Raw genomic sequence first — 71,785 nt, 5'->3', positions numbered from 1 at the left:
TCTGCAGTCAGTGTCATGAATCTGCAGTGAGAGTGTGTGTGATGTATTTGTGTCTGCAGTCAGTGTGATGAATCTGCAGTGAGAGTGTGTGTGATGTGTTTCTGTCTGCAGTCAGTGTCATGAATCTGCAGTGAGAGTGTGTGTGATGTATTTGTGTCTGCAGTCAGTGTCATGAATCTGCAGTGAGAGTGTGTGTGATGTATTTGTGTCTGCAGTCAGTGTCATGAATCTGCAGTGAGAGTGTGTGTGATGTGTTTCTGTCTGCAGTCAGTGTGATGAATCTGCAGTGAGAGTGTGTGTGATGTGTTTCTGTCTGCAGTCAGTGTGATGAATCTGCAGTGAGAGTGTGTGTGATGTAGTTTGTGTCTGCAGTCAGTGTGATGAATCTGCAGTGAGAGTGTGTGTGATGTGTTTGTGTCTGCAGTCAGTGTGATGAATCTGCAGTGAGAGTGTGTGTGATGTATTTGTGTCTGCAGTCAGTGTCATGAATCTGCAGTGAGAGTGTGTGTGATGTATTTGTGTCTGCAGTCAGTGTGATGAATCTGCAGTGAGAGTGTGTGTGATGTATTTGTGTCTGCAGTCAGTGTGATGAATCTGCAGTGAGAGTGTGTGTGATGTATTTGTGTCTGCAGTCAGTGTCATGAATCTGCAGTGAGAGTGTGTGTGATGTGTTTCTGTCTGCAGTCAGTGTGATGAATCTGCAGTGAGAGTGTGTGTGATGTGTTTCTGTCTGCAGTCAGTGTGATGAATCTGCAGTGAGAGTGTGTGTGATGTGTTTGTGTCTGCAGTCAGTGTGATGAATCTGCAGTGAGAGTGTGTGTGATGTATTTGTGTCTGCAGTCAGTGTCATGAATCTGCAGTGAGAGTGTGTGTGATGTATTTGTGTCTGCAGTCAGTGTGATGAATCTGCAGTGAGAGTGTGTGTGATGTGTTTCTGTCTGCAGTCAGTGTGATGAATCTGCAGTGAGAGTGTGTGTGATGTGTTTGTGTCTGCAGTCAGTGTGATGAATCTGCAGTGAGAGTGTGTGTGATGTATTTGCTGTCTGCAGTCAGTGTAATGAATCTGCAGTGAGAGTGTGTGTGATGTGTTTCTGTCTGCAGTCAGTGTCATGAATCTGCAGTGAGAGTGTGTGTGATGTGTTTCTGTCTGCAGTCAGTGTCATGAATCTGCAGTGAGAGTGTGTGTGATGTGTTTGTGTCTGCAGTCAGTGTGATGAATCTGCAGTGAGAGTGTGTGTGATGTGTTTCTGTCTGCAGTCAGTGTCATGAATCTGCAGTGAGAGTGTGTGTGATGTGTTTGTGTCTGCAGTCAGTGTGATGAATCTGCAGTGAGAGTGTGTGTGATGTGTTTGTGTCTGCAGTCAGTGTGATGAATCTGCAGTGAGAGTGTGTGTGATGTATTTGTGTCTGCAGTCAGTGTCATGAATCTGCAGTGAGAATGTGTGTGATGTATTTGTGTCTGCAGTCAGTATGATGATTCTGCAGTGAGAGTGTGTGTGATGTGTTTCTGTCTGCAGTCAGTGTGTGTGATGTGTTTCTGTCTGCAGTCAGTGTGATGAATCTGCAGTGAGAGTGTGTGTGTGATGTTTGTGTCTGTAGTCAGTGTGATGAATCTGCAGTGCGAGTGTATGTGATGTGTTTCTGTCTGCAGTCAGTGTGTGTGATGTGTTTCTGTCTGCAGTCAGTGTGATGAATCTGCAGTGAGAGTGTGTGTGATGTTTTTGTGTCTGTAGTCAGTGTGATGAATCTGCAGTGCGAGTGTATGTGATGTGTTTCTGTCTGCAGTCAGTGTGTGTGATGTGTTTCTTTCTGCAGTCAGTGTCATGAATCTGCAGTGAGAGTGTGTGTGTGATGTTTGTGTCTGCAGTCAGTGTGATGAATCTGCAGTGAGAGTGTGTGTGATGTGTTTCTGTCTGCAGTCAGTGTCATGAATCTGCAGTGAGAGTGTGTGTGATGTGTTTCTGTCTGCAGTCAGTGTGATGAATCTGCAGTGAGAGTGTGTGTGATGTATTTGTGTCTGCAGTCAGTGTCATGAATCTGCAGTGAGAGTGTGTGTGATGTATTTGTGTCTGCAGTCAGTGTGATGAATCTGCAGTGAGAGTGTGTGTGATGTGTTTCTGTCTGCAGTCAGTGTCATGAATCTGCAGTGAGAGTGTGTGTGATGTCTTTGTGTCTGCAGTCAGTGTGATGAATCTGCAGTGAGAGTGTGTGTGATGTATTTGTGTCTGCAGTCAGTGTGATGAATCTGCAGTGAGAGTGTGTGTGATGTATTTGTGTCTGCAGTCAGTGTGATGAATCTGCAGTGAGAGTGTGTGTGATGTATTTGTGTCTGCAGTCAGTGTGATGAATCTGCAGTGAGAGTGTGTGTGATGTATTTGTGTCTGCAGTCAGTGTGATGAATCTGCAGTGAGAGTGTGTGTGATGTATTTTTGTCTGCAGTCAGTGTCATGAATCTGCAGTGAGAGTGTGTGATGTGTTTCTGTCTGCAGTCAGTGTGATGAATCTGCAGTGAGAGTTTGTGTGATGTGTTTCTGTCTGCAGTCAGTGTCATGAATCTGCAGTGAGAGTGTGTGTGATGTATTTCTGTCTGCAGTCAGTGTGATGAATCTGCAGTGAGAGTGTGTGTGATGTATTTGTGTCTGCAGTCAGTGTGATGAATCTGCAGTGAGAGTGTGTGTGATGTGTTTCTTTCTGCAGTCAGTCTGATGAATCTGCAGTGAGAGTGTGTGTGATGTATTTGTGTCTGCAGTCAGTGTGATGAATCTGCAGTGAGAGTGTGTGTGTGACGTGTTTGTGTCTGCAGTCAGTGTGATGAATCTGCAGTGAGAGTGTGTGTGATGTGTTTCCTGCTTTAGTTTCTGCTTAATGATTTCTGTGTTGCAGGAAATCCTCACAGCGTATTCGCGGTTTGTCGGGTTCGAGGTGGTGGACACCAGACCTCCTCCAGCTCTGCTTCATCCTCCCTCTCCTCCGATTCCTTCTCCTCCTCCTCTTTCTCCTCCCCCTCATCTTCCTATTCCTCCTCCTACTCCTCATCTTTCTCCTCCTATTCATTCTCCTGCTGTTTCTCCTTTATCTTGCCCTTCTCCTCTTTCTAGTGTTTCTTCGTTTATCTGTTCTCTTCCTCTTTCTCCTTTTCCTGCTCCCCCTTCTTCTCCTCCTCTTTCTCCACCTCCTCCTTCTCCCCCTCCTCTTTCTACTCCTCCTCTTCCTATTCATTCTCCTCCTCTTGCTCCTTTTCCTCCTTTATCTTACCCTACTCCCTCTTCTACCATTTCCTCTTTTGTCTCTCCCCCCCCCTCCTCCTCCTCCTCCTTTATTTCACCCTTCTCCTCCTTCTACTGTTTCCTCTATTATCTCTCCTCTTCTTTCTCCTGCTCCACCACCTCCTCCTCCCCCTTTTCTTACTATCCCCCCCCCCTCCCCCTTTCTCCTCCTCAGGTAGGTGCTGACAGTGAGAAACAGGTGAGAGTGGAGGGAACGGACAGATGTTCATTCTACTTTATCCATAAAGATGCTGATCAATGATGAAGATTTCACAACAACTGGAGGTAAATTCATTAAAATAAATCAATAAGCACATCGCTTCACCAGCGCTGAGGAGGCGGAAAACTTCATTAACAGACACGGTCAAAACGGGTGAACGACTTACGGGATAATATTTGTCCACAGGACCGATAACTATGGGACGGGTGGACAGTATGGAGAACTCTTTGCGGGTGAGTGCTGAGCTGGCTCGGTCTGTTGCCTGGCAACGAGCAGCCGAGGGAGCACGTCTTTGGCTGGGTCGGGGCGCACCCCGCGGACCATAACCTGTTCTATGTCTTTTTCATTTTACCTGTTTATTTTTGTTGTTCTTTGGGACAAGAAGTGGCCAAAAGGCCCTCTTGAAGTTTCAGGGGGACACTTTAAGTTTAGTTTTTGTTCTTATTTTTGCATATATGTTTGTGCTAAAGGAAACGTAGACATGACAAAGAAATCTGTGATAGAGAGTGGCTTTTACTTTGTTATTTTCGACTGGGGCTATTGCAGTATGGTTATTACTTTCTTTTTATGGTTACAAAATGTATTAGAATTATAAGTTGGAATATAAAGGGGTGTGGAAGTCCTGCTAAGAGAGGGAAGATAATGGCGTATCTTAAGCATCACAAAGCAGATATTGCATTCATTCAAGAGTCTCATTTCGGAGCAGAAGAAGCTATGAAATTGAAATTTGGATGGGTGGGGCATGTTTTTCATAGCTCCTTCTCCAGCAGACGTAATGGGGTCACTATATTGATACACAAGAATCTCAACTTTACTTTAATTAAACAAATGAAAGATAGTGAGGGTAGAATGATTTGTCTTCAGGCCAACATAAATGGTAGCAATATTATACTGTGTAATATTTATGCGCCAACTATTGGGAACCCCAATTTCTTTCATGAGGTAAATAAAATACTGGGGGACATGGAGGGGGATATTATCCTTGCAGGAGACTTTAATCAGGTCTGGGACGCCTTTATTGATCGAAGCGTGTTTACCAGCCCATTAGTGCCTAAAGACAGGGCTGCAATCCATATGTTAAGTGAGGATAACGGTCTTGTAGATATCTGGCGGCTAACAAATCCACGCGAAAGAGAGTATACTTTTTTCTCACACTGTCATAAATCCTACTCGAGAATTGACATGTTCTTGATATCAAACAACATTACTAAACAAGTTGCGTATTGCAAAATTAATGCAATAGCTCTGTCTGACCATGCCGCCATAGAGCTGGGGATCGATATAAATAACAACACAGAGAAGAGAGGGAGATGGAGACTAAACACGTCATTGTTGCATGATGAGACATTTACAGCATCTAGAAAAGAAGATCTTTTGCCCTTTTTAGACATAAATACGGGCAGTGTCGACAGAAGGTTGACTGAATGGGAAGGGTCCTTCTAATTCTGTAGGTGTGTCCCAATTCAGGGTCTGCACACTTCGAAGTGCGGATTCGTCGGCCACATACGTCATCGCGGTGCGCGAAGTACTGTCCCAATTCACAGAATTTGAAGGACCCTCCGAATCCACCCTTCGAATCCGCACTTCGTTTGGCCTCAAACGAAGGATTGCTTGTGATGCATCCTTCGCGGCCTCTTTTCTCCCACAATTCGTTGCGCACAGGACGGTGGCGAATCAGCAACCTCACAAGAGTCTTATTAAGTTTAAATAAAGTTTTATTTTAAAAAAAAGTTCGTTTTTTTAACTACACTTTAGTATAAACGTTACAAAACCAAGTACATTTAAAGCATGTTTGTTAAATGGTGACATTAAAATTCGGTAATATTTGATATTCAGTTACTTTTAAGGGGTTAATTAAGTGTGTACCGGCTGGAAAACAACAGAGCCTCAAACCGTTTTTTTTTTTTTTTAACTGTCGGTGTTGCCGCTTCGTGTTCAGCGTCTACTGACGTTTCCTACGAGTAATTTCTGAGGTTTAAGTGATTAAACGTCCTGTGTTGTTGCTATGGGAAATTCTTCTAGACTAGGTAGGCTGTCCCATTTCACGAACGTTAAGCAGACTTCGAAGTGTGTAGACTACGGAGGACACTCTGTAGCCTACGTAGTCTGCGCACTTCGAAGTGTGCAGACCCTGAATTGGGACCATGGATGTATTATAGAACTGGATAACGGACTGAAAATGGCGGCCCATTCATTTCTATGGAAGTTGCTCACCCAGCGCATACGCCGAAAAAAGTTCTCAGGCTTCCGGGTTACTTCCGCATATTGGGCCCATAGAGCATGCGCAGTAGTGTCACCTCCCATCATGCTTCACGTCACTGTGAACGAGCAATGCGCAGCCCAGTGACCTGATCCAGCGACGCGCGGTCACGACATTAATCTGCAGTATGAGAGCTGTACAAACTCAGATGATGATTTTCTACGGCACACGATCGGACCTCGATGTAAAGTAATGATATAATATACGTGGAAAAAGTTGTGTAGTAATTGTTAAAATGATGGTTTGTTTTAATCTGATGAATTTCTATATGGGATTCGTAATAGCCCAATATAAGTCAGTCTATATTGTATATTTGTATAATCCCGTGTCAAATTTTCATGATGACTTACAATTCCTACCTTTATTCATGAATAATTTCAGGCACGTCTTTTGTAATAAATGTTAGAAGTCCTTGTTAATGCATTATTTCATTGTGCTACCCATGCATATTCTCTTTATTTTTCTGCTATTCCCTGGATGACACCAAGATTATCAATTGCGTCTCTTAAAATGTTCCTTTCTTGTGTTTTGCCGGATTCCACTTTGTTAAATGCTGCAGTTTTTTAATTGACAAAGAAAAAAAAACTTTGTTTAAACTGAGGACTATGTTAAGGAAAACTAGGCCACTTGGGTTATCACCATTCTATATTTATTATGTAGTTATGTATTTTATGTATCGTGATTTCCGTTAGGGATTGAAAATGGTTTTGTAGGCTATTTTACCTAACTTGGCGACATTGTGTCGCTGTCATGAAATGGCTCAACACTCCCAAAATATTTAACTGTATATGTATAACAAAATATCACTGACAGCGATGCGTCAAGACTGTTATTCATATTTTATTTGAACTAACGAAAATAGAATAGCAGCTCATAAGACAAAATATTTTAATTAAAAAAAATTCTATTGCCCTCTGGGTGAACAGTGTGATTAAACTACTTAACAAAAAGTGAACTAATGTGAACCAAAATATAAGAAATTAACAAATAAAAAAAAAAGCCACCCTCACTTTCCCCGATCTATTCATGGGCTGAATCTCTCTTTACATAAAATAAACCAGTAAAACGCACTATCAGGTGGTTTAAACAGGTGGTCGTAACTACAACCTAGAGCTAATTAGGATTTAGGTCACAATACGTTTAAAAACAGGAACTATCATGCATGTAATATCAAACATTAAGAATACAAATGTATTAAGTTACTCGATATCAGAAAAAAGAAACTTAACTTTAACTTAACTTTTACGAACAGCTTTCCCATCATATTGAAGTCAACAGCCGTCCTCCTCGCTCCCGACACAGCATGACCGCGCTTCGGCAGTGCATGTGCACAGCCGTGACGTCACCGGAGAAATAGAGACTTTTCTGTGGCTTTTATGGCCTTTTGAAAAATAATTGACGGATTAAATGTCCATGAATTAAAAATATTGAATAGAAAGATTAGTAATTAGCTGTGTTTAAAGCTGAAGACGTCCTGTCAACAGTTTTACAGCCGTGTCTTTTACCATTGTGGCCTATGGGAAAAATGCTTTTTGGGCCCCATGGGATTTTTTTGTTGCAGTACCACGAGTGGCCACTGGGAAAAATCGGCGTGCCGCCATTGTTCAGTCCGTTATCCAGTTCTTATAATACATCCATGATTGGGACACAAGGTGTGTCCCAATTCAGGGTCTGCACACTTCGAAGTGCGGATTCGTCGGCCACATACGTCATCGCGGTGCGCGAAGTACTGTCCCAATTCACAGAATTTGAAGGACCCTCCGAATCCACCCTTCGAATCCGCACTTCGTTTGGCCTCAAACGAAGGATGCTGGTGATGCATCCTTCACGGCCTCTTTTTTCCCACAATTCGTTGCGCACAGGACGGTGGCGAATCAGCAACCTCAGAAGAGTCGTATTAAGTTTAAATAAAGTTTTATTTAAAAAAAAAGTTCGTTTTTTTAACTACACTTTAGTATAAACATTACAAAACCAAGTACATTTAAAGCATGTTTGTTAAATGGTGACATTAAAATTCGGTAATATTTGATATTCAGATACTTTTAAGGGGTTAATGAAGTGTGTACCGGCTGGAAAACAACAGAGCCTCAAACCGTTTTTTTTTTTTTTTTTTTTTTTTTTTTAACTGTCGGTGTTGCCGCTTCGTGTTCAGCGTCTACTGACGTTTCCTACGAGTAATTTCTGAGGTTTAAGTGATTAAACGTCCTGTGTTGTTGCTATGGGAAATTCTTGTGGACTAGGTAGGCTGTCCCATTTCACGAACGTTAAGCAGACTTCGAAGTGTGTAGACTACGGAGGACACTCTGTAGCCTACGTAGTCTGCGCACTTCGAAGTGTGCAGACCCTGAATTGGGACACAGCTACAGCTTGTGAATTGGGACAGTACTTCGCGCACCGCGATGACGTACGTGGCCGACGAATGACCGGAAATTGTCTTGCAGGAAAAAAAATGATGTCCGTGAGGGCGGGATCGGGGCTGAAAGTGACCAATCATAAGAAGGACAAGGCTCAACCCCCCCCACGTCTCCTGATCCGCCCCCAAGTGTCAAAAGTGTTTTCTCCGCGCGAGCAGAGCTTCACCTCGCGAGCATAAACGGCGAGAGAGAGAGCGCGCGCAGGTGGAGTCCTGCTTGCGCAGAGCTGACACCCTCGCTCGCAGCCTGTAGTGTAGCGTCTGAAGAGTTAGATTGTGCGCAGACTTCATATCTACGTGTGTGAGACAGTTAGATTGTGCGCGCAAAGTTAATATCTACGCGTGTGAGAGAGTGTCATTTTATCGTGGGTGTGTTACTGCGCCCCCTAGACTTATGGCTTAAATCTGACACCATATAAGTGCGTGTGCACGGCGTACTGAAGCAGACCTCGCGATCGCTCACAGATTCACCGATGGGGAAATGGATAAAAGTCGCGCGTCCTACGTCACGGCCGCTGAACAACATCTCCTGACGGAGTTCTCTGACGAAGTTAAGGATATTATAAGGAAAAAAGGCAATACCAATGCCATAAGTAAAGAACGCGAGAGAGCCTGGCAGACAATAGCCGACCGGCGCAATGCGTAAGTAGTCAAAAACTGTACAATTAATAAACAGTGCTCCACTGGAACTGTCATAACTAGGCTACAATTAAAGGAGTTACTTCTCAAATCCACTAACTGTTGTATACTTTAAGAGTGACAAGCAGGTGCATGTTACTCAGGAAATGTAGAGTATGATTAGGTTCAAACAATTATCCACAATGTGTCATTTAATCTATTTTCCTCATGTAACGTTTTTATCTATTTTATCTTTCTGTCCTTCATAAAGGACAAACCTGTCTGGCCATAAAAGGACCTGGCAGCAAGAAAAAATTAAATATAAGAACATTTTGCAGGCTGGTAAGTGACTCCAAAGTAGATAACCGTGAACAAATGAGGTGAATAGATGAGGTGTCTGCTGACATGTTCAATGTCTGTATGATTGTAGCAGTAAAAAAAAAAAAGGCCTATAGAACTGGCACAGGGGGCGGCCCACCAAGCCAGGATGTGACTCCAGCAGAGGAACTGGCCTCCATTTAAATAAAGGGAGGCCAGTGATGGAGGGGATCCAGGGAGGGACAATAACTGACTCTGTCCCAGCCACAGAAACTGTCCGCTTCATACAAGGTACACAAAGTACTGCAATTCTACTGCACATGGAACACAATCATATATAATACAGTGTCTGACTTTGGATAACCTTGCAGTGTCTGGGAACACAATTACACTTTTGGAGCCACCAGAAGATGATCGGTTAGTACAGTGTCTCCAAATCACAGGCTTGGTATGTTCTGTGAAATCTTAATCCAAGTCCTCTCGCTGCATGTATACGGCAGGGGGAAGGCACATCTGCAGCTGCAGAATGGACGTCTGCAGATGAGGAGACTGTGTCAGTGGAGTCCAGAAGGTTTGAGGCATGTCAGTTTTATGGGATTGGCCTGCTTATTTATTCCATGAGGGATATGAAGTCAGTGATGTGGTACTAATAGAAAATGTGTAGCAGGACCCGGATGCTGCACAGTCTCCTAAGCGGCCTGGTAACATTGTGAGTATTGGCTAAAGTAAATCTACGTTATGAACAAATCCTGCTGTGCTAACTGACATTTCCTTTACAGACTTCACAAACTGTCAGAACGCTTTATTCAGGGCACCTGGAGAGAGAGATGGAGCTGGCAGATGTTAAAAGCTGACTCAAAAAGAGAAAGCTCCAAGAAATAGAGCTGGATCTAGAGATTAAACGCCGGACACTCAGAAAACTGGACCTGGAAATCCAGAAACTAGAAAGAGAAGTGAGTGTTTCAATGCACACAGTAACCATATCTGCAATACAGTGTTTTAATCCTTGTTAGTTTTGCTGTCGTAGGATCCAAGCAACCAAGACAAATGACTGCTTAATAAAAAAAAAAAGAACTAGAACATTGGTGTCCGTCCTCTTTTCATGAATGTAAAAGAATTTTAAAGAACCACCAGTGCTAAACAAAATGCTCACACAGGAAAAGCTCTTTTATTAAATAAAGGGGCTAAATCCAAAAATTAAGTGAAGAAACTTGCTATATATTGCTCCCTGACAAGTCTGCCATTAATGTTGTCCGGGAAGATGGGAGCATTTTCCCAGTCAACATCAACAGCCACTCGGGGGGGGGGGGGGGGGGGGGGGGGGTCTCTCCTTTCTTAGGCCTGCAATGTTATGCAGTACTACGCATGCAGCAATAACATCACAGGCTCTGTCCGGGGAAATCCTCAGGTGGTGCAGGCACTGAAATCGAGATTTCAGAAGGCCGAAGGTCATCTCGATTCGAGCCCTTGTCTTGGTGTGTGCATGGTTGTAGGCCTGCTGTGGTGGGGTTTGGGGATCTGCAAGTCAAGAGGAATGACTCACAGGCGTATCCTTTATCTCCCAGCAGCACACCTGAGAATTCACCTGATAATACAAAATATAATTTAGAAAACAGAGTTACACACACAATGTCCAAGGTGCTTACAGTACAAATGTGTGGGCTACCTTGTGAAAGTCTCTCATAAATTGGACTAGCCCGAAAGACTCTAGAGTCATGCACTGAGCCAGGCCACTTTGCCTCTAAATTGCTCACAAGGCAGTCAGCATCACAGATCATCTGAAATATTTAGTTGTAGCCTATTAAGGTCATTAAATGCACAGAACAGATTCATGTAGGTCATAACCACAAATCCCTCTTACCTGAACATTGATGCTGTGGAAGGATTTCCTGTTAATGTAATCTCCCTCATGTTCACCTGAGGGGCGTCTGATTCTTATGTGTGTGCAATCTACTGCCCCAATGATGTTAGGGAAAGCTGTAACAAAAAATAGTGAGTATCCAACTGTGACAGATATACTTAGAAACTAATGGGTGCACATTAAAATTGAGGTTACCTGCAATCTTGTAAAACTCCTCCTTGATGTAGAGGGGTCTTCTGTGGCCAGGGAAGGTGATGAATATATTGCTGAATGATTTCAGCGCCAGACAAACGCATCTGATTGTCCGGCAAATGGTTCCTTTATTGAGGTTCTCTGCATCCCGAACAGAATAAAGGAAGCTCCCACTCGCAAGCCATCTCAATGTGACACAGATCATCTGTGGTACAGTGAGGGCATGGCTTCGCGCTGTCTGGTGCTGTATTTTTGGACTCAGCAGCCTACATAAATATCTTAGTCCATCACCCGAAAATCTGTATCTTTCAATGACATAGTCATCTCCAAAGGCCAGGGGATGTGAGCTGTCCCTGAAGACTCGTTCACGTCTGAATGCTCTTCTGAGGATGCGGGCTTCCTCGTCCAGCACATCCTCCGAAAAAGGGCAAGCCATTATAAAGCGGGAACAGGTGAAGGGGAGTTGGACCTGAATATTCTACATTGCCCTCGTCACGGACTTCTTTGAATACACCTTTGTAACCTCATCCACTGTGTTTTGTAATCTCAATTACTGCAATAAAACACATATTTATAAAACCTCTGACAGCAATTTGACGAGCAGTCTTCATTAGCATAGCAATATAACACTTGGCCTGATGAAATCATGCACTTATGACCAAGTTGATATTGTGTGATGAAATCGTGATCCTGTATTTAAATAAAATGACTAAAAAAAAAAAAAAAAATTTTTATATATATATATATATATATATATATATATATAGCACTACACGACAGCACCTGGGTCTAACTGGACTCAAAAGCGGTCTGACTAACACTTAATTATGACGTCCCATCTTGTTTGAATTCATGCTTGTGTTGTTCTTACTCTCAAATGTAAGTCGCTTTGGATAAAAGCGTCTGCTAAATGACTGTAGAATAGAATAGAATAATAATACTACAACTGGAATCCATATAAAAAGGCTGTTGCGATTACGAACAGATTTGGATTAAATGTACAGTGACTGTATATGTAATATTTTAATACTGGATGATTAAAATGACGCGCCATACTTAGGAAGACCATGGACATGCTGTAAAACACAATAATTCCTCATAGAATTGACGTTGGACATGCAGGTGACTCGCTAGGATTAATCTTAGCCTGAGCAGTTAGCCTGGTCTGGAGCAGGCTAGCTGCAGCGGATAAATCACCACAGTAACTTGGCCGGGTTTAGTTTGAGCTGCTTTCATGCAACCGACTTAGGGCTAAATTCAGCCAGGATAACCAACATATCCCGGCTTAATCGCTTATCTTGGTTTCGTGCAATACCCCTCTGTTCGCAGCAGTGTTGATGTATTTATATTGTAGTTGTGTATATATATATATTTGTATACACAACTTGTTTATCTATTCATATTTGTTTTACTTGTTTACTGTGAAATTGTACAGCTGTCTACAGCACTATGAATTACCCCACTGAGGCATAAATAAATGTCTATCTAAAAAAAATTTACACAGCGTGTGGGGAAAAAAATGACTGAATATCTGACTAATGTAGTTTGGTTAACATTTATCCTGCTTATGGTAATTTTCAAAATAATAAATAAAACAAAATGGAATGTCCCTCAGGTGAAGTTAGGTCTCCATCTGTTTCCAGGTTTGCATCTTATGACCACCTGATGCGGTTTTGGCAGGTCATTCAACCATCACTGAAATACATGGTCCGAGCGACCAGCTTAACTGCTGATGATGCTGGACGACTGAGTGCTCCCACGGTAGGCCTTATTTGTAATTATGTGATTTTCCAACTACAGCACAATAAAGTAGTACAGCCAACCATTTATTTCTTGTGTATTTCATAGGGACGGGCTCTACACCCAATAGATGAGATGTTCCTGTTCCTGAACTACCCGGCCCTTGTACTGAAGCAGAGGGACCTGGCTGACCGCTATCAAATCCACCAATCTACTGTGAGCAGAATAATTCTCACATGGAGCATTTTTTTTGCTTTCTGTCCTGGGTGCACAGAGAATCTGGATGACACAAGAGAGGATCCGGGAGTACCTACCTGTAGAGTTCAGAGACTATGCTGACACCACTGTGGTTCTGGACTGCACTGAGCTGAGGTGCCAAACCCCTTCTTCTCCCTTGCTACAGAGTGAGGTCTACTCAAACTACAAGTCCCACTGCACCCTGAAAGGAATGATTGGTATAGCACCACATGGTCCAGTGACCTTTGTTTCTCCCCTCTATGCTGGTTCGATCAGCGACAAGCAGCTGTTTGTGGAATCAGGTCTTTGCAAGCTTCTCCGTCCAGACTCAGCGATCATGGTGGACAGAGGCTTCCTGATGGACAACTGTGTGCCCTGTAAGATGTACAGACCTGCATTTCTTTCAGGAAGACATCAAATGCCTGAGAGTGAGGTCAGGGAAACGCAGGCAATCGCACACCTCAGAGTGCATGTGGAGCGTGTGATTCGAAGATTGAAAGAACACAAGTTATTGGATTCAGTCATTCCTTTGAATATGTTTGGTAACATTAATCAGCTGTACGTTGTTGCATGTCTCCTGCTGAACTACGAAAATGGCCCCTTGGTTAAGGCTTGGGCAAAGTAGAACAATCAAATCTGACATTGCAAGTGATTTTTGTAGAATAGTTAGTCATTGAATGTGATATTGTTATTGCTGTTTTAAACATTTTGATGCAATAAAAAAAGGCGATCTCACAGCCTTCCTTTGGGACACAAACGGTGGAATTTTAATTGTTTTGTGTTTGTTTGTTATTTACAAGCAGAGGTGGGTAGAGAAGCCAAAAATTCTGAAATAATAGTACTGTTACATGAGAAAAATATGACTCAAGTAAAAGTCAAAGCTAGTCATCCAAATAATTACTCTAGTTAGACTAAAAAGTACTTATTGAAAAAAACTACTAAAATACTGACATCATCAGATATATTCTTTTTAACTAAAAATCAATAACTGAAACAGTGATGAAAAAAAATGAACATGAATAAAACATCCATCACATTAAAACAGTCTTCATAAAACTGACGTAGCCACCAGCACAGTATGTTTGTTTTCTGAGATGGTCATGTGGAAGTCGTGTAACAAAACTGATTCATATTAATAAATGGCCAAAAAATAGAAGCAACAAGTGGAATGCATGCAATTGTAATGGAGTAAAAGTAGTGTTAATTTATAAGTATATGTGAGTGAAAGTAAAAAGCATACAGTTTTAAAACTACTATAAAAAGTACATTTTTTGTAAAAACTTACCCAAGTTAATGTAATGGAGTAAATGTACCACGTTACTACCCACCTCTGTTTACAAGCAGTGCAAGCATCATAATCAGTTTTCTCTTTTATAGCTTGTAGAACTTCATCATCCCTGTAAATCCTCTGAATGAACAGGTCATCCTCAGTGTAGACTACAAAGTCGCACCATTCAAATCCACTTAATAAAAGTTGCCCCTGCACCTGCCAGTAGTAGGCATGTGATTTTTTTAACTGAAGTATGTCATCAGAGACCCTGAGGTAAGTGCAGTCCACATAGCTTCTGACATGAGGACACTTCACCTCTACCAGTCCAAATGCAGGTTCAGCTTTTGGGTCGTAGATCAGACCATCTGGTGAAGCCCCAAGCCACGGCGCATCAGGATGAATGATGAAGCCACATGGGTAGTGGTTGACGTCCCTCGCCAGACAATACTCCTCTATTGCCTTAGGCTCCAGCTCGAGGCCTCTCTTCATGTCGGCAGTTTTGTAGCCTGACCGGGAGATTCGGGGCCAAGCTTTCTGCCGATGACTGTCCTCTCACATGGCAAACTTCTCTGAAGCACATCACATGGATAAACAGTATATAATTAAACATCATAATATATATATATATATATATTATGATGTTTAATTATATACTGTTGTATATATATATATATATATATATAAACACTATACTATTATTAAAACCAAAATGCATAAGGTCTGCTAGGCTGCAGTTTCTAAAAAAGATGTTTATATGAAGGCAAAGTTTTAAAAACAAAATCATATTTAACACAATTTCTTATTCCGACAGGATCATCATGTTTGTTTACAACTATATATCCTGTTGGGTGAAAAGTGCACATACCTAAATCTAGAGGATGTCGCACGCAGCCTCCTTAAGAGGTGCCATTCCTGCAGAGAGCTTTGCTGCCTTGTGCTCTCCTCAGTTCGGTGGGCCATGTCATGTGATGTTTCCAGAGACATCATGTGGAGTTGCTGATGATGGCTCAGTACAAAGCAGCACTTGGTGGGGCCCAAGAAGTAATTGGAGGGAGGTACAGATGGTCGTGGTGTTGCAGTGGAATGCAAACACGTTTTAGGTGGGCTCCATGCTGGGAGGAGATAGGAGAGGACACTTCCTTCTTGAACTTTGCCAAAGGCACTGTCCACCAGTGGTATAGCCCCTGAAATCCCCACGGTGGTTATAAGTGGAGCAGTGTCCCTTGGCATCTGTTCATAGGCCTCGTTCAGGTGAAGCACAGTCATGTCTGGGAGCTCGCAGGTCAGGTTTGAGGCTGCTTTGTATAAATTACTCCTGCAATTACAACACAGCATAATTGTTTTACATGTTCAGTCAAATATTTTATGAGATCAATTCAGTTTAACCTTCTGACCTGCCAAACTTTGGAGTAGACTTTATTCTTAAGAAGTTGTTCACGCTGCTTGTTGGTTTGGTATCATCTACCATGTACTATGTACTCACTGCATCTATGCCTTCTCTTGTGCCTCACTGTTAACAAGCTGTGTGCTTTAAGAAGAAGAGTGTGCCTGTGTGCATGCTTATAAAGGGAAATTCAATGAAACAGACAAAGGAAAATAAATGAACTATTCTATGTGTAATGTATTACCGGATTCCTTCAGCCAGTCTTCTTTCTTTGGGTCTTGCTGATACTATCACCATCTGATTGGTCGGACCAGGTTTGAAGCCCTGTAAAGAAATGTAAAAGTTAAAGATGATGTTTTTCTATGTGTGTAACTAACAACATTATGTTAAAAAATTTGGATTTTTCACCTGAGTACGAGGTTTGTGCCACTGCTGTTCAGAATGTGTGCAGCTTTGTGTTGGGGGTACAGCTGTAAGTCCCTTCTGGCTGTAATCAGCAGACTGATACAGCAAGGCTGCAACATGACTGCACAGGGCAAGCCCAGCAACACATGAACACTGGTACGTCAGCAGCTCAACAGGTTTAGTGTCTTTGAGAACCACCTGTAAAAGAAGTTGATAGAAACAGTACCATGTGAAGTGTTTTTATATCCATGCAGTGAATGATAGCCCTAAAACTGGTATGACTTATAAAAACACAGCAACTAAAGTTGTTAAACTTGTTATATGTTTTAGCCAAATATTCTTATATGTTAAAATACTGAATAGACATAAAATACTGAATTATTTTTGTCTAGTGTGCATTTCTGTAGTACCATTAACCTGCCAGGGGGTCTACAGATGGAAATTAGCCTTGAGCTATATTTACATTTGACTGAATGTTCATTAATATGCATCGTTTCCCCTTATTTCGTCTAAATGAAAAAAAAAACTCCTGACAATAAATGTAGAGCTACATAGTTCCCATCACATTAATAAACCAGAGTAGAAAATGCCTCTGAACGACAGACATTAACAGCAAAAATTACAGCAGCATCAAAACCTGCAACTAACTGCCGTTTGAGGTCATATTTAATAAGTAAATTCTTCCCGCTGCTCCCATTTCCCTACACTCAATGAATGCGGCTTCTGGCTCTTTTTCATGGATCTGAAGCACTTTGTCCTCACTGTCACTTCTGTCTCATTCTTGTCGGAAACTGAGGAAGAGAAGCAGTAGTGACTTATTAGCAAATGGTGCTAACCAAAGAACACACAATATAAGTAGCAAAGCATTACTATATGTCAAAAACAGACCAAATATATTTCTGTGTAAAATGTGAGCTTAATATTTACTGTTCTTACTACACGGTGTCCTAATCACATTAACACGTTGACTAGCTGCCTGTCTTCTTATGATGCTACCTTCGAGCTACCACTGTTAGCGAAACACTTACCTTCATAATCGTGTATAAAGTTGGTGATAAACAACTTAAAGCCTTTAATCCGCTTGCTTGCGGACGTCGCCGTATACTTCTGGAAAATCCTGTGGACATCGTCCACGTTGATGCGAGACAAGTCTTGAAGACAACGGGTAAAAAACCCCATATTCACCGCTTTGGCAGCTGTCAACCGGAAGTAGTTGAGCTGGCTTATCGTGACCCGGAAGAGACTGCGCATAAAGCCCATAGAAAGATGAAGGTCGAATCCCAAATGGAACACTTGAGCACTCCTGCACTCACGGGCGCGCTCCCGCGAGGGGCTCGAGGGTTCAGTGGTATTCCAATTGGAATTGTGTGAGTGATCAAGGGATGATGGCGGACATTTTTGAGCCCTTTCTGCCCCCTTTCCATAAGTCAGCATCGATGCCAACTTTCGCTAAGGAATTACCCATAAATCACTGCGATGTCACGTGAAACACGGAGTTTACCGAGAGAAGCCGACGTGTGAAACATGTTCTTCAGTATTGTGGCGCTGGGTCGTTACCCAGCAACCCATGTGCATAAACATTAAACAGGTTAACCCTATATTTCTTCTTTAAGTTTTCCCATTTTTTTGCAGCCTGGCTGGGGGTCACAACCTTCTGCAGACCCATTTCTGCAATGATAACACTATACACATACGCACACAGACACAAATGCTGCTCATCAACACTGGTTTTCTTTTGTTTTCAGCCCATTTACTTTTATATGGATTACAAGAACTCAACACTTACTCAAATCCTTGTAAGGACGCGTTGCGGAAGCCCGTAAATAGCGCTTCATGTTTTATCCTGAGACAAATTAATTTTTTGGTTTGGTCTTCAGACCCTGTTGATGGAGATATTACGTTGTTATTAGCCACATTCTTTCAGACATTCATGACAATAAATCATGGCTGCAGTGTTTTATACTTACAGACAAATCGTCGCTGCAGCAACTTCTCTTCTGTCATTTTTTTTTTTTTTTTTAAAGAATTGTAATCCTCTCGTTTTGGCGTCTCTCTCCTTGCAGTGCAGGTCTCAAAGTGCTGTCCCAATCCTATTTAAAGCATTTCGAGCCCTTGTGGCCTGTCACCCTCGACTCCTCATGCAGGTGATGTCATTTAGTCATCAGGGGCTCAGGGCGAGTGCTCAAGTTTTCGGTTTGGGATTGGGGGGAAGACATGTTAACAGGCGGCCCGGAAGTTAGAATATTTCTTTCAAATTAAAAGCCTAGATTAACACGTAGCATCGTGCAAGCACATACTGTGTTGACTCATACAAAACAATATGAATATATTCGTTCGGGCAGACAGCGACCCCAAGATGATGACAATAGTACTAATAAGATAATGATAGATAGATAGATAGATAGATAGATAGATAGATAGATAGATAGATAGATAGATAGATAGATAGATAGATAGTGATGTATCTTGATCAGATGTGGAAAAATTGTCTTTCAGGCAAAAACGTCTCTGGACGCTGACTTGAATAATAAAAAGAAGTTTATTACAAAAGTTCAGACATCAAAACAGATTTCTGCAGCAAAATCTGGAGGTCCCAAAGCCAGAACGAAGACCTAAAGACCTGATGTGTCATTCTGTCTTATATAGGGTTTAAACAAAGAAAATTCCTCAGTCCTGTGTCCTCCAATCATAGAGTTTGCCTATAGGATGCTCATTTGCATGGAATGCATGTTCTTGTGTCAATCCAGTCTGTGGGACAGAGAACCCCATATGGTAAAGACTTAAGTGTGTACCATACAAATGCTATGCTTAGATACCTCATAATTCCCCCCTTCGGGACTGGAATTAACAGTCCCGAAAAAAAAAACGAACTATATAAAACTCAAATTAAATAAACACATATGAGAGCCCAGAAAGAAATCATAAAACGCCCAAAAGAGGCTAGTCGACCCATCGGACCCCTCCGGGCCTAAATCCTGCCTAGCAATTCTCACCTCCCGAAACAAAAAAATAAGCACTCGAGGTCACCCATATGTATCCACATAATAAGAGTCACAGAATATTATCTATTCGCCTAATGGTAAACCCCGTCTATGTCTACCTAAAAAGGAAATACATAGCAATAGCACACATGACATCACAACAAATTCAGATTAATACTCAGATTAATACAGTATATGAGTAAACATTGAAACAAAATAAGGCAAACAAAAATATATGGCTCCGAAACCTCCAGATGGGTAAATCGATATGGTGATGATGTTTCAGTCCGCAGATGTCATCGCGTTGACATTCAGGGTTCACTGTCCATGTTTAGTGTCCTTATATGTACTTCTGAGTCCATTCTGAATGTTGGGGCCTCTGAATAACTAACCACCCACCGGGTGGTCGTCCCCATGTGTACTGAGAAGAGAGAAAAAGAACAATGACCAGTATCTTTGTCATAATAACAGGTTGAATCAAAAATATTTCAAGCATAAAAATGAGGAATAACATAAGTTTAGTTGAATATAGATGATAATTAAGTAAGTATAAGATATCTAATTCCCTACTTGATTATACACACTAAAACCACAGTTTTATCCACAAAGTCCTTGCCATTGTCTGAGGACATCCTGTCTGGATGTCCCCACCTGCTTATGACCTTATGACACAAAAACTTGGCCACAGATTGTGCATCTTTGTGTTTGGTCGGATATGCTTCAGTTAATCCTACAAGTTCAGCAGGCTGTGCAGTTGCGAATAAAATGGTCAGGTGAACCACAATTATAGCACACTTCATACAGCTGTTAGAAGCATGGAGCAAAATTTCTTCCACTCCCGAAATTTTCTCTCCAGGTCTGTGGCGGGCCATAAACTGGTGGTGGGAAACAGTTGACTGGAGGCAATGGTGCAGACTGAGGTGGTTGGAACTGTACTTTATCCGGCTGCTTCTGTGGTGATGGTTGATTTGAAGATGGCAGGCTCTGGATAACCACTGCTTGTGTTTTCTCCTTCTTTTTCGAATCCACCAGCTGTATTTGATTCAGTTTCCTGAGAGTCTCTTGGTCTTGCTCTTTCTGATCATGCTCTTTCTTCCTGAACAGTTCCACTTGGTGAGCAATGTGGTCTGTATAAACTGCTTTGGTCATGCTATTAAGACCGACCACTTCTGCAAGCTTGCTTCTCACTGGTTGTGGCAGCCCCGTCTGAATCTTGGCCCGCAGAATCGATTGTTCCATTTGGTTCAGATCTGGATCATTTCCTGTTACATCTCTCCATGTTTGATGAGTTCTAGAGACATAGGATCTTGGATTCTCCTCCTGGCCCAATGGCCCAATAAAAATGTTGTCAGGGTGGACATTTGTTGGAAATGTCTCTTTTAGAGCTCTCCATGCTCTGCCTCGATTTGCTGCAAACAGTTCTGGGTCGTATACAGATGTCCCCACATAACGACCAAGTCCCGCTTTCTGCAGAATGTCCTCCATAGCAGGAACTCCTAAGATGTTAGCCAAAAGTTGTTTTACATCTCCTGTAGCCAGCTGTGTTCCCACGCAGATCTGCTCCAATTTAGAAATCCACGGATGTGCTCCATCATGAAGAGACGGTAATTTCTCCAAAATGTCAGACAAATCAGTGTTTTACCAGGGTTTATACTCCAAGTTCTGTCCTCGGACGACCACTGGACACATTTTGCCGACCGACTTTCTTCTTTGTTGTCTTCTTTTTACTCTTGAGGCTTGGATACATGTGAATGGTCGTTGTTGCTTGTCCCGTTTCTATTATTTGGTTGGCATCATCAGTGACATGATAACTGCCTTCATGGGAAATCACTGGGAGCTGAGGATAAACATCCTGAAATTTTACTTCTTTCTCACACGGTGGGGGGGCTCTTTACTGCAACGGTGTGAGAGAAGGGCGTGTTGATTTCTGCCATTAATTTCTCTGTGGCCTTTTTGATCTGCGAGATGTCTTCTCTCTGTTTTTCTTCCTTCTCTTTTGTTGCTTTCAGAACTCTGTCGCTCCTTATCGAACAGCTGAAGAACTTCCAGCTCTGTTTGTCGCTTGTCATGACGTTTCTGTCCTCTCCTTCCTTTATTCTGGTCTGCTTTGTAAGTAGTCACCAGCACTTGAACTGTTTTGATTACCTCTGGATTAAGTGTCCCCTCGATCGGCCATGGACGGTCGATGCTTGGCCAGCGCCGGTTCCATTTTTTTGAAATCTTGGCTATACCTTTAATAAGAGGGTTGCTCTGCTGGACTAAATCAACTGGAGTAATTACAGTTGAAGTTTTGTCATGCTTCTCTGACATGATGCCAACTTTCTATAATTTTCTAATTTATGAATTAAAAGGAAACTTCTAAAAAAGTAGTATATCCAATACTATGTTATTACACTCAATTTCTTTTTGTTTGTGTTGTTTCTATTTATTTATTTATTTATTTCGCTTTCACAAACCTGCAAAACAAATTTACCAACTTCAGAGGAAACCAAAAAGCCTTTAATTATTAACAAAAAAATCACATTAAAAACCGCATTGTAATATCAGTAAACCATTCTTTCAATAATCCATTTAAACCTTCAATGATTTATCACTTTAATACGAATAAATGAAGAATAAAATATTTTAATAGTCAATCAGTAGCCAAGATCTTCTGTCGGAGTAAACATACCATGTACTCTCTGATATGTGTCTTCTAGTATGTATATGCACCATTAAAGTGTGTTATTTTCACTTGAGTTTTAACAAAAAATAAGAAAAACGATACCATGTTTGTATGTATTGAAACAACTATGCATTAATATATATATATAAAGCAGGTGACAAGATGTTTGTGGATAAAATGCACACTAGCCTTAAGCAGTTCAGGGGAGATGTGTCATCCGGCTCACAGATGGGTGACTGCCAACCCTTGAGGTCTCGGAGAGCCTGGTCTGTTCAGTTCTGATTCGACTCTCGATCCAAATAAGTCATATTAAAAAACAAACAAAAATTCAGTAAGCCATACTTCAAAACAATTCAAAACAAATGTAACAACACAAAGATTATTAAAGGCTAAAGGAGGAGTTGACTTAATCTCCCTCCCTTTTCTCTCTCTCTTTCCTTTTTTTTTTTAATAAACCAATTTTAGGCTTTGTTGGCCTCTTCAAAGAAAAAGGAAAAAATTACAAGAAATATAAGGCTTTATTTTCCCATAGTTTAAATCTAAAAACAGGAAAAGGTAAAAAAATAAAAATAGTAATGGGTCTTCCACACCTCAGCTGCTCATGGCAGAGAGAGAGATAAACCTCTTTAAAAAAAAGAGAAAAGAGGCCTATCTTCTGCCTAGAGGAAAAAGGGTCAGAGGTGACAGACCTTCCCGTCGTATCACTGAAAATTCTATAGACATCCCGGAGCCGGTTGAACTTAGATAAACAATCTGCTCCCACTCTATCACTTAAAGAGAGCAGCTGTGACAGCTGTAAAAGTAGTAAATGTGACTACCCTAAGGAAAAATAGTCTAACAGTCATTTCTTATAATCTCCTGTACCCCTTAAGTATACTTCTAAATCCTCTTATAATGAATGAATGAAAAATACTTTATTAATCCCAAAGGGAAATTCAATATTGTATTAGTAGTATTTTTTTTTTTTTTTTTTTTTTTTTTTTAAACAATCACATTAATTAATTAAGGGCTTTGTTCTTCAGCCTGATAGCTGCTGGAAGGAAGGATCTTCTGTATCTCTCTGTCTTGCATCGGACTTGAACAAGCCTCCCACTGAACACACTCTGTTGTTTCGTCACGGCGTTGTGTAGAGGGTGTGAAGGATCTTCCATTATCTTCGTCAGCTTGTACAGAATTCTTTTTTTGATGATCAACTCCAGCGGCTCCAGAGTTACTCCAAGCACAGAACCGGCTTTCTTGATCAGTTTGTTAATTCTTTTCAAGTCTCTGGTTCTGATGCCGCTGCCCCAGCAGATTGCTGCAAAGCTGATTGCACTTTCAACAACAGACCTGTAGAACATTTGCAACATTTTGGTGCAGAGGAGGTTTCAGGAAGTCCTGATGTGGAGGGAGATGAGGTTGTGTCCAGGTCCTTGACTGAGCTGCAGGGTGACAGAGTGGAGGTTTGACAGGAAAGCTGTGGGCTCATGGAGGGTGTGTGGCTAGTTGGGGTTGAAGCAGGAGGTGAGCTAAACCTATTGAAGAACATGTTCAGTTCATTCGCTCTGTCCAGACCTCCATCAGTCTGATCCTCCTTTATCCCGAAGCCAGTGATCTTCTTCATTCCTGACCACACATCCCTCACATTGTTTTTCTGAAGCTTACTTTCCAACTTCTTCCTGTAGTCCTCCTTGCACTTCTTCATTTGTGTTTTAAGTTGTTTTTGTGTGGACTTCAATAACTCCCTGTCTCCATCCCTAAAAGCTTTCTTTTTGATGTTCAGCAGCTTTTTCAGGTCAGGATTATAGGACTAATGCACTATCTTACCAATACTTCCACAAATAAGATCATACCAATAATGCACACCTTTACATAAAATAGTAAAGACTAAACATTGTCTATGCAAACATGTAAAGCAGAAAATCAGCTACAGGCATTAAATCACATCAGCAGAACGCTCACACACCCACACGTGCTGACTCCAAAAGCTGTCTTCACTGCACAGCACACACACAGACACAAACTTCATCCCTATATTTTATATCAGTACAGATGAAGCAAGTGATATGTGCATGTTTTCTTGTCACACAGTGAAATAAACTTTGTCCCTGTTTTCCATCCAAATTAGACACAGAAACTCATTTTCTCGTGATGTTAAAGAAACACCCTTATAATTTTCTGTAGTGGTTCATAGGGGAAAGAACACAAAAGATATGTGTCCAGATATGCGCAAGGCAATTAATAATATTTTAGCCACTAACAGAACATTCACACATATATAAAAGTCCTTTTCGAGGAATATCTATTAAATTATTGCCAAAATAATAGTCTGTCTGCCAAAGTGCAGACGCTCATTATTACAATTAAAATTTTTAGAAAAAGTTCCTCATAAAAGGCTTATTTTTCCGAAGGTTTATTGAGTTACCTCTAAAAAGTCTGCCCATCGAAATACAGAAGCATTTCAATAGCAGTTCATTAGATTATTACTTATTAGAAAACCCTTCGAAAAGAATTTATCATTAAAAAGTTATAGAAACACAAACATGCATTGAAAACTTTAATTTTGCTCAGATCACACCCCAGCCGGACACACACACACACACGTCAGACACTCTAGCAGAGTTATGCACACACCTCTGCTCCTATCATACACACGCACACACACAGCTGTTCTCACTCAACCTCACACCAACACCCTCTCAGTCAGCGCTAACTCAACTCTTTTTACCTTTTTATATGCCTCACCAAATCTTCTTCTCAGCTTAATCTTAATTCCTTAAAAATCCTACAATTTATCTATCAAATTCTTATCCCAGGCCTGAGATTCTTACACTCTTGCTTTTAAATTTACACCACTAATCACTCTAAACTGGAGTCCAAATGACACCGAACAATTTATTTATTCTTATGTCTTACTATTCAAAGGGTTTCGGGCCCAGACCCTGAATTTGCATAAATTTATAAACTTTCAAATGTACATTTTAGAAACTCCAAAAACTCACAACACTTCACTATTTCTGAGGCTTTAACCATCTCTTTTTCCCGTGTTACAAGTGCAGGATCTCTGTCCTCACTATAAATTTCCTTGCAGCCATTATGCTGTCTATCTGCTTCTTTTCTCTTGTCTATCTTTTTTCTTCATCAATTACCCCCCTTTCGCCACTTCGCCTGCGATGTGGAGAGAAAAAACAACCTAAAATAAATTTAGCAGAGACACCTGTACAGACAACAATTCCACAAACATACCCACACAGAGAACTTTGCGGAGTGACCCCCTTTCCTCTCCCCAGAAAAGCAGACAAAAAACACACCTGTCTTTCAGATTGCCCTCTGGAAGTCAACTTGGAGGAAAAAAGGCACTGCACGTCCAGATTTTCGTGACGTCAAATTTGATGTATCTTGATCAGATGTGGAAAAATTGTCTTTCAGGCAAAAACGTCTCTGGACGCTGACTTGAATAATAAAAATAAGTTTATTACAAAAGTTCAGACATCAAAACAGATTTCTGCAGCAAAATCTGGAGGTCCCAAAGCCAGAACGAAGACCTAAAGACCTGATGTGTCATTCTGTCTTATATAGGGTTTAAACAAAGAAAATTCCTCAGTCCTGTGTCCTCCAATCATAGAGTTTGCCTATAGGATGCTCATTTGCATGGAATGCATGTTCTTGTGTCAATCCAGTCTGTGGGACAGAGAACCCCATATGGTAAAGACTTAAGTGTGTACCATACAAATGCTATGCTTAGATACCTCAATAGATAGATAGATAGATAGATAGATAGATAGATAGATAGATAGATAGATAGATAGATAGATAGATAGATAGATAGATAGATAGATAGATATTAAAGCCTAGTGGGTAACCAGGTAACCAAGTAACCAGGATTATAATGATTGTTCACAGTGATCACAGTGCTGTGAACTGTTCATAGCTATTATTCCTTGCTGGCTAAGTTACGTTGAACGTGTGGAATTTATATCCTGGTAATGTTATGACCCAGCCTTGCCACAAGGGGCGCAACAGGACCAATAACATAAATACCACGTGAAAAGGTGTGGTTAAGGTGTAATATGTTTTATTTGTTATAAAACTATTTACATGCTTAGATGGTAATTAAAGAAAATAAAGAAAATAAAACCATTCTATACAATAATAAGAATACAAAGGAAGCTTAACAATAAATCTAAACAAAAAAATGGCTACTAATTCCTAAGAACGAAAAGAGCGGGGATTCTCCTAGTGAGAATCCCCCTGAAAACTAGCATACCAAGCAAAACCCAAACGAAAATACCTGACACGAATCCAAACAAAACCAAACCAAAAACACAACCTCTGTTGCACTGTCAGGAGTTAAATCGATTAATACGAATTACACAAAAGGATCCGCTGATCCACACAAGGCTTACTCACTAACAATCAAATTACACTACTCAGAGAACTCTCACGAAGCGAACTGTGCCCTAATGACACAGCTCCCGATGAATGGCGCAGTCCAGTATTTATTCAGGGGCAATCAGCCCGATGAGGTTCAGCTGAGGAGAGCGGGAGCAGCAGCAACGAATCAGCGAGCAGAAGGGGAGGGAGGACCGTCGTCATCTCAGCTCCGCTTGATTGGCAAGTCCGATGACCAATCCTAGGCGGCCAGGGCCCAGGCAGCTCCACTTCCTCGTAGCAGTGTGATGGACAGACTGGACGGCCAATCCCAGAGGGCCAGGGGCCGTAACACCCCCTCCCTTAAAAGCTGGCTCCAGCTTCTCCAAAGTTCCATCCATACAAAAGTCCCGAAACAAAAGGGTTAATACACAGATGTATAAACACACACATTTTTTTTTTTTTCATTTTATACACGGGATAAGGCATCCGCAAACAGGTTGTCCACCCCTTTCTTATGCCGTATCTCTAACTCGAATTCCTGCAGGATAAGTGCCCATCTCATTAACCTCTGATTGTGATTATACATACGATGCAGGAAGGTCAATGGATTATGGTCCGTGAACACCTGGATGGGTACAGGGGAGGATCCCACGTACGCTCCAAAGTGCTGGAGTGCCAATAACAACGAGAGCGTCTCTTTCTCGATGGTGGAATAGTGCAATTGGTGTCGGCCGAACCTACGAGAGAAGTAGCAGATAGGGTGATCAAGTCCATCTGCACCCGCTTGGAGGAGCACGGCGCCTGCTCCTACAGCACTCGCATCTATGTCTAACTTAAAAGGTTTTCTTAAGTCAGGAGCGGCTAACACAGGTGCACTTTTAAGGAGAGTTTTGACACTTTCAAAAGCATGCTGGCACTTTGAGGTCCACTTGTACTCCTGCTTAGGACTAGTTAATGACGTCAAAGCTGCCACTACTGTAGAGTAGTTCTTACAAAAAATACGGTAATACCCGGCCATTCCCAGAAATCGGCGCAGGGCCTTCCTGTCTTCTGGAATGGGGAACTCAGTGATGGCACTAATCTTGGCCTCAACGGGGCGCACCACCCCCTGTCCTACCTGTCTCCCCAGGTACGTGACAGTCGCACGACCAAACTCACACTTAGCGAGATTAAGCGTGAGATTGGCCTCTGCTAGACGTGTAAATATGGTTTCCAACGCAGCTAAATGATCCTCCCAAGTATCAGTAAACACTACGACGTCGTCTAAATAAGCGGAACAGAACGGGAGATCTGAAAACAACGTGTTAACTAACCGTTGGAAAGTGGCAGGGGCATTACACATACCAAAAGCCATCACGGTATATTGCAAGAAGTTGTCTGGCGTAACAAAAGCAGATATTAACGAAGCCCGAGATGTGAGCGGAACTTGCCAATATCCTTTCAATAAATCGAGTTTCCTAACGAATTTAGCCGTACCAATCGTATCCACGCAATCATCAATTCGTGGCAAAGGGTAAGCATCTGTAACTGTAACAGCATTTACCTTTCGATAATCGGTGATAAACCGAGGCGAACCATCCGGCTTGGTCTCAACCAAGCAGGGTGAGCTCCATGGGCTGGAACTCGGAACTGCAAAACCATTACGCAACAGATACTCAGTTTCCTGCCTCATCTGTGCTCTCTTACCAGGATTGCATCTGTACGGGTGTTGTTTTATTGGACGAGCAGCACCTACCTCGATGTCATGCCTAATGACGTGAGTTTGCGAAGGAATTTCCTGAAATATCGAGTTAAATCGATCCACTAACGAAACTAGCGCAGCTTTCTGAGCAGCCGGCAAATACTCTAAGGTCGACGGGAATTCTCTTAACGCTTCCGCGTTCGTCAATCGCGGGGTTAAGCGCGACTCTACGCTGTCCAACAGCGTTACCTCCGGTTCTAACGGTTCCACCAAAGTAAGAGCGATGTGACGGGTTGTAGCTTTTTCGGTAGTTACAACTGCGGTTTGCTCTGTCGCTTCCGTAGGTACACGGCATACATATGCTTTGAGCATGTTTATATGACAAACGCGAGTTTTACGTTTTCGATCTGGCGTACAGATAACATAGTCAGTTTCACTAAGTCGATGCTTAACTACGTATGGTCCCGAAAATTTTGCGCTCAGTGATGTACCGGGCACGGGTAGCAACACTAAAACTTTATCTCCTTCTCTAAATTCACGAACAGTAGTTTTTCGGTCATAACGTCGTTTCATCTTAGTCTGCGCGGTTTGCAATGCCGACGCAGCGAAGGATCTTGAACGATGTAAGCGTTCTCGGAAAGCAGATACGTAATCTAATACATTCTGATGTGCTGGGGTTGCACTATCCATAAGTTTCTCTTTCAAAACCTTCAAAGGGCCTCGAAGTTTGTGCCCGAATACGAGCTCGGACGGACTGAATCCTAATGATTCCTGTGGTGCTTCACGAGCGGCGAATAGAATGAAGGGGAGTCCTTCATCCCAATCTTTCACTTCCTGATGACAGTACTTACGCAACATGCTTTTCAACGTCTGGTGCCACCGTTCTAATGCCCCCTGGCTTTCCGGATGGTAAGCACTGGACGTCACATGTTTAACGTTTAACTCAGCCAGAGTCTTCTTAAAGATTCTGGACATGAAGTTACTTCCTTGATCTGTTTGCACGATTTTTGGAAGTCCAAAGGTAGAGAAGAACTTTAATAAAGCTCGCACCACTAATCGAGCTGTAATCCGGCGCAGCGGAACTGCGTCCGGATAACGAGTGGTTGGGCACATAAACGTCAAAAGATACATATTTCCTGATTTCGTTCGCGGTAATGGACCTACACAGTCTAAAATTAAAGTTTCGAATGGTTCAGATACAACAGGTATGGGATGTAATGGCGCTTTAGGAATCGACTGGTTTGGCTTACCCATCAGTTGGCATGGGTGACAACTGCGAATGTACTTTACCACATCAGCCTTCAACCCCGGCCAGAAGAAATGTTTTAATATCCGTCGATACGTTTTATTTACACCCATATGTCCTGACCATTGATCGTCATGTGCTAGACACAGAATCTGCTGCCGACAAGGAGCAGGTACCACAATCTGTGTCTCCACATTCCAATCTTCTTCCGCTATCTCAACCGGACACCAACGGCGTAACAATAGTCCACCACCAACAAAGAAGACGCCACGTCCGTCAACGTGACTGTCACGACTCACCACCTTCTCGAAACAAGTGCGTAGGGAGGGATCCCCCCTCTGCGCGGTACCAAGCGCTTCACGGCTGATGGACAGCCAGGAGTCCGCAGGGGCGGGCAGAGTCTCCTGCGCACTGGAATGCGCACCAGAGTCGTCCGCACCCCCGTCAGTCTCTGTCAGCTGCTCTTTATCTATAGAAGGAAAAAACAGAAAGCTGTCAGTCAAATCCACATCTTCCCGATCGATGCTTTTATTCTGACGGGCCTGAGCCCGAGTTACCACACAACTGTGAGCTGTTTGCTCTTTACTCAATTGGTCCATGACTTCCAGAGCGGGGATCACTTTCCCTCCCGCTATGTCATTACCTAGAAGTAGAGAGATATCATCAATGGGCAACTCATCACATATAGCAATAGGAAAACGACCAGAGATCAGCTCTGTTTTTAAGTGAACGTAATGAATGGGACACGGTTCATATCCCTTTCCGATTCCTTTCAGAATGACGCTGTAACCAGCGTAACTGGCCTTCGAAAACGGCAGTGTTTTTGCCAGCATTAAGGTCTGTGAGGCACCCGTGTCTCTTAACACCTTAATCTGTCGCTCTTCAGCGGACAGTTCTGCTAATGCCACAGTTCCTGGCATGGTAAACGGTTGGAAACACGGATCCATAGTGCTCTCACTTTTTGTCACTTTCTCCGAACGTTTCGTAAATCCCACTCCCTTTCCTTTTTGTGAGGAAGAGGAGGGTTTTTCCTTCGCAGCCAGTTTTGGACACTCTCTTATTAAATGTCCCGGCTGATGACAGTAAAAACAGGCTCTCTCTTCAGAGCTTCTGCTTTTGAATGTCATTCCTGTTTCTCTCTTTTCTTCCCTTTTGAGGGTTGGCTGAAACACAGTCTTATGAGTTAGTGTGTACTCATCTGCGAAGACTGCGGCCGAGAACAATTTATCCACCCGTTGCTCATTTAGATGAACAACTAAACTTTCTGGCAGCTGCTTCTTAAATTCTTCTAACAATATGAGTTCTCTGAGAGCTTCGAATGATTTCACGCTACAAGCAGCACACCATTTGTCAAATAGATTGCTTTTCTCACGTGCAAACTCCACATGTGTGTGTGAGGAGTTCTTTCTATGCGAACGAAACTTTTGACGGTAGGCTTCCGGCACAAGCTCATACGCTTTTAAAATTGTTGATTTTATCGTATCGTAGTCCTGACAATCTAACAGAGGAAGCGAAGAGACCACCTCTTGCGCTTTTCCTGTGATCTTGCACTGAATCAGGACAGACCAACACTCCTTCGGCCACTTCAAGGCAATAGCCACACGCTCAAAAGCTGTGAAAAAGCAATCGACTTCATTTTCTCTGAAGGAAGGCATAAATGAAACAAATTTTGACAAGTCCAATGGGACAGAAGAAGAAGGAGGAGTCGAAGACCTGGAGAGGTCACCTGAGGCTGGTATTACCGTGGCTTTGGTTTGGGCTTCTAACTCCATTTGGCGGATGCGTACTGCGGTTTCGGCTTCGATTTCCATCCTCTTAATCTCAAGCCGTATTTGGCGTTCTTGGGCCTTCTCCTCGGCTTCCAGCTGAAGTCTGGCAAGCCGGAGCTTTACGCGTGCGTTGCACACGGAAGAGTTCGAACCTTCCTCTGAGAGCATCGGCTCGAACCGGGGAAGCGTAACAGGCGTGACAGGTCCGTCACCCGCCAGTTTAACCTCTTCCACCTTGTCTGACCCGAGCAGGCCTTTCTGCTCGGTTTCGCCAGAGCCCCACGCTCCAGAAGGACCCGCAGATTCAAGAGGTTCCACAACCACAATCCCAGCCTCATCAGTAGCATCTGTCGCCATGCGCAACACCGTGCGCTCAACCAGTCCAGCCACTACCAGTTCTCTCATTTCCTTTTTCTTTACATACTTAGGTAAAGGTATTTCAAAGAAGTCGGCCAGGACCGCCAAGTCGTCCTTACGACAGGCCTCGATCTGCTCGAGAGTGGGGTTTTCCTTAAACCGCTCCAAGCTGAAACGAGTCATCCTGGAGGTGTCCTACCAATACTCAGTACAAGTCACAGTGGTGACAAAACCAAAATGTTCAAACAAACTCAAAATCACTGCACCTACAAACAAAAGTTACAAATATCACAAAAGCTTCCGGGCTACAGACTAACTGCTCCAATAAACTCAAAAAGCTCCCGGACGAGCCCCCATTATGTTATGACCCAGCCTTGCCACAAGGGGCGCAACAGGACCAATAACATAAATACCACGTGAAAAGGTGTGGTTAAGGTGTAATATGTTTTATTTGTTATAAAACTATTTACATGCTTAGATGGTAATTAAAGAAAATAAAGAAAATAAAACCATTCTATACAATAATAAGAATACAAAGGAAGCTTAACAATAAATCTAAACAAAAAAATGGCTACTAATTCCTAAGAACGAAAAGAGCGGGGATTCTCCTAGTGAGAATCCCCCTGAAAACTAGCATACCAAGCAAAACCCAAACGAAAATACCTGACACGAATCCAAACAAAACCAAACCAAAAACACAACCTCTGTTGCACTGTCAGGAGTTAAATCGATTAATACGAATTACACAAAAGGATCCGCTGATCCACACAAGGCTTACTCACTAACAATCAAATTACACTACTCAGAGAACTCTCACGAAGCGAACTGTGCCCTAATGACACAGCTCCCAATGAATGGCGCAGTCCAGTATTTATTCAGGGGCAATCAGCCCGATGAGGTTCAGCTGAGGAGAGCGGGAGCAGCAGCAACGAATCAGCGAGCAGAAGGGGAGGGAGGACCGTCGTCATCTCAGCTCCGCTTGATTGGCAAGTCCGATGACCAATCCTAGGCGGCCAGGGCCCAGGCAGCTCCACTTCCTCGTAGCAGTGTGATGGACAGACTGGACGGCCAATCCCAGAGGGCCAGGGGCCGTAACAGTAATAACGAAAAACACAACGGCTTTATTCATAAACACTCTAACAGTAACGACAGATTCAAAATGTACCTGTAGTTACTGGTTTCTGTGCCAGGCTTGTGTTGATAACAACATGAAGGAGAGACCACAACCAGTTTGAAAAGAAATAACCAAACTTTTCATTTCAATATAAACAAATGCTTAGAACCAACTTAACCATAACTTTATAACTGAACAGAAAAAGCAACAGTTGAGATTAAAAACAACAAAACTCTATCCCCTGATGACAGGCTGGAGGATGTCTATCACATCCTCCAATCCTGTTAGATGAAACTGCAGGTCCACAAAGATGCTGTCTCTGCATTTTGGGCAATTAGGCAAAGTCATCACCCACTCTGCAGCGCAGGTGTCTCAGCCAATCAGACTGCGTCAGCAGGGTGTTACCACTGGTCCCTGTCTAAATGGCATTTTCAAACATGTTATTGTTCTGTAAACTAGTAGGGCACCACTGAGCTATCTGATCACCCCATGTGCAACTTAACCTGCTGTCAGTACCTTGGCCCAAGTTTTGACCGGGGGTTTGTTTTCATAGTTACTCAGGAGGCAGGTTACTGCAAAAAGCTGGTTGACACTGCCTCAAAGGTTCAGGGGATGATGGTGTCAAATAATTTGTTCTCCTTATTGGCCCTTTCCACTTGTATCCTTAACCATGCAAAGTCCTGAGTGAACAGCACGTCATGTGATAGCTGTGAGTTTTTAGTGAGAAAAGGTGGTTTGTAAACTTTGAAGGGCACCAGGTCATTTATTCTAAAATTCTCCATAATGGCCATATCTTTTTCCAGAAGAGGAATAATGCCAGATTGCCTAAACAATTCTTTGTTACTAATAGAGCCAGAATCCAACGAAGAAGCAGGATTGATAGCGCCATGTGGGGACACATTCCTTTCATGGCAGAGTGGGATTTGTACTGTAAAAACATCTCACTCTGTAAGAGTAAAGATGAAGGTATGTGACATTTCATCTCTGTAAAGTCAATAATTACTGGGGTGTCAGAGTACTGTCAAAACACGTTTGGCATTGTGGCTTTAATCATGTCAGGAGACATCCATATCCCAACTTCGCCAAGTGTACAAAGAATTGATCCAGGTTGTAATGATCCTGCTTACAGTGGACTGATGAACTTTGAAACGGTCACTGAGATCTTTCTCCTTCAGACCGAGAGACAGGTACAGCAAGAACTGGAACTATTCAACAATTGTTGGAAGACATTGGTTCTGGTGAAGTGAAGAAGGGATAGTGGTCATTTAAAAGAAAATTTTAACTTTATTAAAATGAAAAACAGTGTTTTCAAGGGCTACTTGGCAGAAAGCTGTTTTAAAAGTTAAACCAAAAACTTGAATTATAAACTATTCCTACTGGTCGATGCAGTGGATCCGTGGCCTTGTCAGGAGCTGCTGCACTGGAGGCAGATGATGTGTACCAGCTCTTTGTTCAGTGTGATGCCAAAATGTCAGTAGATGACGGTAACTGGCAAACCTTAAAAGTGAAAAACATATTGAGTCCCATGATTTTGTGCACTGTACCTAAAGCTCCTGGTTCTGGTTTCACATCATAATCATGGCACTGAAGCAGCACTTCAGCATCCATGTCCTCCTGTACACCTCTGTCCATTTTGTCCTCTCCCAAACACTTGGTCTGTCTGCCCATGTTCTGTCAGTTTAGCATACGTTGTCAGATCGGCATACGTTCGACAGCTACATCTGTTAAACTAGCATACACTGTAAAACCAGCATACACTTAGTTTTCATCAGCTGTTGCCAGCAGCCTTTCATATTTAACATCATCTCCCATACAAGTGGTAACTACCTTAAAGAGCTTGTGCACCATCAAAATCAAGCCGTTGTGTTTTTGGTTATTACCAGGATTCCTGTGGGAAAGCCAGTTAGTTTAAGTATTAACGTAATCAGGAGTTTCATTCTAGTGTAGTAAATTATTAAATGGACTTTTAAACGTTCATCAATACTGACATGACATATAGTTTTATTCTATGGTGATATAAACATAGAAACAGGTCTTGATTACACCCTAATTTCACTCAGGCTCCATATCAGGCACTGTTGTGGAAACTGTGGCAACAACTTCCTTTGTACATTGGAGTGGATGGTATATTGTTCAATCTTTGGCATTCCCACATGGAATAAAGTCTTCAGTATGTGTAGCCTGCCAAAAGTCCAGTCCATGTCCCTCATGTATTCTGCCACCTTGTGGTGATTCAGTAACAGCAGCTGTGTAAGGAAATAGAATATTAGAAGTTTTCCTGCGCTGTACTGATGAAACAACTTTTCTAGATTCCATTTACATTTACTATTGAGAAAACTGCACAAAATGACCTACCCACTGGAAAAATCTGAATGAAAATGCTGATTTTCCGCTTTGGCAGATTAAGTTGTTCACCATGTTATATGACGGCTTGGCACAGATAAATTCCAGACGTTCAACGTAACTTAGCCAGCAAGGAATAATAGCTATGAACAGCTCACAGCACTGTGATCACTGTGAACAATCATTATAATCCTGGTTACTTGTTACCCACTAGGCTTTTATTTCTATCTATCTATCTATCTATCTATCTATCTATCTATCTATCTATCTATCTATCTATCTATCTATCTATATATATATATCTTATTATTATTATTATTGTCATCATCTTGGGGTCGCTGTCTGCCCGAACGAACATATTCATATTGTTTTATATGAGTCAACACAGTATGTGCTTGCACGATGCTACGTGTTAATCTAGGCTTTTAATTTGAAAGAAATATTCTAACTTCCGGGCCGCCTGTTAACATGTCTTCATCTTTCAATTCAGAAGGAAAAATAAAAAAAAAAAAGGAATTACCAAAATCCAAAAACAGGGCGGATTTTAAATTAGGTTGTTCTTGTCAATGACCGCTAATGCCATTACAACTTGTGGAGAAAACGGAGTTAACGAAGCTAAATGTGTTAAATACGGAATGTGAGCCGCTAAGCATTATGGGTCACACCCAGGTGATTACATTAGTTTGTTTTAGTAATGATTTTTGATACCTTAAATGAAAATTATGACTAGAAACTATTGGATTCTGGATATCAGAAACTCTCTTTTTTCCTAGTAAGAATACTGTTTCAGATATCCAGAATGTTTATTTTAGATAGGAGGAATGTCATTTAGGATAGCTGGAAGTAAAAACGCAATACACATGAATGGAGAACGTGACGTCATTTGTCCTAGTAAGAATGTCATTTTAGATATCTGAAATGTTCATTTTGACTAGGAAGAATTGAATTACTGATATCTGAAATACATATCCAGTCAAGCTAATATATGTTAAAAATGGCTAACTAAAATTTGTAAAGATTTGTGCATATCTGAAATTCGGTTCTTACCAGTACATTTGTAATTGTAGATATCTTAAAATTCAGTTTCTGCAAGCAAAAATGTGATTGAAGATATCTTTAATTAGAATTCTGACTTGTAAGAATGTAATTTTGACTAGGAAGAATGTAATGTAGACATCTACCAATGGGAACAATGAGAGGAGTGCGCTTTGAATAAATGTTAAAACGGCTTGCCATACAAGTGACGTCATTTGTCCTAGTAAGAATGTCATTTTAGATATCTGAAATGTCCATTTTGACTAGGAAGAATTGAATTAAAGATAACTGAAATGTCCATTTTGACTAGGAAGAATTGAAATACAGATATCTGAAATACATATCCGTTAACCTAATAAATGTTAAAACGGCTTGCCATACATCGTGTGGGTTTTTAGATGCATTTTAGATGAGCAAGAAAAGGTAAGTAGTGACTAAAAAGGATTAAATTTGTGTACCATAGAATATTTTGACAATTTAATGGTGTAGTGATGTTTAACTTAGAATAGCTTAGTACAGTGTATGTAAATGTTGTTTATTTGGAGTATCAGTATATGACATTGTGCTAAAATGTTTTTGCTAGCTAGTGCAGGGACGTTAGCACCGCTAATTTAGCCGATACCCTTCAAATTACACGAAATTGTTTTCCATAAAGACGTGTATTTTAGATGACATTAAACGGGTGTGGGGAACACAGACAAAACAGGTGTTTTTAATTTCATGGACCGTGACGTGGTCATTTTGCATAAATAACGCGATAAAAAATAAATAAATGAATAAATAAAAAAGGGCTGCACGGTGGTGTGGTGGTTAGCACCGCAGCCTCACAGCAAGAAGGTCGCCGGTTCGAATCTCGGCTGGGGGGAGGTTCGAACCTTGAGGGTGGTGGCCTTTCTGTGTGGAGTTTGCATGTTCTCCCCGTGTATGCGTGGGTTCTCTCCGGGTTCTCCGGCTTCCTCCCACCGTCCAAAGACATGCATGTTAGGTTAATTGGACACTCTAAATTCTCCGTAGGAGTGAGTGTGTGTGTGAATGGTTGTTTGTCTCTATCTGTGTTGGCCCTGCGACAGACTGGTGACCTGTCCAGGGTGTACCCTGCCTCTCACCTGTTAAAATGCTGGGATAGGCTCCAGCTCACCCGCGACCCGAAATGGAATAAGCGGTCAAGATAATGGATGGATGGATGGAATAAATAAAAAAATGCCCGCAGAGCTGAACAGCATTAGATAAGTAGTTTTTGTATTTAAAAATCATGCCCAAGGAAGGCATAGTGAGAGCTATGGAAACATAACAGGTGAGCCTTGTAGCTAAACAAACTGTCCCCTGTGTAATCCATAATTGTCAGTAGTGATGAAATCTGTAGACAGCACGGTTAATATCACATGTTAAATTTCTTCATGTGATATGACCAAAAGCAGTATGGCTAAAAAGATGATGCACATAATTTTATATTCACATTTTCAGAATGAATCCATATTTAATGTAATTGTAATAATATTATTAATATTATTAACATTTATTCTCCATTCGAGTCAGCGGTATCTAATCAGTAGTAGATAATACAGCTTTTCTGTATCGTGGGTATATGGTAAGAAAATGTGTGACGCGTGTTTCCTTTTCCAGATGCCTACTCAAAGGAAATGTTGGCAGTGGCAGAAGATGATTGAGTGGCTTCTAAAACATGCCAACACTGTGGCAGCAAACAGCAAACACAAAAAGAAGAATTTTCCAAGGAATGGAAAGAGCGTCAAAAGAAGAACAGCAGCATCAATAAAGTCCACGATCAACAAGTTTGCTGGTACGTTTTTCTTTACCCAATGGTTCTCATAAAATACTATCTAATAATCCCTGCAGACGTACAGATTAACTGTTTATGATGAACAGAAAAGAGAATTGCCTCATTGTAAAAATAGATCTTTTTAACTTCATTGCTGCTGAAGTGATGCTGCATTTATCCTAGAAAACAAACAAACAAAAACTTTATGCTCTTTTCTCTCACGAAGAAAATTTATGAAAGTCTTCTTAACGGTAATGAGAGAAACATGTATGTCATATTTTACCTTAATGAATCTAGGATGAACTCAGAATTAACAAGTATAACATAGTTTAGGATGAAAATCACAATCAGAAAGCCTTTATTGTCATTGTAAACCAGAGCATACAACGAGATTAGGGAGTGCTACTCCTTATGGTGTTTGCATCAGAATAAAAAGAATATTAAAAAATATTAAGAATAAAGGCAAAAGGAGGAAATAAATAGAATAAAATACTTAAGTAGAATAAAAATATGGTAAGTACTAAAAACAGATATATACATATATTTACAATTTGAATGTATTGCACTTAGAAGATGCTTGGACACCTGAGAGGTTTTAATATATTGATGATGTTTAGTCTTAATTCATTACATTGTAGTAAAATGTCTGTTTTGTTGAATTTTTGTACAACAAACATGTTTGTGCTCTAATGAGCTGGAACGCATTGATTTCTGGTATCTGTCCAGAGACAGACCCAAAGCATGACTGGATTTTAGTGTGTAGAGCTGATTTAAAGTAAACAATGTTGCTTTTGTTCTGTTTATATTATATACGCTTGTACGCTCATATGTAGGTAAGATGTGTTATGTGTGAGGATTTCTGTATCTAGAAACACCTTGGTGTTTAGCTGTGTTGTGGACAGTGTGTGTAGATTCCAGCCAGTTACACTGTGTAGAGCGAGTGTTGGTTTTACTAGAATTACACAGGATTCACACACCACTTGCACATTATTTGGACACTAACTCTCTCATGAGGAGTAGGGGAGTCCTCCTCCCCTACTCCTCTCTTTAGTGTTTACTGGTTTGTCAACTGAATTTCTTCTTCTTGAAAGTAGCAACAGCAGTCGAGACTACATCTGAGATGGAGGAGAGGCCAGGACCGGATACTCTTAGCCAGGACCGAGTCCTGAGGATCCGCAGCTCAATGAGGAGAGAACTGACCCAGCCCAGTCCTCCTCTGTAATGGAAAAATTATACATATACCCTTATAGTTTGTAGCCTAAACTTTGTATGTCTGTGTACTTAGATAAGAATGTAGTGAGCTTCTCCTTCCCCCTTTTACTCCTTAACATTAGATAAGAATTTAGTGAGCTTCTCCCTTCCCCTTTCCCCCTTTCACTCCTTACATTTCCCTACAATGTTATCAGCTCATGTTCTGGCTCTATATTAACCAAAGCTCACATGTACCTGGCAGACTCACGCAGCCAAACCTTTGACTGTGTGACTCTCATTGTTGATCAGCTCTTAATGAAATACTTTGTTTGATTCTCACTTAGTGTGTGATCTTTGATGACTAAAATTCCACAACACCTCCCCTACTCCTCTCTTCTCTTCCTGTCCCCAGTCCTCCTCCCCTACTCCTCTCTTGTCTCCCTGTCCCCAGTCCTCCTCCCCTACTCCTCTCTTTTCTTGCTGTCCCCAGTCCTCCTCCCCTACTCCTCTCTTGTCTTCCTGTCCCCAGTCCTCCTCCCCTACTCCTCTCTTGTCTTCCTGTCCCCAGTCCTCCTCCCCTTGTCTTCCTGTCCCCAGTCCTCCTCCCCAACTCCTCTCTTGTCCTCCTGTCCCCAGTCCTCCTCCCCTACTCCTCTCTTGTCCTCCTGTCCCCAGTCCTCCTCCCCTACTCCTCTCTTGTCTTCCTGTCCCCAGTCCTCCTTCCCTACTCCTCTCTTGTCTTCCTGTCCCCAGTCCTCCTTCCCTACTCCTCTCTTGTCTCCCTGTCCCCACTCCTCCTCCCCTACTCCTCTATTGTCCTCCTGTCCCCAGTCCTCCTCCCCTTCTCCTCTCTTGTCTCCCTGTCCCCAGTCCTCCTCCCCTACTCCTCTCTTGTCTTCCTGTCCCCAGTCCTCCTCCCCTACTCCTCTCTTCTCTTCCTGTCCCCAGTCCTCCTCCCCTTGTCTTCCTGTCCCCAGTCCTCCTCCCCTACTCCTCTCTTGTCTTCCTGTCCCCAGTCCTCCTCCCCAACTCCTCTCTTGTCCTCCTGTCCCCAGTCCTCCTCCCCTACTCCTCTCTTGTCCTCCTGTCCCCAGTCCTCCTCCCCTACTCCTCTCTTGTCTTCCTGTCCCCAGTCCTCCTCCCCTACTCCTCTCTTGTCTTCCTGTCCCCAGTCCTCCTCCCCTACTCCTCTCTTGTCTTCCTGTCCCCAGTCCTCCTCCCCTACTCCTCTCTTTTCTCCCTGTCCCCAGTCCTCCACCCCTACTCCTCTCTTGCCCTCCTGTCCCCAGTTCTCCTCCCCTACTCCTCTCTTGCCCTCCTGTCCCCAGTCCTTCTCCCCTACTCCTCTCTTGTCTCCCCTTCCCCAGTCCTCCTCCCCTACTCCTCTCTTGTCTCCCTGTCCCCAGTCCTCCTCCCCTACTCCTCTCTTGTCTTGCTGTCCCCAGTCCTCCTCCCCTACTCCTCTCTTGTCTTCCTGTCCCCAGTCCTCCTCCCCTACTCCTCTCTTGTCTCCCTGTCCCCAGTCCTCCTCCCCTACTCCTCTCTTGCCCTCCTGTCCCCAGTCCTCCTCCCCTACTCCTCTCTTCTCTTCCTGTCCCCAGTCCTCCTCCCCTACTCCTCTCTTGTCTCCCTGTCCCCAGTCCTCCTTCCCTACTCCTCTCTTTTCTTGCTGTCCCCAGTCCTCCTCCCCTACTCCTCTCTTGTCTTCCTGTCCCCAGTCCTCCTCCCCTACTCCTCTCTTGTCTCCCTGTCCCCAGTCCTCCTCCCCTACTCCTCTCTTGTCTTACTGTCCCCAGTCCTCCTCCCCTACTCCTCTCTTGCCCTCCTGTCCCCAGTCCTCCTCCCATACTCCTCTCTTGTCTTGCCGTCCCCAGTCCTCCTCCCCTACTCCTCTCTTGTCTTCCTGTCCCCAGACCTCCTCCCCTACTCCTCTCTTGTCTTCCTGTCCCCAGTCCTCCTCCCCTTGTCTTCCTGTCCCCAGTCCTCCTCCCCAACTCCTCTCTTGTCCTCCTGGCCCCAGTCGTCCTCCCCTACTCCTCTCTTGTCTTCCTGTCCCCAGTCCTCCTCCCCTACTCCTCTCTTGTCTTCCTGTCCCCAGTCCTCCTCCCCAACTCCTCTCTTGTCCTCCTGTCCCCAGTCCTCCTCCCCTACTCCTCTCTTGTCTTCCTGTCCCCAGTCCTCCTCCCCTACTCATCTCTTGTCCTCCTGTCCCCAGTCCTCCTCCCCTACTCCTCTCTTGTCTCCCTGTCCCCAGTCCTCCTCCCCTACTCCTCTCTTGTCTTCCTGTCCCCAGTCCTCCTCCCCTACTCCTCTCTTGTCTTTCTGTCCCCAGTCCTCCTCCCCTACTCCTCTCTTGTCTCCCTGTCCCCAGTCCTCCTCCCCTACTCCTCTCTTGTCTTCCTGTCCCCAGTCCTCCTCCCCTACTCCTCTCTTGCCCTGCTGTCCCCAGTCCTCCTCCCCTACTCCTCTCTTGTCTTGCCATCCCCAGTCCTCCTCCCCTACTCCTCTCTTGTCTTCCTGTCCCCAGACCTCCTCCCCTACTCCTCTCTTGTCTTCCTGTCCCCTGTCCTCCTCCCCAACTCCTCTCTTGTCCTCCTGTCCCCAGTCGTCCTCCCCTACTCCTCTCTTGTCTTCCTGTCCCCAGTCCTCCTCCCCTACTGCTCTCTTGTCTTCCTGTCCCCAGTCCTCCTCCCCAACTCCTCTCTTGTCCTCCTGTCCCCAGTCCTCCTCCCCTACTCCTCTCTTCTCTTCCTGTTCCCAGTCCTCCTCCCCAACTCCTCTCTTTTCTTGCTGTCCCCAGTCCTCCTCCCCTACTCCTCTCTTGTCTTCCTGTCCCCAGTCCTCCTCCCCTACTCATCTCTTGTCCTCCTGTCCCCAGTCCTCCTCCCCTACTCCTCTCTTGTCTCCCTGTCCCCAGTCCTCCTCCCCTACTCCTCTCTTGTCTTCCTGTCCCCAGTCCTCCTCCCCTACTCCTCTCTTGTCTTCCTGTCCCCAGTCCTCCTCCCCTACTCCTCTCTTCTCTCCCTGTCCCCAGTCCTCCTCCCCTACTCCTCTCTTGTCTTCCTGTCCCCAGTCCTCCTCCCCTACTCCTCTCTTGCCCTCCTGTCCCCAGTCCTCCTCCCCTACTCCTCTCTTGTCTTGCCGTCCCCAGTCCTCCTCCCCTACTCCTCTCTTGTCTTCCTGTCCCCAGTCCTCCTCCCCTACTCCTCTCTTGTCTTCCTGTCCCCAGTCCTCCTCCCCTTGTCTTCCTGTCCCCAGTCCTCCTCCCCTACTCCTCTCTTGTCTCCCTGTCCCCAGTCCTCCTCCCCTACTCCTCTATTGTCTACCTGTCTCCAGTCCTTCTCCCCTACTCCTCTCTTGTCTTCCTGTCCCCAGTCCTCCTCCCCTACTCATCTCTTGTCCTCCTGTCCCCAGTCCTCCTCCCCTACTCCTCTCTTGTCTCCCTGTCCCCAGTCCTCCTCCCCTACTCCTCTCTTGTCTTCCTGTCCCCAGTCCTCCTCCCCTACTCCTCTCTTGTCTTCCTGTCCCCAGTCCTCCTCCCCTACTCCTCTCTTCTCTCCCTGTCCCCAGTCCTCCTTCCCTACTCCTCTCTTTTCTTGCTGTCCCCAGTCCTCCTCCCCTACTCCTCTCTTGTCTTCCTGTCCCCAGTCCTCCTCCCCTACTCCTCTCTTGTCTCCCTGTCCCCAGTCCTCCTCCCCTACTCCTCTCTTGCCCTCCTGTCCCCAGTCCTCCTCCCCTACTCCTCTCTTGTCTTGCCGTCCCCAGTCCTCCTCCCCTACTCCTCTCTTGTCTTCCTGTCCCCAGACCTCCTCCCCTACTCCTCTCTTGTCTTCCTGTCCCCAGTCCTCCTCCCCTTGTCTTCCTGTCCCCAGTCCTCCTCCCCAACTCCTCTCTTGTCCTCCTGGCCCCAGTCGTCCTCCCCTACTCCTCTCTTGTCTTCCTGTCCCCAGTCCTCCTCCCCTACTCCTCTCTTGTCTTCCTGTCCCCAGTCCTCCTCCCCAACTCCTCTCTTGTCCTCCTGTCCCCAGTCCTCCTCCCCTACTCCTCTCTTGTCATCCTGTCCCCAGTCCTCCTCCCCTACTCATCTCAAATCCTCCTGTCCCCAGTCCTCCTCCCCTACTCCTCTCTTGTCTCCCTGTCCCCAGTCCTCCTCCCCTACTCCTCTCTTGTCTTCCTGTCCCCAGTCCTCCTCCCCTACTCCTCTCTTGTCTTCCTGTCCCCAGTCCTCCTCCCCTACTCCTCTCTTGTCTCCCTGTCCCCAGTCCTCCTCCCCTACTCCTCTCTTGTCTTCCTGTCCCCAGTCCTCCTCCCCTACTCCTCTCTTGCCCTCCTGTCCCCAGTCCTCCTCCCCTACTCCTCTCTTGTCTTGCCATCCCCAGTCCTCCTCCCCTACTCCTCTCTTGTCTTCCTGTCCCCAGACCTCCTCCCCTACTCCTCTCTTGTCTTCCTGTCCCCAGTCCTCCTCCCCAACTCCTCTCTTGTCCTCCTGTCCCCAGTCGTCCTCCCCTACTCCTCTCTTGTCTTCCTGTCCCCAGTCCTCCTCCCCTACTCATCTCTTGTCCTCCTGTCCCCAGTCCTCCTCCCCTACTCCTCTCTTGTCTCCCTGTCCCCAGTCCTCCTCCCCTACTCCTCTCTTGTCTTCCTGTCCCCAGTCCTCCTCCCCTACTCCTCTCTTGTCTTCCTGTCCCCAGTCCTCCTCCCCTACTCCTCTCTTCTCTCCCTGTCCCCAGTCCTCCTCCCCTACTCCTCTCTTGTCTTCCTGTCCCCAGTCCTCCTCCCCTACTCCTCTCTTGCCCTCCTGTCCCCAGTCCTCCTCCCCTACTCCTCTCTTGTCTTGCCGTCCCCAGTCCTCCTCCCCTACTCCTCTCTTGTCTTCCTGTCCCCAGTCCTCCTCCCCTACTCCTCTCTTGTCTTCCTGTCCCCAGTCCTCCTCCCCTTGTCTTCCTGTCCCCAGTCCTCCTCCCCTACTCCTCTCTTGTCTCCCTGTCCCCAGTCCTCCTCCCCTACTCCTCTATTGTCTACCTGTCTCCAGTCCTTCTCCCCTACTCCTCTCTTGTCTTCCTGTCCCCAGTCCTCCTCCCCTACTCATCTCTTGTCCTCCTGTCCCCAGTCCTCCTCCCCTACTCCTCTCTTGTCTCCCTGTCCCCAGTCCTCCTCCCCTACTCCTCTCTTGTCTTCCTGTCCCCAGTCCTCCTCCCCTACTCCTCTCTTGTCTTCCTGTCCCCAGTCCTCCTCCCCTACTCCTCTCTTCTCTCCCTGTCCCCAGTCCTCCTTCCCTACTCCTCTCTTTTCTTGCTGTCCCCAGTCCTCCTCCCCTACTCCTCTCTTGTCTTCCTGTCCCCAGTCCTCCTCCCCTACTCCTCTCTTGTCTCCCTGTCCCCAGTCCTCCTCCCCTACTCCTCTCTTGTCTTACTGTCCCCAGTCCTCCTCCCCTACTCCTCTCTTGCCCTCCTGTCCCCAGTCCTCCTCCCCTACTCCTCTCTTGTCTTGCCGTCCCCAGTCCTCCTCCCCTACTCCTCTCTTGTCTTCCTGTCCCCAGACCTCCTCCCCTACTCCTCTCTTGTCTTCCTGTCCCCAGTCCTCCTCCCCAACTCCTCTCTTGTCCTCCTGGCCCCAGTCGTCCTCCCCTACTCCTCTCTTGTCTTCCTGTCCCCAGTCCTCCTCCCCTACTCCTCTCTTGTCTTCCTGTCCCCAGTCCTCCTCCCCAACTCCTCTCTTGTCCTCCTGTCCCCAGTCCTCCTCCCCTACTCCTCTCTTGTCTTCCTGTCCCCAGTCCTCCTCCCCTACTCATCTCTTGTCCTCCTGTCCCCAGTCCTCCTCCCCTACTCCTCTCTTGTCTCCCTGTCCCCAGTCCTCCTCCCCTACTCCTCTCTTGTCTTCCTGTCCCCAGTCCTCCTCCCCTACTCCTCTCTTGTCTTCCTGTCCCCAGTCCTCCTCCCCTACTCCTCTCTTGTCTCCCTGTCCCCAGTCCTCCTCCCCTACTCCTCTCTTGTCTTCCTGTCCCCAGTCCTCCTCCCCTACTCCTCTCTTGCCCTCCTGTCCCCAGTCCTCCTCCCCTACTCCTCTCTTGTCTTGCCATCCCCAGTCCTCCTCCCCTACTCCTCTCTTGTCTTCCTGTCCCCAGACCTCCTCCCCTACTCCTCTCTTGTCTTCCTGTCCCCAGTCCTCCTCCCCAACTCCTCTCTTGTCCTCCTGTCCCCAGTCGTCCTCCCCTACTCCTCTCTTGTCTTCCTGTCCCCAGTCCTCCTCCCCTACTCCTCTCTTGTCTTCCTGTCCCCAGTCCTCCTCCCCAACTCCTCTCTTGTCCTCCTGTCCCCAGTCCTCCTCCCCTACTCCTCTCTTGTCTTCCTGTTCCCAGTCCTCCTCCCCAACTCCTCTCTTTTCTTGCTGTCCCCAGTCCTCCTCCCCTACTCCTCTCTTGTCTTCCTGTCCCCAGTCCTCCTCCCCTACTCATCTCTTGTCCTCCTGTCCCCAGTCCTCCTCCCCTACTCCTCTCTTGTCTCCCTGTCCCCAGTCCTCCTCCCCTACTCCTCTCTTGTCTTCCTGTCCCCAGTCCTCCTCCCCTACTCCTCTCTTGTCTTCCTGTCCCCAGTCCTCCTCCCCTACTCCTCTCTTCTCTCCCTGTCCCCAGTCCTCCTCCCCTACTCCTCTCTTGTCTTCCTGTCCCCAGTCCTCCTCCCCTACTCCTCTCTTGCCCTCCTGTCCCCAGTCCTCCTCCCCTACTCCTCTCTTGTCTTGCCGTCCCCAGTCCTCCTCCCCTACTCCTCTCTTGTCTTCCTGTCCCCAGTCCTCCTCCCCTACTCCTCTCTTGTCTTCCTGTCCCCAGTCCTCCTCCCATTGTCTTCCTGTCCCCAGTCCTCCTCCCCTACTCCTCTCTTGTCTCCCTGTCCCCAGTCCTCCTCCCCTACTCCTCTATTGTCTACCTGTCTCCAGTCCTTCTCCCCTACTCCTCTCTTGTCTCCCTGTCCCCAGTCCTCCTCCCCTACTCCTCTCTTGCCCTCCTGTCACCAGTCCTCCTCCCCTACTCCTCTCTTGTCTCCCTGTCCCCAGTCCTCCTCCCCTACTCCTCTCTTGTCTCCCTGTCCCCAGTCCTCCTCCCCAACTCCTCTCTTGTCCTCCTGTCCCCAGTCCTCCTCCCCTACTCCTCTCTTGTCTTCCTGTCCCCAGTCCTCCTCCCCTACTCCTCTCTTGTCTCCCTGTCCCCAGTCCTCCTCCCCTACTCCTCTCTTGTCTCCCTGTCCCCAGTCCTCCTCCCCTACTCCTCTCTTGTCTCCCTGTCCCCAGTCCTCCTCCCCAACTCCTCTCTTGTCCTCCTGTCCCCAGTCCTCCTCCCCTACTCCTCTCTTGTCTTCCTGTCCCCAGTCCTCCTCCCCTACTCATCTCTTGTCCTCCTATCCCCAGTCCTCCTCCCCTACTCCTCTCTTGTCTCCCTGTCCCCAGTCCTCCTCCCCTACTCCTCTCTTGTCTTGCCGTCCCCAGTCCTCCTCCCCTACTCCTCTCTTGTCTTCCTGTCCCCAGTCCTCCTCCCCTACTCCTCTCTTGTCTTCCTGTCCCCAGTCCTCCTCCCCTTGTCCTCCTGTCCCCAGTCCTCCTCCCCTTGTCTTCCTGTCCCCAGTCCTCCTCTCCTACTCCTCCCCTTGTCTTCCTGTCCCCAGTCCTCCTCCCTTTGTGCTGTCCCCAGTCCTCCTCCCCTTGTCTTCCTGTCCCCAGTCCTCCTCCCCTACTCCTCTCTTGCCCTCCTGTCCCCAGTCCTCCTCCCCTACTCCTCTATTGTCCTCCTGTCCCCAGTCCTCCTCCCCTACTCCTCTCTTGTCTCCCTGTCCCCAGTCCTCCTCCCCTACTCCTCTCTTGTCTTCCTGTCCCCAGTCCTCCTCCCCTACTCATCTCTTGTCCTCCTGTCCCCAGTCCTCCTCCCCTACTCCTCTCTTGTCTCCCTGTCCCCCGTCCTCCTCCCCTACTCCTCTCTTGCCTTCCTGTCCCCAGTCCTCCCCTACTCCTCTCTTGTCTTCCTGTCCCCAGTCCTCCTCCCCTACTCATCTCTTGTCCTGCTGTCCCCAGTCCTCCTCCCCTACTCCTCTCTTGTCTTCCTGTCCCCAGTCCTCCTCCCCTACTCCTCTCTTGTCTTCCTGTCCCCAGTCCTCCTCCCCTTGTCTTCCTGTCCCCAGTCCTCCTCCCCTACTCCTCCCCTTGTCTTCCTGTCCCCAGTCCTCCTCCCTTTGTGCTGTCCCCAGTCCTCCTCCCCTTGTCTTCCTGTCCCCAGTCCTCCTCCCCTACTCCTCTCTTGCCCTCCTGTCCCCAGTCCTCCTCCCCTACTCCTCTATTGTCCTCCTGTCCCCAGTCCTCCTCCCCTACTCCTCTCTTGTCTCCCTGTCCCCAGTCCTCCTCCCCTACTCCTCTCTTGTCTTCCTGTCCCCAGTCCTCCTCCCCTACTCCTCTCTTGTCTTCCTGTCCCCAGTCCTCCTCCCCTACTCCTCTCTTGTCTCCCTGTCCCCAGTCCTCCTCCCCTACTCCTCTCTTGCCCTCCTGTCCCCAGTCCTCCTCCCCTACTCATCTCTTGTCCTCCTGTCCCCAGTCCTCCTCCCCTACTCCTCTCTTGTCTCCCTGTCCCCAGTCCTCCTCCCCTACTCCTCTCTTGTCTTCCTGTCCCCAGTCCTCCTCCCCTACTCCTCTCTTGTCTTCCTGTCCCCAGTCCTCCTCCCCTTGTCTTCCTGTCCCCAGTCCTCCTCCCCTACTCCTCCCCTTGTCTTCCTGTCCCCAGTCCTCCTCCCTTTGTGCTGTCCCCAGTCCTCCTCCCCTTGTCTTCCTGTCCCCAGTCCTCCTCCCCTACTCCTCTCTTGCCCTCCTGTCCCCAGTCCTCCTCCCCTACTCCTCTATTGTCCTCCTGTCCCCAGTCCTCCTCCCCTACTCCTCTCTTGTCTCCCTGTCCCCAGTCCTCCTCCCCTACTCCTCTCTTGTCTTCCTGTCCCCAGTCCTCCTCCCCTACTCCTCTCTTGTCTTCCTGTCCCCAGTCCTCCGTCCCCTACTCCTCTCTTGTCTTCCTGTCCCCAGTCCTCCTCCCCTTGTCTTCCTGTCCCCAGTCCTCCTCCCCTACTCCTCCCCTTGTCTTCCTGTCCCCAGTCCTCCTCCCTTTGTGCTGTCCCCAGTCCTCCTCCCCTTGTCTTCCTGTCCCCAGTCCTCCTCCCCTACTCCTCTCTTGCCCTCCTGTCCCCAGTCCTCCTCCCCTACTCCTCTATTGTCCTCCTGTCCCCAGTCCTCCTCCCCTACTCCTCTCTTGTCTCCCTGTCCCCAGTCCTCCTCCCCTACTCCTCTCTTGTCTTCCTGTCCCCAGTCCTCCTCCCCTACTCCTCTCTTGTCTTCCTGTCCCCAGTCCTCCTCCCCTACTCCTCTCTTGTCTCCCTGTCCCCAGTCCTCCTCCCCTACTCCTCTCTTGCCCTCCTGTCCCCAGTCCTCCTCCCCTACTCCTCTCTTCTCTTCCTGTCCCCAGTCCTCCTCCCCTACTCCTCTCTTGTCTCCCTGTCCCCCGTCCTCCTCCCCTACTCCTCTCTTGCCTTCCTGTCCCCAGTCCTCCCCTACTCCTCTCTTGCCCTCCTGTCCCCAGTCCTCCTCCCCTACTCCTCTCTTGTCTTCCTGTCCCCAGTCCTCCTCCCCAACTCCTCTCTTGTCCTCCTGTCCCCAGTCCTCCTCCCCTACTCCTCTCTTGTCTTCCTGTCCCCAGTCCTCCTCCCCTACTCCTCTCTTGTCTCCCTGTCCCCAGTCCTCCTCCCCTACTCCTCTATTGTCCTCCTGTCCCCAGTCCTCCTCCCCTACTCCTCTCTTGTCTTCCTGTCCCCAGTCCTCCTCCCCTACTCCTCTCTTGTCTTCCTGTCCCCAGTCCTCCTCCCCTTGTCTTCCTGTCCCCAGTCCTCCTCCCCTTGTCCTCCTGTCCCCAGGCCTCCTCCCCTTGTCTTCCTGTCCCCAGTCCTCCTCCCCAACTCCTCTCTTGTCCTCCTGTCCCCAGTCCTCCTCCCCTACTCCTCTCTTGTCTCCCTGTCCCCAGTCCTCCTCCCCTACTCCTCTCTTCTCTTCCTGTCCCCAGTCCTCCTCCCCTACTCCTCTCTTCTCTTCCTGTCCCCAGTCCTCCTCCCCTACTCATCTCTTGTCCTCCTGTCCCCAGTCCTCCTCCCCTACTCCTCTCTTGTCTCCCTGTCCCCAGTCCTCCTCCCCTACTCCTCTATTGTCTACCTGTCTCCAGTCCTTCTCCCCTACTCCTCTCTTGTCCTCCTGTCCCCAGTCCTCCTCCCCTACTCCTCTCTTGTCTTCCTGTCCCCAGTCCTCCTCCCCAACTCCTCTCTTGTCCTCCTGTCCCCAGTCCTCCTCCCCTACTCCTCTCTTGTCCTCCTGTCCCCAGTCCTCCTCCCCTACTCCTCTCTTGTCTTCCTGTCCCCAGTCCTCCTCCCCTACCCCTCTCTTGTCTTCCTGTCCCCAGTCCTCCTCCCCTACTCCTCTCTTGTCTTGCCGTCCCCAGTCCTCCTCCCCTACTCCTCTCTTGTCTTCCTGTCCCCAGTCCTCCTCCCCTACTCCTCTCTTGTCTGATTTGTCCGTCTCTCATCATTTATAGTAATCTTTGTTAAAAGTCTTGGTGAGGGTTGAAATACAGTGTCCTCCAGTAAACAAGCATAGTGGCTTTTTGGTATAAAAATCATCTAAATAAAATGTATCTGAATCTTATTTAAGGTCTCCAGGAAATCTATTAGTACATTTGGATTTTAACAGTTTTGAAGATTTAAGTGCAGAGGGATGCTTTTATTAAAAGGGAACAAAAATTAAACAATTTGTTTTTTAAATTGTGTTTCAAATTGTCCATTTAATGTTCAGTGTTTTTTTAACAATGGCCACCATGGCAGTATTTTGATGTTTCTTTAATTAATAACACTTTTATCCCTTTCAGAGTGTCCCATTCATCAAGGCTCATCCACTTTCCCCTACAAAAAAATTTGAGGCAAAGAGTTGGTTTGAAAAAGTGTTACAAATGTTTCACGATAAAAAACTAATTATGAAAACATATAAATATCCCAACATAATTATATCTACATGTGTTATTGTGGTCAGGACACAGAGGCAAAGTGCTGCCTGCAAACTTTTGAAGTCTATATGAACTGGATGAGGTAATGGCTCGGAGCTTTCAGGCTTATGAAAACCATTGCTATTTTTTTAGCAACATATTTGCTTGTTGACTCGAGAAACAAGCTTCTGATTATAACAGTGGGACTACTACTTGCATTTATTGGCCTATAAGTGCACCTTGCTGTGCATCTGCCTGCGTGTCCTCGGCTTAGTGTAGTTGTGTAGCTTGGTGTAGTTAGTGTCCAGATTTTACAAACAAGAATCAAATATCACTCAACAGTTGTTTTGGTGATTTCAGTATTTCTACAAAACAATTACATGACTGCAATAAAATGGGCCTCATTCACCAAATGTTCTAAAGAACAAATCAAATTCTGTCATTTTATCTTATTGACCATACCGGCTGATTGAAAGATAAGACGGCTCTTCTTTGGGGGGGTCTGTTTTATTGTATTTTTTGTGGTTTAGACAAATGAAGGAAAGCTAAAGAAAAGTTCCTTAATTTTATGGTTTGTCTTTATGTCTCTACCAGGGCTGTGTGGAGGTCTTGGTGCAGTGGCATCCTTGCTCTGGATGGTATGTATGTTTAATGTATGTATGAAGTTTTTACCTGTAAATATGTATTGTGGCATTTACCTGTATTGTACAAAACACTCAAAACAACTGAAGTTCTTATTTCATATCTAAAGTTGTTTATGTAGATGCTTACATCAGTAGGTCATAGTACTGTCTTTTCTTCTTTTACATAAATCCACATTCTAACATGGATATGATTCCACCTGAAGAATTTCAACCCAAATTCACAATTAACTCTTACCTAAATATTGTAAATGATGCTTTACAGTGTAACTACAGAATGATCATTTATTAGATTGTTTTTACTTTAATCCAAGGATGTCCAGATCCGGCCTCCGTGACTGGTGTCCTGCAGGCTTTCGATGCTTTCCTGCTTCAACACACCTTTTTCTAACCAGTGGCTTATTGTACAGAAACTGATAAGCTTTTGGATCCATGTAATGTAAATCAGGTGTGTTGGAACAGGAGTAATCTAAAACCTGCAGGACACCGGCTCGAAGACCGACTTTGGACATGTCCTGCTTATAATTATGTGCAATATTATGATCCTGTTTATGTTTATATGTTGTTGTTGTCTACTTTTGGAAATGGGGTTTGTACTGGAAAAAGAATTTTGTTGCACCAGTTGCAATGACAATAAAGTTTTTATTCATTCATTCATTCATTAATACCATATGTTCAGATTTTCATTCTTTGCTAATTCAGGGCTGCAGGGGGCTGAAGTCTCTCCCAGCAATTAGCAGGCGAGAGGCAGGTACACCCAAGACAGGCGGCCAGTCCATCACAAGGCCAACACAGAGACAACCACTCATGCTCACACTCACTTAAAGGGAGATTTTAGAGCAGAGGTGACTAAGTCGGTTTTCAAGGGCCACTGTCCTGCAGGTTTTCAGTGTATAACTGCTTCAACACACCTGACTCAAATTAAATGCATCCAAAAGCCCGTGTAGTTCTGTACAGTGACTTATTAATTGAAGTCTGATGGTTTTGGAGCAGAGACACTGAAAACCTGTCGGATTGTGGCCCGCGAAGACCGGAGCTGGACACCCCTGATTTAGAGTAACCAATTAACCCAACATGCAGATTCCATACAGAAAAAACATTCTTCAAATCTCCTTCCAGCCAAGGCTTTAAATGTGCTTTACAAATAAACTTGACTAAGTATTTGCTAATGGCTATTCAGAACTATTTCGTTTATGGAAAAATCATTCGTTAACAAGTGCTCTGTGTGGATTTAAAGGAAATGTCCTAAATTGATGGATGCTGGACTGGGTGCAGGGCTCAGGAACAACAAGAATACATGCATACCAGGATTTGTTTGATTGACCTTTGTCCCCCGAGCCATCAAACTGTACAACTCTGCATTAGGCAGGAGGGGGAGAAGGAGGGGGGAGAGGGAGGTGTGCAGTCCGCCTGATACAACACATGCACAATTACCCATACAAACAGTTGCTATAACTTATACGTGCAATAGTGAACTGGGAATCTGTACCACCTCTACTGTGTGCAATGCTTGTTTATATTATTTTAATTTAACTTTTTTTTATTGCATTCTATTTTATACTTTTCTTGCACCTTATTTCCTCTATTTTACTTTATACCTGTATATATTATATCTTAGTGCTTATCCTGCTTTACTGTTGGTGTTGTTTTGCTACTGGTACCCAAATTTCCCTGAGGACTCTCCAAAGGGATTAATAAAGTATTTTCTATTCTATTCTATTCTATACTCCAAATATTCTTGTACATGGTAAAGTCAGGATGGTTCATTATGAAAACAGTTTTAATGAAACAGTAATATTTTGGGCTGCCTGTCTTTCTCTCTGTCTTGCAGTGGAATGAAGTGGAAAAACTCTTGGGAACCAAAGACAAATATTCAGATATAAAAACCTAAAATGACTGTTATAGTTAATTTCATTGTTCTATGTTTGGATGTTGAATTATACATGGTAATGTACCTGTTGGACCATTATTTGACATTTTCTGTTTCTGTAAATGTTCAAACGGTAAGCTGTAACAGAAGAAGTGACATAAACGGCATTCAGCTATGAAGTATGGCTTTTACTCAGGTATTGTGAGTAAAATAATGTTAATAAAAATATTTTCTGCAGACTACATTTGCCCGGCTTTTTTTACATGCTGTGCTTTTAGATCACCTTTGTGTGCTATTACATTGATGTACATTCAAACACAATTTAATTTATTATGGATACTTTGGGAGTAAAGAATTAGTCTATCCCAACACACGCTCTGCTGACCTAAAGAAACTGCTATTATTATGTTAAAACTGGTATATAAGATGTAAAATTGAATTACTGTATAAAAGGTATTACAGTAAATGCAGGTTATTTCATGTTAAGGAGCCAAACGATTAGTAAGTTGCCAGGTATGAGGCCCTGAGCCTCAGGTTTAGTTACCACAAAACTCCTGGTGTCCATCACATACAATTACTTTAACAGATGAGCCATTAATGTGTTTTTTGTAACAGCCATATTGGCTATGTGGCTATAGTTACTCCAGGTCATGGTATTTACCATGGAGACTGTCATGTTACAAGCAGACATATATCCATACACAACGGTTCATTTCTGTTCTGTTTTGGTGCAGTTTGTCACTGCTTTGGTTAGTATGTATTACCCTCATGTTGTTTTTAATTTTGATGGCAGTAACCATGTAAAAAGATCCGATTTGGTTGTTATCACTCCATTAAATGGGCATTATCAGTGGTTATTAGCCCATTGGTAAGGGACCATAAGGCCATACTCTGCCTCTTAGCAGGCAGGTCGTTGTCATATATTCACGCTGCTGATGAGCTGGACTGAGACTCCCGATCCAGTTCGAAAGGTGTCAAGATTCAAATTCTAGTGATTACGGCGCAATTTTTTGTCAAACAACGTAAATTTAAGACATTTAAATCGTGACTATTTAATATATGAGTGAAACAACAAAAGGATACCAAATGGATCCAAATGAGATACCCGACAGAAAAACTGTCTTTTAGCCATTTCAACCAGTCTTTCATTCTCTCAGGTCTCGCCAGATCGTTGTTGCCGTGGTTGCCATGGACGCTGCTGTGGTTGCCATGGACGCTGCTAGGTGTATGGTACGTTCCAGTACTTTGATGGGCTGTCTGCCGTCAGTTGGCTGCGCTCCATTCCAAATTACATTTTTTTTAAATCATTTTTATGTATATATCCACTATTATGTAGCAGAGCATATTTAACCTAATCTCTAAATAAAAAAATGGATTTCTTTTTTTTTTTCATGTGTGCAATTATATTCCATAAAGCACTTTTATATATACTTTTACAGGATGCTGAAATTTAGAAACACACTAACCTACAGGGGATGTAAAAAGTTTGTATTGTATATAATTCAGCATTTCCATCTTTTAATTGGATGCAAAACGTTTCTATCCATCACTTCCCTCTCCCAGTCCACATTTGCCATGTCGTCTGGGGGCATCCCAAGGCAGTCCCACAGGCCAGCCAGGAGATGTTGCCCCTCCAGCGTGTCCTGGGCCTTCCCCAGGGTCTCCTCCAAGTGGGACATGCCTGGAACACCTCACAAGGAGGCATCCTGACCAGATGCCTGAGGCACCTCATCTGGTTCCTCTCAATGTGGAGGAGCAGCGACTCTACTCCGAGCCCCTCCCAGATCACCGATGACCTAGAGTGTCCTGGTGCCAAGTGCATATGTGGACACTCTTATGCCTGAACATGGTGTACATTATGGACAATCCCTGATGAGCACAGAAGTCCAATAACAAAACACCACTCAGATTCAAATCACGGGGGGTGGGGGGGGGGCCCTCCAGGTCTTACATATACATTTTGCCAACATGAGCATTGAAAGTCCTCTGAAGAATTGCTCTCCAACACCCCATCCAAGGATTCCAAAAAGGCTGGGTCCCTACCCTTGGCGCCCACCCAGCTCCCACTGCACTATACTTTTTATGACCCCTCCTGCAGGTTGTGAGCCCACAGAAGGAGGGGGACCATGTAAGGAGGGGGACCATGTCAGGCCCAGGCCACCAGGCGCTCGCCTTTGTGCCCCACCTCCGGGCCTGCATTCATCTTCTTTATTCACCATAGACCCCTATAACATCAGCAAAACATTTAAAAACTACAATTCCCTGTAGCACTGCCATGCAGAACAAATCAGTGTCATTATTGTAATTCTTTAGATTTTCAGAAGCTAGAAAATAGGTTTACATAAACATATATTACATTAATAAAATAAATAATAAAGCTGAACTGGTGATTACACTACTACTAGATAATATATGTTGATAGAAAGTAAAGATGCTTATTTATTTTCCATATTTAAGCGTGTATTAAAGTTGGTAAAGGCTGGTAGTTCGTCTGGCTTTACAATTGTAGATTATAGGATCATACCACATATTTCAAACATATTGTACAAACTGTCAATTACTTATGAACTAGATGAGGATGTGGTGTGTAAAAGTAAATATGTGGGTGTAATTAAGATTTTCTAACCACAGTATTCACAGTTTTCATAAATAACAGCTTTTGCCCAAGTTCTATACCTGAAATAGAGAGCAGCCAACTGGAAAAGACAAAACGAAGAACCTACACAGACACGTGTCCGACTGCGTCGGGAGTCACTTGTGTTTTCCTGTAGAACCTAATCACAGACAACACAGCAAAACGTGTCCTTCTATGTCACAATAGCCACCTAACAATATGTCTTTCTTTATGAGGGAACTATTAATCTCATATAGGCAACTGTGTGTAAAGAAAACAGTGAAATGGCAGACGTAGCTTTTATTAAGGGACTCATTTATAAGCCAAATTTGAATGCATGTCCTTACAAACAGCACTTAATATGTGATGGGAAAAGCAGAGTTAATAATCATAAAATAAAATACTTTATGACGACACTGTTGTAGTACCAAATATTTCACATACATGTTACTGTAGCATAACATTAATCTAAAGCATTTAACAAGGAACACGTGACTATTTACACATTTTATTACAGTAAAGCTGGAACACGTAAGTATTTTAATAAAAAGTGGTCTAAATATTCTTCAACCAGAGTTTAAATTTGCTTCGTGGTAGCTTGCAGTGTGTGACTGTGTAACACATTAAACACACAGCTGGTCTATGCGTCTTCCTCCGGAAGGTCTGAGCTGCTGTCATCCTGTTGCCTTTCCTCTTCATCATCATCTTTGTCTTCCTCCAACACGAATGAAGATGAGTCCACATCAAAACAAGCGTAGGTGCTAGCAACAGCGCTCAGTTTCTCCAGAAGAAGGTGTCGCTTCTGCAGAAGACAGCAGCGCAGTCCCCCGTGTCCTCCTTCTGTCATACCTGTAGATGAAGCTAAAGTCAAACATAAAAAAGTTTAATTAAAAAAGACAAAAATGAAGTTGAAACATTCACCCTGAGACAGACATTTTTGTGAAAATATCACCACTGGACTGATAAATGATGGTTATAACTGGAGAATTATTTACTGTGGTTCTTGATGTCCTCTTCAGTTTTGTGAAGGAGGTCGTCCAGTTTGTCGAAAACCCTCCGTAGATACTGATAATGCTGAGTCATCTCCTCCTCCACACGTCTGACGAGCATGACCTGGTCAAACAGTCGCCTCTTCAAACGGAAACTAGCAACTAAATAAAGAGAATAGAAATAAAAATAAACATTAAATATGCTACAACATTAGATTTGCTGGTTTTATCTGGCCACAGAAAAAACTGGCTGCCTGGATTTAACTAAGCAAATAGGCAGGAGCCTCCTGTTGAATAATTACTGCATGGGCTCTTATCTTTCAGCTGAAACAAGTCAGCTGACTACCTGAATACACTGAATGAGCAGGTTATTCCATCTTCATGACGGCACGGCCATATTCCAGGATGAAAATGTCAGGATTCATGGGGCTCAGATCGTGGTGGATCGGCCACCAAAGAGCTCAGACATGAACCTCATACTGGGAATCTTTGTGATGTGCTGGAGGCGGCTTTGTCCAGAGGTTGGACCCTCTTATCAACCATACACGGTGAAAAATTAATGCAACTCTGGATGAAAATGAATCTTGTGGCAATGCAGAAACTTATGGAGACGATTACACAGAGAATGTGTCATGGTTGCTGCCTGCACTTCCCGGGTCTTCTGGAGTGAACCATTACAGAATGCTGCTGGAATCCAAGCTTGATCCCAAAAATAGGAGTTTCTGACCTTTTGTATTGCCTGCGCCTTTTTTTTTTTTTTGCCAGGCAGTGTATATACACACTGACCAAGCTTTGATTGGAGGCACAGCAAATAATCCAACAAAAAAACAAGAATTATGCTGGCTTTTTTTTAACTGAGAACTGCTTTAAATCCTCTCATAGTGAAAGACAGGGTGTGGAGACACTGAACCACAAGGTGAAAACCTTATTTTAGCTGACATCAACAAGATAGCTTTGCAAATAATATGAAATAAATAAAATGACACATAAAATGAAGTAGAAAATAAATTAATGGCAAAAATCGCCCCGTCATGATGGAAATGATACGCAGCCACAACTGACTGATGTAAAAACACCCAGCTTACCATCTCAGGGCAGAACGACATCAGAGAGGCCGCGTCGGTGTGTTTGACCGGATGGAAACGGTGTTGTACTGCAGGATCTTCTCCTTTAGTTTTTTCTTGAGATTACACAGATTCCTCCGTTTGTGCAGCCTTGCTTGGTTACTGTCTGTTAAGATAAAAAGAAAGAAATCTTAGCATAAACCGTAAACACCTTGAGTTGCTGACCAACAATAATAAAAAGCATTCTGTCGATAGAGATCATGCTTCCTTCTTCGGAGGGAATAAATGATCTCATCAATCTCTCTTCCTGGCTGCTATTAGCATCATGTCTCTCTTAAAGAGAAAATAGAGAATTCCAGGAATAAAAAGGGCTGAGAGCCCGCCCGCCTGATGAGTTTTTCCAGCCTGTTAGCACACCTTTTTGTCATGTTACCCCCCCAGCAGACAACGTACTAGCTACCACAGACTGATAGAACATCCACAGGAGTTTCCTGCAGATGTTAAAAGATCTCAGTCTTCGCAGGAAGTACAGACGGCTTTGGCCCTTCTTGTACAGGTGATCTGTACAGCATGTCCAGTCCAGCTTGTTATCCAGCCACAACCCGAGGTACCTGTAGTTGTCTACAATCTCCACCTTATCGTCCCTGATGGTCACTGGACGTGGTTGTGGGCTGGACTTCCTGAAGTCAATAACCAGCTCCTTAGTCTTTGAGGTGTTAAGCTGGAGATGGTTCATCTGACTCCAGGTGACAAAGTCACTGACCAGATTCCTGTACTCGTCCTCTCCATCATCCCTGATACACCCCACGATGTGTCATCTGCAAACTTCTGGATGTGACACAGCTCTGAGTTGTAACAGAAGTCTGAGGTGTAGAGTGTGAAGAGGAGGGGGGCCAGCACCGTCCCCTGGGGTGCTCCTGTGCTGCTAATAACAGTGTCAGATGTGGTGTCCTTTAGTCTGACGTACTGCGGTCTCTCTGTGAGGTAGTTACCAATCCAGGACACCAAGCAGGGGTCCACCTGCATCTCCCTCAGTTTGTCCAGAAGCATCACGGGCTGGATTGTGTTGAAGGCACTTGAAAAATCCAAGAAGAGGGTCCTCACTGTGCCCCTCCCCTTATCCAGATGTACTTGGACACGGTGTAGGAGGTAGAGAATAGCATCCTCCACACCCACACCTGCGCGATAGGCAAACTGTAGGGGGTCCTGGGCCTGTTGCACTTGGGGCTTGAGGAGATTGAGGATGAGCCGCTCCATCGTCTTCATCAGCTGGGATGTAAGTGCCACCGGTCTGTAATCGTTCAGCTCACCAGGACGGTTTTTCTTTGGAACTGGAACAATACAGGATGTTTTCCACAGGGTAGGCACTTTCCCCAGCTGTAGGCTGTGGTTGAAGACATGCTGGAGTGGTTCCCCCAGTTCAGCAGCGCAGGTCCTAAGCAGACGAGGAGGCACTCTGTCAGGGCCAGCTGCTTTCCATGGGTGGAGCTTCCTCAGTTCTCCCCTCACCTGTTCAGCTGTTATGTGTGGAGGGTGTTGAGATGGGGGGAGGGGTAAAGGTTGGCAGGGGGGCTGCACAGGGGATGAAGTCAGGGAAGACATGCACTGCAGTGGGGGAGGGGGGACCGTGGGCTGGTCAAAGCGGTTAAAGAAGATGTTCAGCCTGTTTGCTGTTCGTGTTGACACCATCCCAGACCTCCTTCAAATGGCTCTCACTCAGATTATCCTCCACCTTCCTTCTGTAGGTGTCCCTCCCCACCTTCAGGCATTGTTTCACCTCCCGCTGTGCTAACTGCATTGCCTCCCTGTCATGGTTCATGAAAGCCACCTTCTTCCTGTTGAGGGCAGCCTTGACATCTTGTGTTATCCACGGTTTGTTATTTGGATAACAACGGACAGTCTTATTGGGGGAGACTACGTCCAGCGAGAAGTTGATGTAGTCCGCCAGACAGTGAATCTGCTCCTCTATATCCTCACCATGTTGTCTCAGCAGTAGATCCCAGTCAGTGATGTCAAAGCCGTCTCTCAGAGCATCCTCTGCCTCAGGTGACCACTTCCTGATCGAGTGTGTGGTTTTAGACATCCTTTTGACCAGGGGGGTGTACTGTGGCTGTAGGTATACCAGGTTGTGGTCAGACTTTCCAAGTGGGGGGAGGGGGGTGGCTGTGTAGGCATCCTTCACATTGGAGTACAGCAGGTCTATTGTTCTGTTGTTCCTTGTGGGACAGTCTACAGCCTGGTAGAAGGAGGCCAAGGTAGAGTCCAGGGAAGCATGATTAAAATCCCCAGATATGACCATAAATGCCTCGGGGTGTTTTGACTATGAACCTGTTCCACCTCCTCACCTGTTGTATTTCCTGGTTTCTGCCCCCCCGTCACCTGTTCCACAGCAAATATGTTTCTTAGCTTTACAACCAGGCTCCTGACCCACGTCACTGTAGTTTATCAGATGTGTTTCTGTATTTATGTTCTTATATGTAGACCCAGCTAATATTTAAAAATCTGCTCAAGGACTACTTTAAACTCATGTTTGGACTGTATTTAGATCCATGTCATATTGGAAGTCCATCGTTCAGAATGCCAAGCGGCATGTATAAACTTGCTTTTTACCACATTAGATAACATTTCTTACACAACTATGTGGATGCTGATTACATGCACACACAACTGTGTGGTTTAAAGCAAGTGTATCTCTAGACAATGTCTCAGTAGGACTGCATGTAATGAACTAAATGATGTTACTAACATGGACTACGGTTTACGTCCCAATGAAGAAATGTGCCTAAAAAAATGAATATGGTGCAATGCGTCATGCGTAAGAGAAGGCAGCAATGTGTTTGAAAGACAGTGTGAACCAAACATTTAACTTGCCACTGTAACTCACATTTGCCAGTGAGAGGCTTAGCATGCGTTACAGAGAGAAAAGGCTTCATCTCTGTAAGAGGCTGAAGCTCAGGGAACTTTTCACACATCTTCTGCAAATATGGCCAATACCTGTAATGAGAAAGTAAAGGTATTAGCATTGTTGTAAGATATGCTAGGACCAGGGATGTCACCAGTATGACCACTGTAACCAATCAAAGGAAAAAAATGTGGTGAAATAAATGACAATATATGCTTGATGTGCAAGTATTAACACTTTAGCCATCTCACCTACAGCCACAACATCTGAAACATGAATGTAAGCGTTGAAGGATGAGGAGTGGGATCAGACCCGGCTGCAGAAACAAATTAGAGGGGGGGCATCACACTTATTCAGGGGGGCATACTTTTTCAACCTACATTTTATATGACTTAGGATGAACAGTGGCTCTGCGGCTACTCCTACAGTATTAACAAATCATTTTCTCCCACTAGAAAAAGGAAAGTTCATCCTAAAATATAAATACACACACACACACACACACACACATATATATATATATATATATATATATATATATATATATATATATATATAAATAAAACAAACAAAATACCATAGTGTAGTGCTGAGTCCATTTAATTAACTCAAAACTCAAGAACAGCAACAGGGTCTGGGTCATACAGAGCAGCACCATACAGCTTCACTTCTCTTTTAAAAATAAGCAAAATCTGAACACTGGATCAAACATTCAAGCTAGGGAAGGTAGCTACAGCAGCTAGGGAGCACAAGGAGCAGCACCAAGCAGTATGACTCATCTGCATGATGGAATAAACGTGAGTAACGTTGTCAACAACAACATAAGCACCGAGCTCCCTAGCTGCTGTAGCTAACCCTCCTAGCATGACTGTTTACTCCAGTGTTACTGCTGACAACGGTCCTTATGTTTCCATTAGAAGTGGAGTTGTATGGCACTGCTTCCTGCTCGCTCACGCCTGTCCGTCTTGTAGTTTTTGGAAATATGCTCATGCCGATGACGGCAAAAAGCAGCTAATCTCACAGCAACCGGACCGGTGAGCGTAATTGTTTGACCTAATGACCCGCCCCCCTCCGTTTGTAATTGGCTAACATGTTGCCTTTGTTCATTGGTTGGATTGTAGGATTGACACATCAAGATAGATAGTTTGAAAGGAAGATGGATACTCCGATTAAAAAAACAAAACCCAGACCCAAATAAAATAACGAAAAACTGCTTTTAGTCCAGGGCGGGCATAGCTGAGTCCATGGGCGGGCACGGCCCCCCAATGCCCGCCCATGCCGCCGGGTCTGAGTGGGATGATTTGGTTTTCACCTCGTCAATCTGAACTAATTCTGATCTGACAATTGGTGTGTGGGTGTGTGTGTGTGTGTGGTCCAACCAATGAATTCTAAGCAGAGATGGCAAAAGTACCCGCATTTCTTACTTGAGTAGAAGTAAAATACAAATGTAAAAAAACAACTTGAGTAAAAGTAAAAAGTACTGATCCAAATATCTACTCAAGTAAAAGTAAAAAGTACAGGCTCTGAAATGTACTCAAAAGTATTTTTAAAAGTAAAAAGTATTTCTATTGCATGATTCACTTTCTGCAAAGCTATTAAACACAGAATAATTTATATGGATTCTACTTTAGCAATGTTATTGTTTCAACAACCACCGCTGTCTAGTATCTCAATGTAAACTGTCACAAATCATGCTTAAGGCCCAACTCTCAAGCAACTTTATTTAATAGCACTTTTTTAATACATCAGGTAACAAATGTTTAACACTGTACAGGTGTGTTTTTGTACGTGGCACACCCAGGAACTACAGATGAAAATAAGCTTCTCTAGCTATTTTCCAGTACAATAAACACTGTGAAATCTTCCTGCCAAAGAAATTGAAAATGGAAAAAAGAAAAAGTTGCACACCATGCATTCAGTGAAGATCAATGAAAAACCCTTCACATTAAAGACAACACTTGTGCTCCTCATATGTTACTCATGTTTACACCTACACAGCACTAAACCCCCTCTCCACCTCTGCACTGCATCACTCCATCCCTCTATGCGAGTTTAATGTGAAGGCATGTAAACAAGACAAATTTAACAAAACCTTTTGTTGAGCTTCATGAGAAGCAGGTTTTCCAAGTTCTCAGAAAGCAGCTTAGCCCTCTTGGGTCTAAAAATCATTCCTGCTGTGCTAAAAAGCCTCTCACAGGCAGCTGAGGCAGGTAGTGGTGTGTTGAGCTTAAGAGACAGGTGGCACACAGTTGGAAATGTTTTTAGGATGTCCATGGTATCAGTTGGACTGGCCAGGTAGGACTCTAGTTGTTTGGTGTTACCGTCCCGTTGATCTGTCTGCTTGATTGACAAAAAGAAGTCCTCCTCTTCTGCTGACGACAGAGAGTCACCTGACTGTGCTGCACTACTCTGCTCCTTCAGGTGGGTTTTGATGTAGTCAAGGCCTATGGGGGATATAAAACCAAATGAAGAAACAAAATTAGAATACAAGAGAAGGGGATGGACAGAAGAGGGAGGGACTGAGCAAGGGAGGGCAAGGAAATGAAGGACTATGGATGGAGGTGTGGAGAAGGAGGTAAGGAAGGGTTGTGGGGTTATAAGTGGAATTTATACCATATTTATATCCACTTTGGTTGAATGTACATATAGATGTGAGGGGAGTGAGTTTTAGGGTGTTAAGAATATTAAACATAATTTAAAAAATATAACAATACAATAAAAGAAAATAGGGGGTGTCCTGATACGATATCGGAAATAGGTCTGATATCTGCAAAAAATAATGGGATTATATCGGACTGCATCAAAAATCTCCGATATATAAGCAGTCCACTCCACCCTGAATTCTGGTCTAGCAATTCTTTCCAGCAGCGCTCGGATGCAGCATGCGTTTGGTTAATAATAAATGGTTAATAATAAATTGGTCAGTTTTTTTCCCTCATGCTTACTGTTGCTAAATATTGTTCTACGTTTGAGTAATATCACTTGATCATGCCGTTCACATATTCCACACTACAAAACGGGTAAAAGTGTGTATGATTTATGTTGATATCTTATCGGACTGATATCAGTATCAATCAATCCTGAAGGCTGTGATATTGGTATTGTCTCAGAAGTGAAAAAGTTGTATCGGGATTCGGGACGCCCCTAAAAGAAAGCAGCACATACCACATTTAATGATGCCTTCATCAGTAGTCCAGCGTGTCCTGAACTTGGGGACAAGAATGGCAGCAGCAATCAGCTCTGGATCAGCAAGCGTCTCTCCAAAGCGACGTTCAAGCCCTGCTTGAAGAGCATCCACCAATGGCCCACAGTACTTGGAGGTGGTATGAAGGTTCTGGAGCTTGGACTTGAGCAGTGTGATGGAGGGTACAAGCCACCCCATCTGCACGTTTGCCTCACCCTGAAGAACATCAACTGCTTTTGCAACTGGGCTCATGGTCTTTGCATATTCTGTGAGAAAAGCAATCTCGGCAGGACTGAACCTGAGAAACATACAGATACACAAAACCATCAGTGTCTAAACAGTCAAACATTACATGCCCACAACACCTAAAACTATGCAAAGTTTGTGCTGTGTTCTTTGCAAGTGCATTATAGCATTATTACTTAGTTCTACTCCCTGTTAGGCCACTAGGCGGCACTATAAGTTAGCACTGCAGGTCATCACCTTCAGTGTTGGTAGAACAGCAGGGGAGAATATATCACCTGAAAAGATGGTGAATAAAGAAGCCAGCTGCTCTTGTTGATGATCTCTTACACATTTACTTACACCAGCCGACCCTACAGTTAGGTGGTAATTAGGACTGCACGATATTGGAAGAAACTGGCATTATAATATTTTCCAACCCTGCGATATACATTACGATATATATTTCAATATGAAAAGATACAAGAATTTCAGCAGATGACTTGAATAGCACTTTAAGTTCTGCCATCTTGTTGACAATGAACCTGCACTGATCTTAACTTTCTAAATGTTGCAAGTCTGGTTTTTTTTCTGTTAGTTGTTCGTATTGTTATTTCTCATTGCCTGCTTTTAATCTGCTAGGACCTAAGTACGTTTTGTTTTATTATGTACAAATGTAAATTGTGTTTTACCACAAAAAGTTTGTTCTTCACCAAACTAAGTAAGTGAGTGGTGGATCACTGTGCACAATGTATGTCAGGTACCTTTGAAATTAGATAAGAACACACGAGTTAATTTGCCTCCTACGTTGCGATTTGACCTGCGATGTTACTATTGCGCACAAATATATTGCGATGATGCTCAAACGATATATTGTGCAGCCCTAGTGGTAGTGCAAAGTAAACTTACATCGGAATCTTCAGCGTGCTGCAGATCGCTGCAATGGCTGCGTCTCCTTGTTCTTTCACAATCCGTACAATCCTCTCAACAGCATAGAAGAGAGAATTCCACCTTGTAACAATAAAAAAGGGGGTATATTATATTTGTATAGTGATTTACATCTGAAACAGGTTGAAAGGGTTGAACACGTCTCAAAATGCAAAGTGTACCTTGTTTCACAAGGCCTCAGGAGCTGGAGTTTGCAGTGTTCTTCAATTATCTCTGTAGCTGAGGTGGATCTGCTGCTCTTGTTCCAGAGAGCCTGGCACTTTACAAACGATGAGCGAGAGAGCTTTATGTAGATCCGGTCTTCATTCACTGCTTGGACATCAACTGTTGCCACCTGCGAATATCAAAGGACCGTGTTGAGAATAAGTGTTCAAACTTACATGTCATCCCTTGGATCCATAAACTCGATCAATCATCCACCAGGTTCAGAAGATGACAGGCACAGCGATGGTGCTTTGGCAGTTGGTATTCCAGGCCATCATCCTGCTCCAGCAAGGGGCCGGCTTCAACAGCCTCCATCGTGATCTCTTCACCATCCTCCTCTCCTTATTAATAAAATATTAATTAGCATTCAAGGGTGTTTTTCAAGATATCCAAACACTTAATAGTTATGTCATCTTCACAAACCAATATGATGCAACACTCACCTGATTCATCTGGCTCTGCCCCGAATGGTTCTGCATTGTTGTTTTCATCATCGACACCGTACACTCTGAAGGCTTTCAGAAAACTGGACCCACTATCTGTCGTTGTACGCACAATCTTGTCTCTGATGTTGAACTCTAGACAGACAGACGGGTAAAAAAAAAAAGGCATACCGATACGACACCACAGGAAATTTGATGATTGCACACATTAACAGTTAAGAATCCAGATATTCAGAGTTAAGTATGTCAAGTATTAAAATTAATGAATGAATGCAGATGTGACAAGAAGCCTAAATATTTAAACTGGATTGGACTCAAAGAAAATGCTACTAAACCTACCAATAGCCTACATACCTGTATGGATCTTAGTCAGAGCATCTGCAAGTGCAGTGAAGTTGTGTGGTCCTTTCAGCTGCTTGCATGCTAATGCAGCAGAGCACCGCTGCAGACTTGTAGGATGTATCCGGTGGGCTGTGACACCGATGAAGCCCTTTCTGTTTGCTGTCCAGCAGTCAGTGGTGGTCCCTATGAACTCCACATCATGCATCGCCGCCTTGAGATTCTCTTTCATCTCTGTAGTTGCTTTGTCAATTCTGCTCTTCATGGTATTGCGAACCATGGCAGATGCGTCGGGTTGGAGGTATTTAATTAGACGTTGAAAACCCTGTTCTTCTACAACACTCAGAGGGTGCAGGCCATTAACCACAAAATCAACAAGACGCTCATCCACACCTTTCTGTGTTACACGAGGTGTATCCCACAGTTTCAGCTGCTTGGGTGTTGCTTGGTCATTCGGATCTTCCTCATGCTTCCTTTTCTGAATAGCTAGCTTGGTGTACTTCTCCAGGTATCTCTCGTGCTTTCTCTAGAGGGGCAAATGTAGGAGAGCCATGTGATACAAATGTTTGTCAGGGCAGCATTGCCTTCAGCTTATAATGTTAGCCTTATATCATCACCAGCGGTGCACACAACAATTTTGATCTGGCTCTCAAATGGGGGAGCTGATTTTTTTTTAATCTATGAGTCATGGGTCAGATAGTTTTTCTGATAAAATGTGATTCAATACAAAATTTGCATTTAAGTAAATTATACAGATTAACATTTGACTTCATAAAATGAAAAAGACCCCCCAGTTTCACTATAACTTTACTGCTGTTAACAGTACTGTTTGGCTTTTTTGAATTGTAACAGCAGCACCACCTAAAATCATTTCCCCAGACAATGTTTGTATCCCTAAGAGCAAGAACATGAATTCTAATAGCAATAACGTCTGCACACTAAGATGTTAGGTATTCAGATGAGCGGTCTAATGTTAGCTTAGCTAACTAGCTAACACGTAGCTAGCGCTAATGACTTACCTTAATGTCTTTCCTGAGGTTTGACGGACTGTTCTTGAACGCCAATATTTCCTGGGGTTTTGGTTTGCACAAGATACAACGCATTCGCCAGGAGTTGCTTTTAGCACCAACAAACTCAAAAAGCTCTTTCAAATAAGGCCATGGGTGCAGCTCCCCAACAGACTGCTCCTGTGACTGAGTGCCATCCTCATCGTTGTCCATTTTGTGCAGCTGCTCAAACGTTGGTGGTGTAACAGGTGTGGGCGCGGAGTGGCAGACCTGCTCTGACACACACACAATGGGCTTTATGCGCAGTCTCTTCCGGGTCACGATAAGCCAGCCCAACTACTTCCGGTTGACAGCTGCCAAAGCGGTGAATATGGTGTTTTTTTACCCGTTGTCTTCAAGACTTGTCTCGCATCAACGTGGACGATGTCCACAGGATTTTCCAGAAGCATACGGCGACGTCCGCAAGCAAGCGGATTAAAGGCTTTAAGTTGTTTATCACCAACTTTATACACGATTATGAAGGTAAGTGTTTCGCTAACAGTGGTAGCTCGAAGGTAGTGTTGTAGATAAATTCTTTATCAAAAAGGGCTTGCTGATATTAAGAGTCTGCAGACAGAGGTCTTTAATGATCCTTTATTCGGCCGACCAGGGGGACACCCCTTCAGGATAAAAGACCCCGTTCATCCATTCTCCCAAGCTTATATAGCCTGCCTGCTACTATTTTCAGACACACAGCATCCAGGCATGCAGCCTTGTAGGGGGGCTGGTTGACATCATTTTGATATCATGTTATAATGTCATACTATTAATATTCTGCTGACCAGAGCTACTGCACCTGTTGTTTCCCAACTCTTGATGCATTGATACTTCCACATTTCCCCCTTTCAAATATTTCAGAGTAATCGGCCCTAAGACGATACTCTGAAACTTACAATAGGGAAAACCTTTTATGAAAACTTCTATGCACACATGTCCACACACGCAGGTCTCAAGCATAACATAGGAGCCAATCTGAACCTCCCGTACGAGGGCGAAAAAAACCCCGAAGGGAGAAAAAAATTCCCCCGTGCCCCCCCTGTTGGGCGAGCACCGGTAACTTTTGATCTTATTAGACACTCAGGCACGGGTAGGCCAGCGAACCCCTGCAGGAGACCTTCTAAGTACTATGACAGCAAGTAACCATACACACACAACAAAGAAACTCCATTACAATCTGTTTTCACAAGGATAACCTATTACAGAAGATTTCTGACCACAAAAAACCACACGTGAATAACACAAGATAGAGTCTTTTTCCAGTCCGGAGGCAAACAGGAGTGTTGGGTCACCAGCCTTTCGTCACAGGCTGCCGACCCTTTGTCCAACCGACTGTAGTTCTCTTGAGACGTCACAGGTCCAACTCAGTACGGACCAATTGGGCAGCCATGATGAAGGATGTCTGTTTCTTGAGACTCGTACTCCATGCTCTCCTCAGGGCGGGAACGATGCACATGCCAAACAAGAAAAGAAGGATCAGAACCAAAGCTGACCCAACTCCCACCTTTATCAATACATTTTTCCAGTCAGCCATTAACTGGTCCAACCAATCAAGGGACCAGTCGCTCTTCCCAGCATGCTCTCGCACCTCCCTTCCCACCCGTATTATCTCGTCCATGGCAGATGTAAAGGAACCATCTGGCGCTGTGTTAGCTGGAATAAAAGTACAACAGTCTTCCCCGAACATTTGACATATTCCACCCTTATCTGCCAGAAGCCAATCTAGTGCTTGCCGGTTCTGTAGTGCGAGTCTGCTAGTCTCATGCAGCTGTTCTCCTAGCGCACTCAGTCCCTCGATGGTGTGGTTAAACAACCGCTGTTGATTATAATATATATAATTTATCCAGTTAACATTTTTATTCACAGTTATCCATGGTAGTATAGATTCTATGCCGGCCACTACTTCATTTCTGGCCGAAAATTCCACAGGAATCCCTTTAGCAATTCCAATTGCATCCCGATATACCCCATGAGAACCCGAGACCTGACGCCTACTCCTACGCAGCGCGCCCTTGTCTTGTTTTAAGTTAAGAATACTATTTACACCATTGTATACTACCATAGCTGGCACCTTTAAGCGAACAGTAGCACACAACCCCACCCACGAGGGGGGTAGGGTGCTACGTAGCAGATTATTTCCACATAACCAGGAACTATCAGCGACCGCATGTGATTGGTCTCCGAACCAAAATAGGGTTGGAACCGTGATAGACATATTCTGACAGTCCTGATGTGGGGGCTCCGGGTTTTCAAACCATACTGCTTTAGTTATGAAGAGAGGAGACATGCCAGACTCTGGGAACCATGATAATACCCATGTGACATTACATCTTACCGTCGTGTTCCCCACCATTATCCCATTTTGCTGGAGAAATCCTCCGCTAGCAAAACACTCGTATGCGGCGTTATAGTCCACCTCGTAAACCGTGGGAGGGGCCATGGCGGTATTTGCCACCTGGTAAGGTTCACACAATTCCTGGATTTTGTAACCCCTATATTTATTCAAATAACCATGCATCCTCTGGGCCCCATAAAGTAATCTACACTTCATACCACACATCGGGAGCCCGAAGAAAGCATTCGTCGTTGTAGACTTGAACGCTTCCTCTTTGCACACTCGGCGTTGTTCCTGGGCACACTCCCAAGAGCTGTACTTATCTGGGACAACAACCGGAGGGGCTCCAGGTGCCTTTGAGCACCATATGCATTCCTCCGATGTCATTTCCTTTACTGACAGCCAAGCCCAGCGATACCAAGTATTGGCCATCGCTTCCTTCCATAAGTAATCTTCACTAGGTCTAAACCCTCGTACTTCCGGTTGCCCCTTTACATCCTTAACCTCCCCCCCCTTTAATGTTTTATCATGATAACTATTTACCAAAGTATCTAACCCTTGAGGGGGAAGGGTGAATGACTCAACCACCCCATTGTCTGGTTGGCCATCAGTAGCCACGGTGGGCTGCGGTTCAGGTGTAAAATCAACTTTATTCACAACAGGGGTGTTAACTGTGGTCTGGTAAGAACTTACAACCTTCCCAATCTCTAATAGACCTTCCAGTGTGTCCCATGCAGCAGCCCATACCTGGTCAACCATTAAGGATGTTATACGTGCTAAGTGTTCATACCCCAGTCCTCCTGGTACTGACTGATGGTTACCTATTCCGGCCTGTGAGCGTGGAGTAGCGATTGTTACAAGACCAACCTTATCCAGCTCCTGGACCAGAGCCGCAGCTGGAGGGGGAGTGGGCTCCTCCTTTACAAAGTGAACTCCCCATTTCTTGGCAGCTGCAGCTGTGGTAACATAAACACTTAAGTCTGAGCCCAGAGGGTCTAGCCTGGACCCCAAAGCCTCTCCTCCCTGAGCACCGTGTTCATCATCCATCCCAGGATTCACTGGAATGTTATGCCCCTCTACATCTTGTTCCTTAATTGATCTTACTTTCCGCCTATGTTGTGCCAAAAGGGCAACATCTGTCCGAAATACTGAGTCACGGGTAGTGTGTAGACGTGTGCGGGTGCATGCCGGCAAGAGACCTGACTGATAATGACATTTGGCATGTGAGTCGTACTCCCCCTGGTCACTGAGGTCGCTCCCTCGTTGCGCAGTTGCCCCTCTGTTTCCTTGAGAAGGCCCTGGTGATGGGACGACGTGGTGGCTGTTGCTTTGGGTCCGGATTGGTTGAATTGACCCTGCCGAGATCCCTGTCCCGCCCAGAAGAAGAAACCAAAGGAATGTCAAACTCAACATCATCGGGCGGCAACTCTGAATCTGCCCTGACAGGACAATCTTCGTCAGATGCATGCGAGGCGATACTTCCCCTTTTGGGGGACTGGTCATTTGAGAACGCTGTACAATCCGACCAGTCCCCAGGGCCCGTTTCGCAGTTGTTGGTCGTAGGTGCCAACGAACAATGGTTCAGATGATGCCAAGCGACGCTCCCTTTGACCTGGACCGAAGTCGGTGTGGCACGGACCACCGTGTAAGGACCTCGGCGTCTAGGAGTGTTCCACTTCCTTCGAAACTCCTTAATGTACACCTTATCCCCGGGCACCACTGGACCAGATGTCACAGAGACAGGTTTTGGCTCGTTCGCTTTTTCCTGAAAATAAATTGCTTTATGGATAGCAGACAACTGTTTCATATAACTGTGCAGCTCCTTCTCCAACTGCTCCAGCGGGGGCCCCTTAAAAGGGCCCCGAAACTGCGGGCCCGGCATGGGACGACCTGTTAACATTTCATGAGGAGACAAATGTGTGACCCGATGAGCTTGCATGCGGTAACTCATTAGGGCCAACGGTAATGCGTCATGCCACCGCAAACCAGTACATGCACAAATCTTATTAATTTTTGCTTTAAGTGTGCCATTCACTCGTTCCACCCCTCCCTGACTGGAGGGAGTGTAGATACTTCCATGGCGGACTTTGATTCCGAGCTGACGTAGAACGCCCTCGTAGACCTTGTTGATAAATGCTGGTCCCGAGTCTGATGAAAGGATGGATGGTAACCCAAACCTAGGGATTACCTCACGGACCAGGAACTTCACGACCGTTCCCGCCCCCATGTCCTTTGACGGAGTGGCCTCCACCCAACGGCTGAAATGATCAAAAACCACCAAAAGGTAGCGCTTACCGTGTACCGGGACCAGCATGTCCACAAAATCTAAAATCAGATGACGAAACGGGCCTTCCGGGACAGGTATTCGCGCTGTGGGGGTAACAATACCTTTTCGAACGTTGTTCTGCGCGCATACCTCGCATTGATTTAGCGCATCCGTTACCAACGCCTGCAGGTATGGCGCACAATAACCCTGTTGTTGTATTCGATGTATCACCTCATCTCGCCCACAGTGGTCTGGTTTGTGACACTCTGGAATTAAAAGAGACAAAAGTGAGATTGGAGCGACAATCAGGCCGGTATGTGACCGCCATAACCCTCGCCCATCTTTTGTAGCACCCCTTTTTTCCCACATGTTTTGTTCACTCGCGCTGGCACGCGCTTGCATTAATGTGATATCGTCGGGTGTAACAGATGGTTCCAATTCCACAGCTGGGGCCAAGACGGCGACCTTGCAACCTGAAGCGTGCTTTGCAGCTTCGTCTGCCGCATTGTTTCCCATTGTGGTGATGGAGTTGTCTTTTCGATGAGCAGGACACTTGATAATGGCCAATCGATGTGGAAGCATCATGGCCGAGATCAACTTCATAATCTGTTTCCCATGCCGAACAGGTTTACCATCTGATTTTTGAAAGCCGCGCAGTTTCCAAACTGCTCCAAACAGGTGACAGACTCCGTGAGCGTATGCTGAATCTGTGTAGATATTAGCAGAGGAGTCTTTAGCAAGTTCACAAGCTGCAATAAGTCCATACAATTCAGCTAATTGTGCAGAGCAAGGTTGTAAACACTTTTCAGCTTTTATTGTCACAAACGTCCCTTCCTTTTGTTGCACCACGGCGTAGCCTGCGTGAGTTCCCATGTGGTCTCGAAAGCATGACCCATCTACATAGTACGTGACCTGGGCGTCGTCCAACGGCTCAGATTCCAAGTCCGGTCTCAGTTTTGTGTACCTCGTGGTCTCAGCGACGCA

The 71,785-nt window shown here is 44.8% G+C and overlaps 1 protein-coding gene and 1 long non-coding RNA gene across 3 annotated transcripts; both read right to left on the bottom strand.

Moving 5' to 3' along the window:
• Positions 1-15,644: 15,644 nt before the first annotated feature.
• On the bottom strand, positions 15,645-16,222 carry LOC121655167. The gene is made up of 3 exons (XR_006013084.1): positions 16,188-16,222; positions 16,024-16,103; positions 15,645-15,710 (listed from the first exon to the last, which is right to left on the bottom strand). It is a non-coding gene; the product is annotated as an uncharacterized LOC121655167 (long non-coding RNA).
• A 45,307-nt stretch (positions 16,223-61,529) lies between these two features.
• Positions 61,530-66,809, bottom strand: LOC121656082. Of its 2 annotated transcripts, XM_042011110.1 has the most exons (9): positions 66,177-66,809; positions 65,551-65,683; positions 65,173-65,411; positions 64,819-64,953; positions 64,592-64,716; positions 64,333-64,505; positions 64,133-64,234; positions 62,983-63,299; positions 61,530-62,261 (listed from the first exon to the last, which is right to left on the bottom strand). In XM_042011110.1, the coding sequence occupies exons 3-9, from the start codon at positions 65,387-65,389 to the stop codon at positions 61,900-61,902; spliced, it is 1,431 nt and encodes a 476-aa protein (XP_041867044.1). In that variant the 5' UTR covers positions 65,390-65,411; positions 65,551-65,683; positions 66,177-66,809; the 3' UTR covers positions 61,530-61,899. The 2 variants fall into 2 exon arrangements, with proteins under 2 accessions (XP_041867044.1, XP_041867045.1); XM_042011111.1 differs by lacking the exon at positions 66,177-66,809 and having other exon boundaries at positions 65,173-65,416; positions 65,551-65,712.
• Between the last annotated feature and the right edge of the window lie 4,976 nt (positions 66,810-71,785).

Source organism: Melanotaenia boesemani, chromosome 16 (assembly GCF_017639745.1).
Source record: "Melanotaenia boesemani isolate fMelBoe1 chromosome 16, fMelBoe1.pri, whole genome shotgun sequence".
Classification (NCBI taxonomy): Eukaryota; Metazoa; Chordata; class Actinopteri; order Atheriniformes; family Melanotaeniidae; genus Melanotaenia; species Melanotaenia boesemani.
The sequence above is the reverse complement of the archived record's forward strand: the minus strand, read 5'-3'. Positions and strand labels throughout refer to the sequence as shown.

Coding starts and splice junctions, on each gene's coding strand:
- LOC121656082 (XM_042011110.1), bottom strand. CDS start 65,389: ATGAAAGAGAATCTCAAGGCGGCGATGCATGATGTGGAGTTCATAGGG. Junction 64,506..64,591: donor CCTGTCATCTTCTGAACCTG/GTGGATGATTGA, acceptor TGATATTCGCAG/GTGGCAACAGTTGATGTCCA. Junction 62,262..62,982: donor TGAAGGCATCATTAAATGTG/GTATGTGCTGCT, acceptor TATCCCCCATAG/GCCTTGACTACATCAAAACC.